This window comes from Coturnix japonica, unplaced genomic scaffold, assembly GCF_054131305.1.
Source record: "Coturnix japonica strain WE unplaced genomic scaffold, WE-NBRP24 Scf102, whole genome shotgun sequence".
Taxonomy (NCBI): domain Eukaryota; kingdom Metazoa; phylum Chordata; class Aves; order Galliformes; family Phasianidae; genus Coturnix; species Coturnix japonica.
The window spans coordinates 248,485-306,305 of NW_028189005.1; the positions used below are offsets into that span (position 1 = coordinate 248,485).

Here is a 57,821-nt window from a genome sequence, read left to right on the forward strand (position 1 = left end):
GGGGATATAAGGGCTTATAGGGGGTTATAGGGGGGACATAAGGGGTTATAGGGGGATATAGGAAGTTATAGGGGGTATATGGGGTTAATGGAGCTGTATAGGGGGATATAGGGGGGGTATATGGGGTTATAGGGGGATATAGGGGGTTATAGGGGATTTGATGATCATTTTTGGACCCAAAACCATCATTTTCGGACCCAAAACCCCTCATTTAACCCCCCCCATTACCAAAAATCCCCATTTCTCCCCCAAATTTGCCCAAAATGGCCCTTTTTCGCCCCAAATTTCAGCCTATCGTTCAGCGCCGACTCGGCCTTCCTGTGTGCAGCCAGCGATAAGGGCACCCTGCACGTCTTCGCATTGAGGGACACCAGGCTCAACCGGAGATCGGCGTCAGTAATTAACGCTAATTAACATGTTAATTAGCTAATGAGGTTCATTAACGTTAATGGAGGGGGTATAGGAGGGGTTAATGGGGGTAATTAGTGGGGGGTGGGGTAATTAGGGGCAATAGGGCTGGGTTGGGGACTTAATTAGTGGGGGAGGGTGTTAATTAGTGGGGGAGGGTGTTAATTAGTGGGGGAGGGTGTTAATTAGGGGTAATTAGTGGGGGGTGGGGAGTTAATTACGGTAAGTGGGGGGTAATTAGTGGGGGGTGGGGTAATTAGGGGGTAATAGGGCTGGGTTGGGGACTTAATTAGTGGGGGAGGGTGTTAATTAGTGGGGGAGGGTGTTAATTAGTGGGGGAGGGTGTTAATTAGTGGGGGAGGGTGTTAATTAGTGGGGGAGAGCCTTAATTAATTAATAGGGGGGGGTTAATAGGGGTAATTAGTGGGGGGTGGGGTAATTAGGGGGTAATAGGGCTGGGTTGGGGACTTAATTAGTGGGGGAGGGTGTTAATTAGTGGGGGAGGGTGTTAATTAGTGGGGGAGAGCCTTAATTAATTAATAGGGGGGGGTTAATAGGGGTAATTAGTGGGGGGTGGGGTAATGAGGGGGTAATAGGGCTGGGTTGGGGACTTAATTAGTGGGGGAGGGTGTTAATTAGTGGGGGAGGGTGTTAATTAGTGGGGGAGAGCCTTAATTAATTAATAGGAGGGGGGGTTAATAGGGGTAATTAGTGGGGGGTGGGGAGTTAATTAGGGTAATTGGGGGGTAATTAGTGGGGGGTGGGGTAATTGGGGGGTAATAGGGCTGGGTTGGGGACTTAATTAGTGGGGGAGGGTGTTAATTAGTGGGGGAGGGTGTTAATTAATTAATAGGGGGGGTTTAATAGGGGTAATTAGTGGGGGGTGGGGTAATTGGGGTGGGTTAATAGGGGGTTAATTGGGGTTAATTAGGGTAATTGGGGGGTAATAAGTGGGGGGTGGGGTAATGAGGGGGTAATAGGGCTGGGTTGGGGACTTAATTAGTGGGGGAGGGTGTTAATTAGTGGGGGAGGGTGTTAATTAATTAATAGGGGGGGGTTTAATAGGGGTAATTAGTGGGGGGTGGGGAGTTAATTAGGGTAATTGGGGGGTAATTAGTGGGGGGTGGGGTAATGAGGGGGTAATAGGGCTGGGTTGGGGACTTAATTAGTGGGGGAGGGTGTTAATTAGTGGGGGAGAGCCTTAATTAATTAATAGGGGGGGGTTTAATAGGGGTAATTAGTGGGGGGTGGGGTAATTGGGGTGGGTTAATAGGGGGTTAATGGGGGTTAATTAGGGTAATTGGGGGTTAATTAGTGGGGGGTGGGGTAATTAGGAGGTAATAGGGCTGGGTTGGGGACTTAATTAGTGGGGGAGGGTGTTAATTAGTGGGGGAGGGTGTTAATTAGTGGGGGAGAGCCTTAATTAATTAATAGGGGGGGGGTTAATAGGGGTAATTAGTGGGGGGTGGGGTAATTGGGTTGGGTTAATAGGGGGTTAATGGGGGTTAATTAGGGTAATTGGGGGTTAATTAGTGGGGTTTGGGGTAATTAGGGGGTAATAGGGCTGGATTGGGGACTTAATTAGTGGGGGAGGGTGTTAATTAGTGGGGGAGGGTGTTAATTAGTGGGGGAGGGTGTTAATTAGTGGGGGAGGGTGTTAATTAGTGGGGGAGGGTGTTAATTAGTGGGGGAGAGCCTTAATTAATTAATGCGGGGGGGGTTAATAGGGGTAATTAGTGGGGGGTGGGGTAATTGGGGTGGGTTAATGGGGGTATGGGGGGGTTAATTAGGGTAATTGGGGGTTAATTAGTGGGGGGTGGGGTAATTAGGGGGCAATAGGGCTGGGTTGGGGACTTAATTAGTGGGGGAGGGTGTTAATTAGTGGGGGAGGGTGTTAATTAGTGGGGGAGAGCCTTAATTAATTAATAGGGGGGGGTTTAATAGGGGTAATTAGTGGGGGGTGGGGAGTTAATTAGGGTAATTGGGGGGTAATTAGTGGGTTTTGGGGTAATTAGGGGGTAATAGGGCTGGGTGGGGGACTTAATTAGTGGGGGAGGGTGTTAATTAGTGGGGGAGAGCCTTAATTAATTAATAGGGGAGGGGTTAATAGGGGTAATTAGTGGGGGGTGGGGAGTTAATTAGGGTAATTGGGGGGTTAATTAGTGGGGGGTGGGGTAATTAGGGGGCAATAGGGCTGGGTTGGGGACTTAATTAGTGGGGGAGGGTGTTAATTAGTGGGGGAGAGCCTTAATTAATTAATAGGGGGGTTTAATAGGGGTAATTAGTGGGGGGTGGGGAGTTAATTAGGGTAATTGGGGGTTAATTAGTGGGGGGTGGGGTAATTAGGGGGTAATAGGGCTGGTTTGGGGACTTAATTAGTAGGGGGAGGGTGTTAATTAGGGGGGGAGAGCCTTAATTAATTAATGGGGGGGGTTAATTAGGGGTAATTAGTGGGGGGTGGGGTAATTGGGGTGGGTTAATAGGGGGTTAATGGGGGTTAATTAGGGTAATTGGGGGTTAATTAGTGGGGGGTGGGGTAATTAGGAGGTAATAGGGCTGGGTTGGGGACTTAATTAGTGGGGGAGGGTGTTAATTAGTGGGGGAGGGTGTTAATTAGTGGGGGAGAGTCTTAATTAATTAATAGGGGGGGGTTAATAGGGGTAATTAGTGGGGGGTGGGGAGTTAATTAGGGTAATTGGGGGTTAATTAGTGGGGGGTGGGGTAATGAGGGGGCAATAGGGCTGGGTTGGGGACTTAATTAGTGGGGGAGGGTGTTAATTAGTGGGGGAGGGTGTTAATTAGTGGGGGAGAGCCTTAATTAATTAATGGGGGGGGGTTAATAGGGGTAATTAGTGGGGGGTGGGCTAATTGGGGTGGGTTAATAGGGGGTTAATGGGGGTTAATTAGGGTAATTGGGGGTTAATTAGTGGGGTTTGGGGTAATTAGGGGGTAATAGGGCTGGGTTGGGGACTTAATTAGTGGGGGGGGTGTTAATTAGTGGGGGAGGGTGTTAATTAGTGGGGGAGGGTGTTAATTAGTGGGGGAGAGCCTTAATTAATTAATAGGGGGGGGTTTAATAGGGGTAATTAGTAGGGGGTGGGGTAATTGGGGTGGGTTAATAGGGGGTTAATGGGGGTTAATTAGGGTAATTGGGGGGTAATTAGTGGGGTTTGGGGTAATTAGGGGGTAATAGGGCTGGGTTGGGGACTTAATTAGTGGGGGAGGGTGTTAATTAGTGGGGGAGAGCCTTAATTAATTAATAGGGGGGGGTTTAATAGGGGTAATTAGTGGGGGGTGGGGAGTTAATTAGGGTAATTGGGGGGTAATTAGTGGGGGGTGCGGTAATGAGGGGTCAATAGGGCTGGGTTGGGGACTTAATTAGTGGGGGAGGGTGTTAATTAGTGGGGGAGGGTGTTAATTAGTGGGGGAGAGCCTTAATTAATTAATAGGGGGGGGGTTAATAGGGGTAATTAGTGGGGGGTGGGGAGTTAATTAGGGTAATTGGGGGTTAATTAGTGGGGGGTGGGGTAATGAGGGGGTAATAGGGCTGGGTTGGGGACTTAATTAGTGGGGGAGGGTGTTAATTAGTGGGGGAGAGCCTTAATTAATTAATAGGGGGGGGTTTAATAGGGGTAATTAGCGGGGGGTGGGGTAATTGGGGTGGGTTAATATGGGGTTAAGGGGTGTTAATTAGGGTAATTGGGGGTTAATTAGTGGGGGGGGTTAATTAGGGGGGTTAATTAGGGTGGGGTGGGGTAATTAAGGGGGGTAATTAGTGGGGGATGGGGTAATTAGGGGGGGTTAAAGGGGGGTAGTAGGACATTAAGGGACACACAGCGCCCCCTAGTGGATGGAGGACTGCATTGCAGCCCATAGGGATCCATTGAGACCCATAGGGACCCATAGGGATCCATAGGGACCCACAGCGCCCCCTAGCGGCTGGGAGGACTGCAGTGCAGCCCATAGGGATCCATTGAGACCCATAGAGATCCATAGGGATCCATAGGGACCCACAGCGCCCCCTAGTGGCTGGGAGGACTCCATTGCAGCCCATAGGGATCCATAAGGATCCATAGGGACCCACAGCGCCCCCTAGCAGCTGGGAGGACTCCATTGCAGCCCATAGGGATCCATTGGGACCCATAGGGATCTATAGGGACCCACAGCGCCCCCTAGTGGATGGAGGACTGCATTGCAGCCCATAGGGATCCATAGGGATCCATAGGGACCCACAGCGCCCCCTAGCGGCTTGGAGGACTCCATTGCAGTCCATAGGGACCCATTAAGACCCATAGGGATTAATGAGGAACTACAGCGCCCCCTAGCGACTGGGAGGACTGCATTGAGACCCATAGAGACCCATAGGGATCCACTGACACCCATAGGGATCCATTGAGACCCATAGGGATCTATAGGGACCCACAGCGCCCCCTAGTGGCTGGGAGGACTCCATTGCAGCCCATAGGGATCCATTGAGACCCATTGAGACCCATAGGGATCCATAGGGATCTATAGGGACCCATAGGGATCCATAGGGCTTAATGGGGAACTACAGCGCCCCCTAGCGGCTGGGAGGACTCCATTGACATTCATAGGGATCCATTGACACCCATAGAGATCCATAGGGATCTATAGGGACCCACAGCGCCCCCTAGCGGCTGGGAGGACTCCATTGTAGCCCATAGGGATCCATTGAGACCCATAGGAACCCATAGAGATCCATAGGGACCCACAGCGCCCCCTAGTGGTTGGGAGGACTCCATTGCAGCCCATAGGGAACCATAGGGACCCACAGCGCCCCCTAGTGGCTGGGAGGACTCCATTGACATCCATAGGGATCCATTGACACCCATAGAGATCTATAGGGACCCACAGCGCCCCCTAGTGGCTGGGAGGACTGCATTGCAGCCCATAGGGACCCATTAAGATCTATAGGGATTCATAGGGACCCACAGCGCCCCCTAGTGGCTGGGAGGACTCCATTGCAGCCCATAGGGATCCATTGAGACCCATAGGGATCCATAGGGACCCACAGCGCCCCCTAGCGGCTGGGAGGACTCCACTGCAGCCCATAGGGATCCATTGAGACCCATAGGGACCCATAGGGATCCATAGGGACCCACAGCGCCCCCTAGTGGCTGGGAGGACTCCATTGCAGTCCATAGGGACCCATTAAGATCTATAGGGATTCATAGGGACCCACAGCGCCCCCTAGTGGCTGGGAGGACTCCATTGCAGCCCATAGGGATCCATTGACATCCATAGGGATCTATAGGAACCCACAGCGCCCCCTAGCGGCTGGGAGGACTCCATTGCAACCCATAGGAATCCATTGACATCCATAGGGAACCGTAGGGACCCACAGCGCCCCCTAGTGGCTGGGAGGACTACATTGCAGCCCATAGGGATCCATTGAGACCCATAGGGACCCATAGGGATCCATAGGGACCCACAGCGCCCCCTAGCAGCTTGGAGGACCGCATTGCAACCCATAGAGCCCCATAGATACCCATATAACCATAGATAAAACAAACAAACAAGGGTCCTAACAGTATGCTAAGCCTAATTATAATGCTAATTAACAACAGGTAATTAACGAGGGCTAATTAACGCCCCGCAGGCTGGCTCGTGTGGGCGGCGTAGGCCCCGTGTTGGGCCCCTATGCTGAGTCTCAATGGTCGCTGTGTAGTTTTGCCCTACCTGAAGGCCCCGTTCAATGCGCCTTCGGAACCGCCCCACACGGACCCACTTCTGTTGTGGGTGAGTATGGCGCCCCCTAGGGGATGGAGGACTGAATTGCAACCCATAGGGATTAATGGGGGTTAATGGGGAACTACAGCGCCCCCTAGGGGCTGGAGGACTGCAGTGCAGCCCATAGGGATCCATTGAGATCCATAGGGATTAATGGGGAACTCCAGCGCCCCCTAGGGGCTGGAGGACTGCATTGATATCCATAGGGATTAATGGGGGTTAATGGGGAACTACAGCGCCCCCTAGGGGCTGGGAGGACTGTATTGATATCCATAGGGATTAATGGGGATTAATGGGGAACTACAGCGCCCCCTAGGGGATGGAGGACTGCATTGATATCCATAGGGATTAATGGGGGTTAATGGGGAACTACAGCGCCCCCTAGGGGATGGAGGACTGCAGTGCAGCCCATAGGGATTAATGGGGAACTACAGCGCCCCCTAGTGGCTGGGAGGACTGAATTGATATCCATAGGAATTAATGGGGGTTAATGGGGAACTACAGCGCCCCCTAGAGGGTGGAGGACTGCATTGAGATCCATAGGGATTAATGGGGGTTAATGGGGAACTACAGCGCCCCCTAGTGGATGGAGGACTGAATTGCAGCCCATAGGGGTCCATTGAGTTCCATAGGGTTTAATGGGGAACTACAGCGCCCCCTAGTGGGTGGAGGACTGCATTGATATCCATAGGGATTAATGGGGGTTAATGGGGAACTACAGCGCCCCCTAGGGGATGGAGGACTGAATTGCAACCTATAGGGATCCATTGAGTTCCATAGGGTTTAATGGGGAACTACAGCGCCCCCTAGGGGCTGGAGGACTGCATTGATATCCATAGGGATTAATGGGGGTTAATGGGGAACTACAGCGCCCCCTAGTGGCTGGAGGACTGAATTGCAGCCCATAGGGATCTATAGGGGTTAATGGGGAACTACAGCGCCCCCTAGGGGCTGGGAGGACCCATAGGGATCTATAGGGGTTAATGGGGAACTACAGAGCCCCCTAGTGGATGGAGGACTGCATTGCAGCCCATAGGGATTAATGGGGAACTACAGCGCCCCCTAGTGGTTGGAGGACTGCATTGATATCCATAGGGATTAATGGGGGTTAATGGGGAACTACAGCGCCCCCTAGGGGCTGGAGGACTGAATTGCAGCCCATAGGGATTAATGGGGGTTAATGGGGAACTACAGCGCCCCCTAGGGGCTGGAGGACTGCATTGATATCCATAGGGATTAATGGGGGTTAATGGGGAACTACAGCGCCCCCTAGGGGCTGGAGGACTGCATTGATATCCATAGGGATTAATGGGGGTTAATGGGGAACCACAGCGCCCCCTAGGGGATGGAGGACTGCAGTGCAGCCCATAGGGATTAATGGGGAACTACAGCGCCCCCTAGTGGCTGGGAGGACTGAATTGATATCCATAGGAATTAATGGGGGTTAATGGGGAACTACAGCGCCCCCTAGAGGGTGGAGGACTGCATTGATATCCATAGGGATTAATGGGGGTTAATGGGGAACTACAGCGCCCCCTAGTGGATGGAGGACTGCATTGCAGCCCATAGGGATCCATTGAGATCCATAGGGATTAATGGGAAACTGCAGCGCCCCCTAGGGGATGGAGGACTGCATTGATATCCATAGGGATTAATGGGGGTTAATGGGGAACTACAGCGCCCCCTAGGGGCTTGGAGGACCCATAGGGATCTATAGAGGTTAATGGGGAACTACAGCGCCCCCTAGTGGATGGAGGACTGCAGTGCAGCCCATAGGGATCCATTGAGATCCATAGGGATTAATGGGGAACTACAGCGCCCCCTAGTGGGTGGAGGACTGCATTGATATCCATAGGGATTAATGGGGGTTAATGGGGAGCTACAGCGCCCCCTAGGGGATGGAGGACTGCAGTGCAATCTATAGGGATCTATTGAAATCCATAGGGATTAATGGGGAACTACAGCGCCCCCTAGGGGATGGAGGACTGCATTGCAACCCATAGGGATTAATGGGGAACTACAGCGCCCCCTAGGGGCTGGGAGGACCCATAGGGATCTATAGGGATTAATGGGGGTTAATGGGGAACTACAGCACCCCCTAGGGGCTGGAGGACTGCATTGCAACCTATAGGGATCTATTGAAATCCATAGGGATTAATGGGGAACTACAGCGCCCCCTAGGGGCTGGAGGACTGCAGTGCAGCCCATTGGGATCCGTTGAGATCCATAGGGATTAATGGGGGTTAATGGGGAACTACAGCGCCCCCTAGTGGATGGAGGACTGCATTGCAGCCCATAGGGATTAATGGGGAACTACAGCGCCCCCTAGTGGGTGGAGGACTGCATTGATATCCATAGGGATGAATGGGGGTTAATGGGGAACTACAGCGCCCCCTAGGGGCTGGAGGACTGCATTGCAGCCCATAGGGATCCATTGAGATCCATTGAGATCCATAGGGATTAATGGGGAACTACAGCGCCCCCTAGTGGATGGAGGACTGCATTGCAGCCCATAGGGATTAATGGGGAACTACAGCGCCCCCTAGTGGCTGGGAGGACTCAATTGCAGCCCATAGGGACCTATAGAAGTTAATGGGGAACTACAGCGCCCCCTAGTGGATGGAGGACTGCATTGCAGCCCATAGGGATTAATGGGGAACTACAGCGCCCCCTATGGGATGGAGGACTGCATTGATATCCATAGGGATTAATGGGGGTTAATGGGGAACTACAGCGCCCCCTAGGGGCTGGGAGGACCCATAGGGATCTATAGGGGTTAATGGGGAACTACAGCGCCCCCTAGAGGGTGGAGGACTGAATTGATATCCATAGGGATTAATGGGGGTTAATGGGGAACTACAGCGCCCCCTAGTGGATGGAGGACTGCATTGATATCCATAGGGATGAATGGGGGTTAATGGGGAACTACAGCGCCCCCTAGTGGATGGAGGACTGCATTGCAGCCCATAGGGATCCATTGAGTTCCATAGGGTTTAATGGGGAACTATAGCGCCACCTAGTGTCTGGGAGGACTGCATTGCTCCATAACTGCCCCCCATTCCCCCTTATAACTACACCCCAGCCCCATAAGCCCCCCATCCCCCCCCATATCTACCCCCCCAGCCCCATAACTCACCCCCCAGCCCCATAACTACCCCCTAATTACCCCCCTCAGCCCCATAACTCCCACCCCAGCCCCATACCAGCCCCATAACTCCCCCCCCAGCCCCATATCAGCCCCATAACTGCCCCCCCAGCCCCATAACTGCCCCCCCAGCCCCATAACTCCCCCCCCCCGCCCCATAGCAGCCCCATAACTCCCCCCCCAGCCCCATAACTACCCCCCCCAGCCCCATATCCGCCCCATAAGTGCCCCTATTCCCCCCAGCCCCATATCAGCCCCATAACTCCCCCCCCAGCCCCATAAGTAACCCCCCTAGGCCCCATATCAGCCCCATAAGTGACCCCCCAGCCCCATAAGTAACCCCCCTAGGCCCCATAAGTGCCCCGCCAGCCCCATAAGTGCCCCCCAGCCCCATACCAGCCCCATAACTCCCCCCCCAGCCCCATATCAGCCCCATAACTGCCCCCCCAGCCCCATAACTACCCCCCCAGCCCCATATCTACCCCCCCCAGCCCCACAACTACCATACCCCCCACCCCAGCCCCATATCAGCCCCATAACTACCCCCCCAGCCCCATAACTCCCCCCCCCAGCCCCATAAGTGACCCCCCACCCCAGCCCCATAAGTGCCCCCCCAGCCCCATATCTACCCCCCCAGCCCCATAAGTGCCCCCCCAGCCCCATAACTCCCCCCCCCAGCCCCATAACTGCCCCCCCAGCCCCATAAGTAACCCCCCTAGGCCCCATAAGTGACCCCCCAGCCCCATATCAGCCCCATAACTCCCCCCCCAGCCCCATACCAGCCCCATAACTACCCCCCCAGCCCCATAACTCCCCCCCCAGCCCCATAACTCCCCCCCCAGCCCCATAAGTAACCCCCCTAGGCCCCATAACTCCCCCCCCAGCCCCATATCAGCCCCATATCTACCCCCCCAGCCCCATAACTGCCCCCCCAGCCCCATAACTCCCCCCCCCCCGCCCCATAGCAGCCCCATAAGTGCCCCCCCAGCCCCATAAGTGCCCCTATTCCCCCCATAGCAGCCCCATAACTCCCCCCCCCAGCCCCATAACTCCCCCCCCAGCCCCATATCAGCCCCATATCCGCCCCATAAGTGCCCCTATTCCCCCCATAGCCCCATAACTCCCCCCCTCCAGCCCCATAAGTGCCACCCCAGCCCCATAACTGCCCCTATTCCCCCCATAAGTGCCCCCCCAGCCTCATAACTCCCCCCTAATTAACCCCCCCAGCCCCATATCCGCCCCATAACTGCCCCTATTCCCCCCAGCCCCATATCCGCCCCATAAGTACCCCCCCCAGCCCCATATCAGCCCCATAACTACCCCCCCAGCCCCATATCAGCCCCATAACTACCCCCCCCAGCCCCATATCAGACCCATAACTCCCCCCCCAGCCCCATAAGTGCCCCATATCCGCCCCATAAGTGCCCCTATTCCCCCCATATCAGCCCCATAACTACCCCCCCCAGCCCCATAAGTGCCCCCCCAGCCCCATAAGTGCCCCATATCCGCCCCATAACTGCCCCTATTCCCCCCATATCAGCCCCATAACTCCCCCCCCCAGCCCCATAACTACCCCCCCCAGCCCCATATCAGCCCCATAAGTGCCCCATATCAGCCCCATAAGTGCCCCCCCAGCCCCATACCAGCCCCATAACTCCCCCCCCAGCCCCATAACTCCCCCCCCAGCCCCATATCAGACCCATAACTCCCCCCCAGCCCCATATCAGCCCCATAAGTGCCCCTATTCCCCCCATATCAGCCCCATAAGTGCCCCATATCCGCCCCATAAGTGCCCCTATTCCCCCCATATCCGCCCCATAAGTGCCCCATATCCGCCCCATAAGTGCCCCTATTCCCCCCATATCCGCCCCATAAGTGCCCCATATCCGCCCCATAAGTGCCCCATATCCGCCCCATAAGTGCCCCTATTCCCCCCATATCCGCCCCATAAGTGCCCCATATCCGCCCCATAAGTGCCCCATATCCGCCCCATAAGTGCCCCTATTCCCCCCATATCCGCCCCATAAGTGCCCCATATCCGCCCCATAAGTGCCCCTATTCCCCCCATATCAGCCCCATAAGTGCCCCATATCCGCCCCATAAGTGCCCCATATCCGCCCCATAAGTGCCCCTATTCCCCCCATATCCGCCCCATAAGTGCCCCATATCCGCCCCATAAGTGCCCCTATTCCCCCCATAGCCCCATAACTCCCCCCCTCCAGCCCCATAAGTGCCCCTATTCCCCCCATATCCGCCCCATAAGTGCCCCATATCCGCCCCATAAGTGCCCCATATCCGCCCCATAAGTGCCCCATATCCGCCCCATAAGTGCCCTATTCCCCCCATAGCCGTGTGTTCCGATGGGACGTTCCAGAAGTTCCTTTTCAGTCCGGGTGGCAGCTGCAATCGAGCCGCGTTCGACGTCTTCCTCGACATCTGCGACGACGACGACTTCTAATTAATTAACCCCCCCTTAATTAAAGACACCCCTAATTAATTAATTATGGGTCTCTATGTGTTTCTATGGGTTTCTATGGGGTCTTTATGGGTCTCTATGAGTCTCTATGGGGTCTTTATGGGTCTCTATGGGGTCTTTATGGGTCCCTATGGGGCTCTATGGGGTGCTATGGGGCACAATGGGGTCTCTATGGGGCTCTATGGGGCAGCTATGGGTCTCAATGGGTCCTTATGGGTCTCTATGGGGTCTTTAAGGGTCTCTATGGGTCTTTATGGGGCTCTATGTGTCTCTATGGGGCTCTATTAGACTCTATAGGGCACAATGGGGCACTATGGGGTCTCTATGGGTTTCTATGGGGTCTTTATGGGTCTCTATGAGTCTCTATGGGGTCTTTATGGGTCCCTATGGGGTCTTTATGGGTCCCTATGGGGCTCTATGGGGTGCTATGGGGCACAATGGGGTCTCTATGGGGTTCTATGGGGCAGCTATGGGTCCTTATGGGTCTCTATGGGGTCTTTAAGGGTCTCTATGGGGTCTTTATGGGTCTCTATGGGGCACTATGGGGTCTCTATAGGGTGTCTATGGGGTCTTTATGGGTCTCTGTGGGGTCTCTATGGGGTTCTATGGGGTCTTTATGGGTCCCTATGGGGCTCTATGGGGTGCTATGGGGCACAATGGGGTCTCTATGGGGCTCTATGGGGCAGCTATGGGTCCTTATGGGTCTCTATGGGGTCTTTAAGGGTCTCTATGGGGTCTTTATGGGTCTCTTTGGGGTCTTTATGGGTCTCTATGGGGTCTCTATGGGTCTCTATGGGGTCTCTATGGGTCTCTATGGGGTCTTTATGGGTCTCTATGGGGTCTCTATGGGGTGCTATGGGGCACAATGGGGTCTCTATGGGGCTCTATGGGGCAGCTATGGGTCTCAATGGGTCCTTATGGGTCTCTATGGGGTCTTTAAGGGTCTCTATGGGGCACTATGGGGTCTTTATGGGTCCCTATGGGGCTCTATGGGGTGCTATGGGGCACAATGGGGTCTTTAAGGGTCTCTATGGGTCCTTATGGGTCTCTATGGGGTCTCTATGGGGTTCTATGGGGCTCTATGGGGCAGCTATGGGTCCTTATGGGTCTCTATGGGGTCTTTATGGGTCTCTATGGGTCTCTATGGGGTCTCTATGGGGTCTTTATGGGTCCCTATGGGGCTCTATGGGGTGCTATGGGGCACAATGGGGCTCTATGGGGCAGCTATGGGTCCTTATGGGTCTCTATGGGGTCTTTAAGGGTCTCTATGGGGTCTTTAAGGGTCTCTATGGGGCACTATGGGGTCTCTATGGGTCTCTATGGGGTCTTTATGGGTCTCTATGGGGCACTATGGGGTCTCTATGGGTCTCTATGGGGCACTATGGGGTCTCTATGGGTCTCTATGGGGTCTTTATGGGTCTCTATGGGGCACTATGGGGTCTCTATGGGGTCTTTATGGGATCTCTATGGGGTCTTTATGGGTCCCTATGGGGTCTTTATGGGTCCCTATGGGGCTCTATGGGGTGCTATGGGGCACAATGGGGTCTCTATGGGGCTCTATGGGGCTCTATGGGGTCTCTATGGGGCACTATGGGGTCTCTATGCAGCTCTATGGGGCACAATGGGGTCTCTATAGAGCACAATGGGATGCTATGGGGCTCTATGGGATCTCTATGGGACTCTATGGGTCTCTATGGGGTCTTTATGGGTCTCTATGGGGCACTATGGGGTCTCTATGGGTCTCTATGGGGTCTTTATGGGTCTCTATGTGTCTCTATGGGGCTCTATTAGACTCTATGGGGCACAATGGGGTTCTATGGGGCTCTATGGGGTCTCTGGGGCAGCTATGGGTCTCTATGGGTCTCTATGGGAAGCTATGGGGCACAATAGGGTCTCTATGGTGCTCCATGGGGTTCTATGGGTCTCTATGGGGCACAATGGTGTCTCTATAGGGCACAATGGGGCGCTATGGGGCTCTATGGGATCTCTATGGGGCTCTGTGGGGTGCTATGTGGCACAATGGGGTCTCTATGGGTCGCTATGGGACTCTATGGGGCACTATGGGGGCTCTATGGGGTGCTATGGAGTCGCTATGGGGCTCTATGGGTCACTATTGGGCACAATGGGGTTCTATGGGGCTCTATGGGCCACAATGGGGCGCTATGGGGAGCCATGGGGCACAAGGGTGTCTCTATAGGGCACAATGGGGCGCTATGGGGTCTCCATGGTGCTCTATGGAGCACAATGGGGCACTGTGGGGTCTCTATGGGACGCTATAGGGTCTCTATGGGGCTCTATGGGGCTCTTTGGGTCGCTATGGGGCACAATGGGATCTCTATGGGTCTCTATGGGGCTCTATGGGTCTCCATGGTGCTCTATGGGGCACTATGGGGTCTCTATGGGGTGCTATGGGTTCTCTATGGGGCTCTATGGGTCGCTATGGGGCTCTATGGGGTGCTATGGAGCCTCTATGGGGTCTCTATGGGGTCTCTGTGGGGCTCTATGGGGAGCTATGGGTCTCTATGGGGTCTCTATGGGACTCTATGAGTCTCTATGAGGTCTCTATGGGGCACAATGGTGTCTCTATAGGGCACAATGGGGCGCTATGGGGCTCTATGGGATCTCTATGGGGCTCTATGGGGCACAATGGGATGCTATGGGGCACAATGGGGTCTCTATGGGTCGCTATGGGACTCTATGGGGCACAATGGGGTCTCTAGGGGTCGCTATGGGACTCTATGGGGCACTATGGGGTCTCTATGGGGTGCTATGGGTTCTCTATGGGGCGCTATGGGTCGCTATGGGGCTCTATGGGTCTCCATGGTGCTCTATGGGGCACTATGGGGTCTCTATGGGGTGCTATGGGTTCTCTATGGGGCTCTATGGGTCGCTATGGGGCTCCATGGGTCGCTATGGGGCTCTATGGGGTGCTATGGAGTCGCTATGGGGCTCTATGGGTCGCTATGGGGCTCTATGGGTCTCCATGGTGCTCTATGGGGCACTATGGGGTCTCTATGGGTTGCTATGGGTTCTCTATGGGTCTCTATGGGTCGCTATGGGGCTCTATGGGGTGCTATGGAGTCGCTATGGGGCTCTATGAGGTGCTATGGAGTCGCTATGGGGCTCTATGGGTCGCTATGGGGCTCTTTGGGTCGCTATGGGGGCTCTATGGGGTGCTATGGAGTCGCTATGGGTCTCTATGGGTCGCTATGGGGCTCTATGGGGCTCTATGGGTCGCTATGGGGCTCTATGGGGTGCTATGGGGTCTCTATGGGGTGCTATGGAGTCTCTATAGGGCTCTATGGGTCGCTATGGGGCACAATGGGATCTCTATGGGTCTCTATGGGGCTCTATGGGTCGCTATGGGGCTCCATGGGTCGCTATGGAGCCTCTATGGGGCTCTATGGGTCGCTATGGGGCTCTATGGGGTGCTATGGAGCCTCTATGGGGCTCTATGGGTCGCTATGGGGCTCTATGGGTCGCTATGGGGCTCTATGGGTCTCTATGGGGCTCTATGGGGTGCTATGGAGCCTCTATGGGGCTCTATGGGTCGCTATGGGGCACAATGGGATCTCTATGGGTCTCTATGGGGCTCTATGGGTCGCTATGGGGCTCTATGGGTCGCTATGGGGCTCTATGGGGCACTATGGGGTCTCTATGGGGTGCTATGGGTTCTCTATGGGGCTCTATGGGTCGCTATGGGGCTCTATGGGGTGCTATGGGTTCTCTATGGGGCTCTATGGGTCGCTATGGGGCTCTATGGGGTGCTATGGAGTCTCTATGGGTCTCTATGGGGCTCTATGGGGTGCTATGGAGTCTCTATGGGTCTCTATGGGGCTCTATGGGGTGCTATGGAGCCTCTATGGGGCTCTATGGGTCGCTATGGGGCTCTATGGGTCTCCATGGTGCTCTATGGGGCACTATGGGGTCTCTATGGGGTGCTATGGGTTCTCTATGGTGCTCTATGGGTCGCTATGGGGCTCTATGGGGTGCTATGGAGTCGCTATGGGGCTCTATGGGTCGCTATGGGGCTCTATGGGGTGCTATGGAGTCTCTATGGGGCTCTATGGGTCGCTATGGGGCTCTATGGGGTGCTATGGAGTCTCTATGGGGCTCTATGGGTCGCTATGGGGCTCTATGGGGTGCTATGGAGTCGCTATGGGGCTCTATGGGTCGCTATGGGGCTCTATGGGGTGCTATGGAGTCTCTATGGGTCTCTATGGGGCTCTATGGGGTGCTATGGAGCCTCTATGGGGCTCTATGGGTCGCTATGGGGCTCTATGGGGTGCTATGGAGCCTCTATGGGGCTCTATGGGTCGCTATGGGGCTCTATGGGTCTCCATGGTGCTCTATGGGGCACTATGGGGTCTCTATGGGGTGCTATGGGTTCTCTATGGGGCTCTATGGGTCGCTATGGGGCTCTATGGGGTGCTATGGAGTCTCTATGGGGCTCTATGGGTCGCTATGGGGCTCTATGGGGTGCTATGGAGTCGCTATGGGGCTCTATGGGTCGCTATGGGGCTCTATGGGTCGCTATGGGACTCTATGGGGCACTATGGGGTCTCTATGGGGTGCTATGGGTTCTCTATGGGGCTCTATGGGTCGCTATGGGGCTCTTTGGGGCGCTGTCGCAATACGGCTCTTTATGAATGACACCCGTGGGAACGCAGGGGCGTGGCTAAGCTCCGAATCGCTTTCCCATTGGCTGCTTCGGAATCGCCCCGCCTTTTCCGGTGTATGGTGAGCCGCCATTGGTTGAAGGCTCTGCGGCAAAATGGCGGCGGTGGTCGGGGGGTTGTTGGTGTTAATGGCGCTGAATGGGGCCGAGGGGGGGGGGGGGGTCCCGCTGGTGGCCTGGTCCAGTGTAAGGTAATGGGATGTATGGGGTATATGGGGTTATATGGGGGGATATGGGGTATATGGGGTTATATGGGGGGATATGGGGTTATATGGGGGGATATGGGGTTATATGGGGGGATATGGGGGGATATGGGGGGATATGGGGTTATATGGGGGGATATGGGGTTATATGGGGGGATATGGGGTTATATGGGGGGATATGGGGTTATATGGGGGGATATGGGGGGATATGGGGGGGTATGAGGGGATATATGGGGTTATATGGGGGGATATGGGGTTATATGGGGTTATATGGGGTTATATGGGATTATATGGGGGGATATGGGGTTATATGGGGTTATATGGGGGTATATGGGGGGATATGGGGTTATATGGGGTTATATGGGGGGATATGGGGTTATATGGGGATATATGGGGTTATATGGGGTTATATGGGGGGATATGGGGTTATATGGGGTTATATGGGATTATATGGGGTTATATGGGGGGATATGGGGGGATATGTTGGGATATGTGGGGTTATATGGGGTATATGGGAGGATATGGGGAGATATGGGATATATGGGGTTATATGGGGTTATATGGGGGGATATGGGGGGATATGGGGTTATATGGGGTCATATGGGGGAGATATGGGGGGATATGAGGGGATATAGGGGGTTATATGGGAGAATATGGGGTTATATGGGGTTATATAGGGGGATATGGTGGGATATGTGGGGTTATATGGGTTATATGGGAGAATATGGGGGGATATGGCGGTGATATGGTGGGATATGGGGGGATATGAGGGGATATAGGGGGTTATATGGGGGGATATGGGGGGATATGGAGGGGTATGGGGGGGATATAGGGGGCTATATGGGGGTTATATATGGGGTTATATGGGGTTATATGGGGTTATATGGGGTTATATGGGGTTATATGGGGGGATATGGGGGGATATGGGGGAGATATGGGGGGATATATGGGGTTATATGAGGGGATATGGGGTTATATGGGGTTATATGGGGATATATGGGGTTATATGGGGATATATGGGGTTATATGGGGTTATATGGGGGGATATGGGGGGATATGGGGTTATATGGGGGGATATGGGGGGATATGGGGGGATATGGGGGTTATATGGGGTTATATGGGGCAGATATGGGGGGATATGGGGTTATATGGGGGGATATGGGGGGTTATATGGGGTCTATGGGGGGGATATGGGGGGGATATGGGGGGTTATATGGGGTCTATGGGGGGCTATGGGGGGTTATATGGGGTCTATGGGGGGATATGGGGGGATATGGGGTCTATGGGGAGATATGGTGAGTTATATGGGGTCTATGGAGGGATATGGGGGGGATATGCGGGGTTATATGGGGTCTATGGGGTCTATGGGGGGATATGGGGTTTATGGGGGGATATGGGGTCTATGGGGGGTTATATGTGGTTATATGGGGGTATATGGGGTTATATGGGGTTATATGGGGTTATATGGGGTTATATGGGGGGATATGGGGGAATATGGGGGGGATATGGGCTTATATGGGGGTATATGGGGTTATAGGGGGGGATATGGGGTTATATGGGGGGATATGGGGTTATATGGGGTTATATGGGGTTATATGGGATATATGGGGGGGATATGGGGTTAAAAATTGGGTTAAAAAAGCAAAATACGATGATTTTGGGTGTTTTTCCCCCATTTTTATACCCCCCCCCCCCATTTATTTAATAGCGGTTTATGGTCCGGCCCTTCCGCCCCCCCACTTCCGGCTGTCGGCCATCTTGTGGAGGACCACCAGCTGGGGGCGCTGTTGGAACCCGCTCTCACCCGCGGGCCCAAAACTCTATTGTTGGTCCTCCATGATGAGGTGAGGCCACGCCCACTTCCGGGTTAGGCCACGCCCTCTCCATTATAACCCCGCCCCCCTTTTCCCTTATATGGGTGTGACACCACTAAGCCACGCCCCCTCCATTATAACCCCGCCCCTTTTACCTTATATGGGTGTGATGTTTCAGGCCACGCCCCCTCTATTATAACCCCGCCCCTTTTACCTTATATGGGCATGATACCTCAGGCCACGCCCCCCTCTATTATAACCCCACCCCCTTTCCCTTATATGGACGTGATATGTCCAACCTCCCATTGGATAACGCAAATCCACACCCCCTGCTTTACATATTCAAATGAGCCCCTGTTTGCCCCGCCCCCCTTTCATCCCATTGGTCCGCCCCTGGCTCTGTGGCTTCTGATTGGTCGACGTGACCAGCTGAGCGTGGAGGACTTCACGGCCTATGGAGGTGGAGCCTTCCCACGGCTACAGGTGGGGGCGGGGCTTAGGGACAAGGGGGCGGGGCTTAGGACAGAAGGGGCGGAGCTTAGGAACAATGGGGTGGGGCTTGGGGTCCAAGGGGCGGAGCTTAGTGGATGCGGGCGGGGCTTAGGAACAAGGGGCGGGGCTTAAAGGATGATGGGGGCGGGGCTTAATGAGAAGGGGAGTGGCTAAGGAAAGTGGGCGGGGCTTAATGAAGAAGGGGGTGGGGCTTAATGGAGAAGGGGGCGGGGCTTATGGCTGAAGGGGGCGGGGCTTAGGGACAAGGGGCGGGGCTTAGGTTTGGGGCAGGGCTTACAGACAAGAGGGCGGGGCTTAATGGAGAATGGGCGGGGCTTATGGGGGTTGGGGGGCGGGGCTTAAAGGAGAAGGGGCGGGGCTTAGTGGGATGGGGCGGGGCTTATGGACGGCTGGTGCTTATGGGCAGGGGGCGGGGCTTAGCGACAAGGGGGCGGAGCTTAGGGCTGAAGGGGCGGGGCTTAGTGGGATGGGGCGGGGCTTAAGGACAGGGGGCGTGGCTTAGGGTCTAAGGGTGGGGCTTATGGAGACGGGCTTAATGGACAAGGGGGCGGGGCTTAAGGCTTAAGGGGGCGGGGCTTAGTAGGATGTGGGTGGGGCTTATGGACAAGGGGGTGGGGCTTAATGAAGGGGCGTGGCTTAATAAGGGGAGGTGCTTATGGGGTATGTGGCTTAGGGCTGAAGGGGCGGGGCTTAAGGACAAGGGGGCGTGGCTTATGGGTCTCTGGCCCTATATATATGGGTCTGCCCCACACTTATGGGTCTCTGGCCCTATATATATGGGTCTGAGCCCCACACTTATGGGTCTGCCCCACACTTATGGGTCTCTTGCCCCACACTTATGGGTCTTTGGCCCTATATATATGGATCTGCCCCACACTTATGGGTCTCTGGTCCTATATATATGGGTCTGCCCCACACTTATGGGTCTCTGGCCCCACACTTATGGGTCTGCCCCACACTTGTGGGTCTCTGGCCCCACACTTATGGGTCTCTGGCCCTATATATGTGGGTCTGCCCCACACTTATGGGTCTCTGGCCCCACACTTATGGGTCTCTGGCCCCACACTTATGGGTCTCTGGCCCTATATATATGGGTCTGCCCCACACTTATGGGTCTCTGGCCCTATATATATGGGTCTGCCTCACACTTATGGGTCTCTTGCCCCACACTTATGTGTCTGCCCCACACTTATGGGTCTCTGGCCCCACACTTATGGGTCTGCCCCACACTTATGGGTCTGCCCCACACTTATGGGTCTGCCCCACACTTATGGGTCTCTGGCCCCACACTTATGGGTCTACCCCACACTTGTGGGTCTCTGGCCCCACACGTATGGGTCTGCCCCACACTTGTGGGTCTCTGGCCCCACACATATGGGTCTGCCCCACACTTATGGGTCTGCCCCACACTTATGGGTCTCTGGCCCCACACTTATGGGTCTGGCCCACACTTATGGGTCTGCCCCACACTTATGGGTCTCTGGCCCTATATATATGGGTCTGCCTCACACTTATGGGTCTCTGGCCCTATATATATGGGTCTGCCCCACACTTATGGGTCTCTGGCCCCACACTTATGGGTCTCTGGCCCCACACTTATGGGTCTGGCCCACACTTATGGGTCTGCCCCACACTTATGGGTCTCTGGCCCCACACTTATGGGTCTGCTCCACACTTATGGGTCCCTGGCCCCACACTTATGGGTCTGCCCCACACTTATGGGTCTCTGGCCCTATATATATGGGTCTGAGCCCCACACTTATGGGTCCCTGGCCCCACACTTATGGGTCTGCCCCACACTTATGGGTCTGCCCCACACTTATGGGTCTCTGGCCCCACACTTATGGGTCTGCCCCACACTTATAGGTCTCTGGCCCTATATATATGGGTCTGAGCCCCACACTTATGGGTCTACCCCACACTTAAAGGTCTCTGGCCCCACACTTATGGGTCTGCCCCACACTTATGGGTCTCTGGCCCCACACTTATGGGTCTGCCCCACACTTATGGGTCTCTGGCCCTACATATATGGGTCTGCCCCACACTTATAGGTCTCTGGCCCTACATATATGGGTCTGAGCCCCACACTTATGGGTCTGCCCCACACTTATGGGTCTCTGGCCCTACATATATGGGTCTGCCCCACACTTATAGGTCTCTGGCCCTACATATATGGGTCTGAGCCCCACACTTATGGGTCTGCCCCACACTTGTGGGTCTTTACAGGCTGCGCTGGCGGCTGCAGGTTCGGTGCTTCAATTGACGGCGGTTCCGGGCGGCGCCGTGGGGCTGTCCCACACTTTGGGGGCAGAATCGTTGTTGGATGACGACGCTGTGGGGCAGCTGAGGGCGGCCAATGGATCCGGGGGGGCTCTGCTGCTGCGGCTGCCACGCATTGACCAAGGGTACGGCCCCATAGCTGCCCCATAGCTGCCCCATAGCTGCCCCATAGAGACCCCATAGATGCCCCATAGCTGCCCCATAGCTGCCCCATAGATACCCCATAGCTGCCCCATAGCTGCCCCATAGATACCCCATAGCTGCCCCATAGCTGCCCCATAGATACCCCATAGCTGCCCCATAGAGACCCCATAGAGACCCCATAGATGCCCCATAGATACCTCATAGCGGCCCCATAGCTGCCCCATAGCTGCCCCATAGAGACCCCATAGAGACCCCATAGATGCCCCATAGATACCCCATAGCGGCCCCATGGCTGCCCCATAGAGACCCCATAGAGACCCCATAGATGCCCCATAGAGACCCCATAGAGACCCCATAGCTGCCCCATAGACACCCCATAGAGACCCCATAGCTGCCCCATAGACACCCCATAGCTGCCCCATAGGGACCCCATAGACACCCCATAGCTGCCCCATAGCTGCCCCATAGCTGCCCCATAGGGACCCCATAGACACCCCATAGATGCCCCATAGAGACCCCATAGAGACCCCATAGCTGCCCCATAGATACCCCATAGCTGCCCCATAGCTGCCCCATAGATACCCCATAGAGACCCCATAGATGCCCCATAGATACCCCATAGCGGCCCCATGGCTGCCCCATAGCTGCCCCATAGATACCCCATAGCTGCCCCATAGCTGCCCCATAGCTGCCCCATAGATACCCCATAGCGGCCCCATGGCTGCCCCATAGCTGCCCCATAGATACCCCATAGCTGCCCCATAGAGACCCCATAGAGACCCCATAGCTGCCCCATAGATACCTCATAGCGGCCCCATAGCTGCCCCATAGCTGCCCCATAGAGACCCCATAGAGACCCCATAGATGCCCCATAGATACCCCATAGCGGCCCCATGGCTGCCCCATAGCTGCCCCATAGATACCCCATGGCTGCCCCATAGCTGCCCCATAGATACCCCATAGATACCCCATAGCTGCCCCATAGCTGCCCCATAGAGACCCCATAGATACCCCATAGCTGCCCCATAGATACCCCATAGATACCCCATGGCTGCCCCATAGCTGCCCTATAGAGAACCCATAGCTGTCCTGTAGTGGCCCCATAGCTGCCCCATAGCTGCCCCATAGTGGCCCTATAGCTGCTCCATACCAGCCCCATAGCTACCCCATAGCTGCCCCATAGATACCCCATAGAGACCCCATAGCTGCCCCATAGCTGCCCCATAGAGACCCCATAGCTGCCCCATAGATACCCCATAGAGACCCCATAGCTGCCCCATAGATACCCCATAGATACCCCATAGCTGCCCCATAGCTGCCCTATAGATACCCCATAGCGGCCCCATGGCTGCCCCATAGCTGCCCCATAGATACCCCATAGCGGCCCCATAGCTGCCCCATAGCTGCCCTGTAGTGGCCCTATAGCGGCCCCATAGCTGCCCTGTAGCTGCCCCATAGATACCCCATAGCTGCCCCATAGCTGCCCTATAGATACCCCATAGATACCCCATAGAGACCCCATAGATGCCCCATAGATACCCCATAGCGGCCCCATGGCTGCCCCATAGCTGCCCCATAGATACCCCATAGCTGCCCCATAGCTGCCCCATAGAGACCCCATAGAGACCCCATAGATGCCCCATAGATACCCCATAGCGGCCCCATGGCTGCCCCATAGCTGCCCCATAGATACCCCATAGCTGCCCCATAGCTGCCCCATAGAGACCCCATAGAGACCCCATAGCTGCCCCATAGATACCCCATAGCGGCCCCATGGCTGCCCCATAGCTGCCCCATAGATACCCCATAGCTGCCCCATAGCTGCCCTATAGATACCCCATAGCGGCCCCATGGCTGCCCCATAGCTGCCCCATAGATACCCCATAGCTGCCCCATAGCTGCCCCATAGAGACCCCATAGAGACCCCATAGATGCCCCATAGAGACCCCATAGAGACCCCATAGCTGCCCCATAGATACCCCATAGATACCCCATAGCTGCCCCATAGAGACCCCATAGAGACCACATAGATGCCCCATAGAGACCCCATAGAGACCCCATAGCTGCCCCATAGATACCCCATAGATACCCCATAGCTGCCCCATAGAGACCCCATAGAGACCACATAGATGCCCCATAGAGACCCCATAGAGACCCCATAGCTGCCCCATAGATACCCCATAGCGGCCCCATGGCTGCCCCATAGCTGCCCTATAGATACCCCATAGATACCCCATAGAGACCCCATAGATGCCCCATAGATACCCCATAGTGGCCCCATGGCTGCCCCATAGCTGCCCCATAGATACCCCATAGCGGTCCCATTGCTGCCCCATAGATACCCCATAGCGGTCCCATAGCTGCCCCATAGCTGCTCCATACCAGCCCCATAGCTGCCCCATAGCTGCCCTATAGATACTCCATAGCGGCCCCATAGCTGCCCCATAGCTGCCCCATAGCTGCCCTGTAGTGGCCCTATAGCGGCCCCATAGTTGCCCCATAGCGGCCCCATAGCGGCCCTATAGCTGCTCCATACCAGCCCTATAGTGCCCCATAGCTGCCCCATAGCTGCCCCATAGAGACCCCATAGAGACCCCATAGATGCCCCATAGATACCCCATAGCGGCCCCATGGCTGCCCCATAGCTGCTCCATAGATACCCCATGGCTGCCCCATAGCTGCCCCATAGATACCCCATAGCTGCCCCATAGAGACCCCATAGCTGCCCCATAGATACCCCATGGCTGCCCCATAGATACCCCATAGCTGCCCCATAGCTGCCCCATAGCTGCCCCATAGATACCCCATAGCTGCCCCATAGCTGCCCTATAGATACCCCATAGATACCCCATAGAGACCCCATAGATGCCCCATAGATACCCCATAGCTGCCCTATAGATACCTCATAGCGGCCCCATGGCTGCCCCATAGCTGCCCCATAGAGACCCCATAGAGACCCCATAGCTGCCCCATAGATACCCCATAGTGGCCCCATAGCTGCCCCATAGCTGCCCTATAGATACCCCATAGATACCCCATAGAGACCCCATAGATGCCCCATAGATACCCCATAGCGGCCCCATAGATACCCCATAGCTGCCCCATAGATAGCCCATAGAGACCCCCTAGAGACCCCATAGAGACCCCATAGAGACCCCATGGCTGCCCCATAGCTGCCCCATAGATACCCCATAGCTGCCCCATAGAGACCCCATAGAGACCCCATAGCTGCCCCATAGAGACCCCATAGAGACCCCATAGATGCCCCATAGAGACCCCATAGCAGCCCCATGGCTGCCCCATAGCTGCCCCATAGATACCCCATAGCGGCCCCATAGCTGCCCCATAGAGACCCCATAGAGACCCCATAGATGCCCCATAGATACCCCATAGCGGCCCCATAGCTGCCCCATAGCTGCCCCATAGATACCCCATAGCTGCCCCATAGCTGCCCCATAGATACCCCATAGATACCCCATAGCTGCCCCATAGCTGCCCCATAGATACCCCATAGAGACCCCATAGCTGCCCCATAGAGACCCCATAGATGCCCCATAGATACCCCATAGCGGCCCCATAGCTGCCCCATAGCTGCCCCATAGATACCCCATGGCTGCCCCATAGCTGCCCTGTAGGGGCCCTATAGCTGCCCCATAGCTGCCCTATAGAGAACCCATAGCTGCCCTGTAGTTGCCCCATAGCTGCCCTGTAGTGGCCCTATAGCGACCCCATAGCTGCCCCATAGCGGCCCCATAGCGGCCCTATAGCTGCTCCATACCAGCCCTATAGTGCCCCATAGCTGCCCCATAGCTGCCCCATAGAGACCCCATAGCTGCCCCATAGCTGCCCCATAGATACCCCATAGCTGCCCCATAGATACCCCATAGATACCCCATAGCAGCCCCATAGCTGCCCCATAGCTGCCCTGTAGTGGCCCTATAGCTGCCCCATAGCTGCCCCATAGTGGCCCTATAGCTGCTCCATACCAGCCCCATAGCTGCCCCGTAGCTGCCCTATAGCACCCCATAGCTGCCCCATAGATGCTCTTATCTCTCCCCCAGGTCCCAGTTCTTGTCCCCCCGGGAGGTGCTGGCCAGCAATGGTGAGTGGGGCACTTGGGGGGCACTTGTGGGGTGATGGGGGGCACTTAGGGGGCACTTAGGGGGCTGTAGGGGGCACTTAGGGGGCAATAAGGGTTACTTGGGGGGCACTGGGGGCACTTAGGGGGTTGTAGGGGGCACTTAGGGGGCAATAAGGGTTACTTGGGGGGCACTGGGGGCACTTGGGGGGTGCTTGGGGCACTTAGGGGGCAATAAGGGTTACTTGGGGGGCACTGGGGGCACTTAGGGGGCTGTAGGGGGCACTTAGGGGGCAATAAGGGTTACTTGGGGGGCACTGGGGGCACTTAGGGGGCAATAAGGGTTACTTGGGGGGCACTGGGGGCACTTAGGGGGCTGTAGGGGGCACTTAGGGGGCAATAAGGGTTACTTGGGGGGCACTGGGGGCACTTAGGGGGCACTTAGGGGGCAATAAGGGTTACTTGGGGGGCACTGGGGGCACTTGGGGGGTGCTTGGGGCACTTAGGGGGCAATAAGGGTTACTTGGGGGGCACTGGGGGCACTTAGGGGGCTGTGGGGGGCACTTAGGGGGCAATAAGGGTTACTTGGGGGGCACTGGGGGCACTTAGGGGGCTGTAGGGGGCACTTAGGGGGCAATAAGGGTTACTTGGGGGGCACTGGGGGCACTTAGGGGGCAATAAGGGTTACTTGGGGGGCACTGGGGGCACTTAGGGGGCTGTAGGGGGCACTTAGGGGGCAATAAGGGTTACTTGGGGGGCACTGGGGGCACTTAGGGGGCTGTAGGGGGCACTTAGGGGGCAATAAAGGTTACTTGGGGGGCACTGGGGGCACTTAGGGGGCACTTAGGGGGCACTTAGGGGGCAATAAAGGTTACTTGGGGGGCACTGGGGGCACTTAGGGGGCACTTAGGGGGCACTTAGGGGGCAATAAGGGTTACTTGGGGGGCACTGGGGGCACTTAGGGGGCTGTAGGGGGCACTTAGGGGGCAATAAGGGTTACTTGGGGGGCACTGGGGGCACTTAGGGGGCTGTAGGGGGCACTTAGGGGGCAATAAGGGTTACTTGGGGGGCACTGGGGGCACTTAGGGGGTTGTAGGGGGCACTTAGGGGGCAATAAGGGTTACTTGGGGGGCACTGGGGGCACTTAGGGGGCGATGGGGGCACTTAGGGGGCAATAAGGGTTACTTGGGGGGCACTGGGGGCACTTAGGGGGCACTTAGGGGGCAATAAGGGTTACTTGGGGGGCACTGGGGGCACTTAGGGGGTTGTAGGGGGCACTTAGGGGGCAATAAGGGTTACTTGGGGGGCACTGGGGGCACTTAGGGGGCGATGGGGGCACTTAGGGGGCAATAAGGGTTACTTGGGGGGCACTGGGGGCACTTAGGGGGCTGTAGGGGGCACTTAGGGGGCAATAAGGGTTACTTGGGGGGCACTGGGGGCACTTAGGGGGTTGTAGGGGGCACTTAGGGGGCAATAAGGGTTACTTGGGGGGCACTGGGGGCACTTGGGGGGTGCTTGGGGCACTTAGGGGGCAATAAGGGTTACTTGGGGGGCACTGGGGGCACTTAGGGGGCTGTAGGGGGCACTTAGGGGGCAATAAGGGTTACTTGGGGGGCACTGGGGGCACTTGGGGGGTGCTTGGGGCACTTAGGGGGCAATAAGGGTTACTTGGGGGGCACTGGGGGCACTTAGGGGGCTGTGGGGGGCACTTAGGGGGCAATAAGGGTTACTTGGGGGGCACTGGGGGCACTTAGGGGGCTGTAGGGGGCACTTAGGGGGCAATAAGGGTTACTTGGGGGGCACTGGGGGCACTTAGGGGGCAATAAGGGTTACTTGGGGGGCACTGGGGGCACTTAGGGGGCTGTAGGGGGCACTTAGGGGGCAATAAGGGTTACTTGGGGGGCACTGGGGGCACTTAGGGGGCTGTAGGGGGCACTTAGGGGGCAATAAAGGTTACTTGGGGGGCACTGGGGGCACTTAGGGGGCACTTAGGGGGCACTTAGGGGGCAATAAAGGTTACTTGGGGGGCACTGGGGGCACTTAGGGGGCACTTAGGGGGCACTTAGGGGGCAATAAGGGTTACTTGGGGGGCACTGGGGGCACTTAGGGGGCTGTAGGGGGCACTTAGGGGGCAATAAGGGTTACTTGGGGGGCACTGGGGGCACTTAGGGGGCACTTAGGGGGCAATAAGGGTTACTTGGGGGGCACTGGGGGCACTTAGGGGGTTGTAGGGGGCACTTAGGGGGCAATAAGGGTTACTTGGGGGGCACTGGGGGCACTTAGGGGGCGATGGGGGCACTTAGGGGGCAATAAGGGTTACTTGGGGGGCACTGGGGGCACTTAGGGGGCACTTAGGGGGCAATAAGGGTTACTTGGGGGGCACTGGGGGCACTTAGGGGGTTGTAGGGGGCACTTAGGGGGCAATAAGGGTTACTTGGGGGGCACTGGGGGCACTTAGGGGGCGATGGGGGCACTTAGGGGGCAATAAGGGTTACTTGGGGGGCACTGGGGGCACTTAGGGGGCACTTAGGGGGCAATAAGGGTTACTTGGGGGGCACTGGGGGCACTTAGGGGGTTGTAGGGGGCACTTAGGGGGCAATAAGGGTTACTTGGGGGGCACTGGGGGCACTTAGGGGGTTGTAGGGGGCACTTAGGGGGCAATAAGGGTTACTTGGGGGGCACTGGGGGCACTTAGGGGGTTGTGGGGGGCACTTAGGGGGCAGTTGTGGGGTGATGGGGGGCACTTATGGGGTGCTGTGGGGCACTTAGGGGGCACTTGGGGTTACTTGTGGGCACTTGTGGGTCACTGAGGCACTTAGGGGGCGATGGGGGTCATTTGTGGGGCACTGGGGGTCACTTGTGGGGCTGCCCCATAGATGAGGCTCTGGGGGAGGTGCTGAGTGCCCTGCAGGCCGAGGGGCTGCCCTACAGCGCTGTGCTGACCGCCCTGCGTCCATCCAGGGTGAGTGCTGCCCCATAGCTGCCCTATAGCTGCCCCATAGATACCCCATAGCTGCCCCATAGATACCCCATAGATACCCCATAGCTGCCCCATAGATACCCCATAGATACCCCATAACTGCCCCATAGATACCCCATAGATACCCCATAACTGCCCCATAGATATCCCATAGATACCCCATAACTGCTCCATAGATACCCCATAGATACCCCATAACTGCTCCATAGATACCCCATAGATACCCCATAGCTGCTCCATAGATACCCCATAGCTGCCCCATAGCTGCCCCATAGATACCCCATAGCTGCCCCATAACGGCCCCATAGCTGCCCCATAGATACCCCATAGCTGCCCCATAACTGCCCCATAGATACCCCATAGCTGCCCCATAGATACCCCATAGCTGCCCAATAGCTGCCCCATAGATACCCCATAGATACCCCATGGATACCCCATAGCTGCCCCATAGATACCCCATAGCTGCCCCATAACGGCCCCATAGCTGCCCCATAGATACCCCATAGATACCCCATAGCTGCCCCATAGATACCCCATAGATACCCCATAACTGCCCCATAGATACCCCATAGATACCCCATAGCTGCCCCATAGATACCCCATAGATACCCCATAACTGCCCCATAGGTACCCCATAGATACCCCATAGCTGCCCCATAGATACCCCATAGATACCCCATAACTGCCCCATAGATACCTCATGGATACCCCATAGCTGCCCCATAGCGGCCCCATAGCTGCCCAATAGCGGCCCCATAGCTGCCCCATAGATACCCCATAGCTGCCCAATAGCGGCCCCATAGCTGCCCCATAGATACCCCATAGATACCCCATAACTGCCCCGTAGATACCCCATAGATACCCCATAACTGCCCCATAGATACCCCATAGATACCCCATAGCTGCCCCATAGATACCCCATAACTGCCCCATAGATACCCCATAGATACCCCATAGCTGCCCCATAACGGCCCCATAGCTGCCCCATAGATACCCCATAGCTGCCCCATAATGGCCCCATAGCTGCCCCATAGATACCCCATAGATACCCCATAGCTGCCCCATAGATACCCCATGGATACCCCATAGCTGCCCTATAGCAGCCCCATAACTGCCCCATAGATACCCCATAGATACCCCTTAACTGCCCCATAGCTGCCCCATAGATACCCCGTAGATACCCCATAGATACCCCATGGATACCCCATAGCTGCCCTATAGCAGCCCCATAACTGCCCCATGGTTGCCCCCCAAATTCCCCCCCCACCCCATAACCCACCCCGTAACCCCCCATTTAACCCCATAAACTGATCCTATATCCCCCCCCCCTTTATGTCCCCATAGAGGTGCCCCCCAAATCCCCCCCCCCACCCCATAACTGACCCTGTAACCCCCCCCCTCACCCCATAACTGGCCCCATAACCCCCCCCACACCCCACAACCCCCCTTATAACCCCATAACCCACCCCATAACCCCCCCCCTCACCCCATAACCCCCCTTATCACCCCATAACCCCCCTTATAACCCCATAACCCACCCCATAACCCCCCCCCTCACCCCATAACCCCCCTTATCACCCCATAACCCCCCATTTAACCCCATAAACTGACCCTATATCCCCCCCCCCTTTATGTCCCCATACAGGTGCCCCCAAAATCCCCCCCCACACCCCATAACTGACCCCATAACCCCCTCCCCACACCCCATAACCCCTCTTATAACCCCATAACCCCCCTTATAACCCCATAACCCACCCCATAACCCCCCTTTTAACCCCATAACCCCCCTTATAACCCCATAACCCACCCCATAAGCCCCCATTTAACCCCATAAACTGACCCCAAATCCCCCTCTGTCACCCCATAACCCCCCTTATCACCCCATAACCCACCCCATAACCCCCCATTTAACCCCATAAACTGACCCTATATCCCCCCCCCCCTTTATGTTCCCATACAGGTGCCCCATAAATCTGGCTCTATGGATACCTGGGGGGGGGACGACGACGACGAGGCCCAATCAATGGGGCTGGGGGGGGGGGGTCGATCCCTCCTTCAAGCCCCCAATAAGGGGAGGGGGGGGGGGGAAGGGGATGAGCCCCCCCCCCCTTTAAGGTGGCCCCCCCACCCGACCCCCCCCCAATTACTTCTATGGGCTGAGAACATCAGTGTGGAATATATGGGGGGGGGGGGAAAGGGGGAGAAGAAATGGGATCTGACCCCAAGGACTTTTGGGGCCGGAGCCGACGTGGATTTGGGGGGGTCGACGTGGGACCCACAAGAGGCTCGGTGAGGATTTGGGGGGGGGATCTATGGGGTTATGGGGGGTTATGTGGGGTTCTATGGGGTTCTATGGGGTTCTGTGGGGCTGGGGGGGGTTTAAAGTGGGGTTGGGGGGGGTCTATGGGGTTATGGGGGGTTATGTGGGGTTCTATGGGGTTCTGTGGGGCTGGGGGGAGTTTAAAGTGGGGTTGGGGGGGTCTCTATGGGGTTATGTGGGGTTCTATGGGGTTCTATGGGGCGGGGGGGGGAATAGAGGGGGGTTCTATGGGGTTATGTGGGGTTCTATGGGGTTATGTGGGGCTGGAGGGGGTTTAAAGTGGGGTTGGGGGGGGTCTATGGGGTTATGTGGGGTTATGTGGGGTTCTATGGGGTTATGTGGGGCTGGGGGGGGTTTAAAGTGGGGTTGGGGGGGTTCTATGGGGTTATGGGGGGTTGTTCTTTGGGGCGGGGGGGGGAATGGGGGGGACTCTATGGGGCTGGGGGTGGAATGGGGGGGTTCTATGGGGTTCTGTGGGGCTGGGAGGGGGGAATGGGGGGGGTTCTATGGGGCTGGGGGTGGAATGGGGGGGTTTTATGGGGTTATGTGGGGCTGGAGGGGGTTTAAAGTGGGGTTGGGGGGGTTTCTATGGGGTTATGGGGGGTTATGTGGGGTTCTATGGGGCTGGGGGGGGGAATAGAGGGGTTCTATGGGGTTCTATGGGGCTGGGAGGGGGAATGGGGGGGGTTCTATGGGGTTATGGGGGGTTATGTGGGGCTGGGGGGGGGTTCTATGGGGTTATGTGGGGTTCTATGGGGCTGGGGGGGGGAATAGAGGGGGGTTCTATGGGGTTATGTGGGGTTCTATGGGGTTCTGTGGGGCTGGGAGGGGGGAATGGGGGGGGGTTCTATGGGGTTATGGGGGGTTCTATGGGGTTCTATGGGGTTATGTTGGGTTATGTGGGGCTGGGTGGGGGTTCTATGGGGTTATGTGGGTTTCTATGGGGCTGGGGGTGGAATGGGGGGGTTCCATGGGGTTCTATGGGGTTCTATGGGGCTGTGGGGAGGAGTGGGGGGGGTTCCATGGGGCTCTATGGGGCTGGGGGGGGGAATAGAGGGGGGTTCTATGGGGTTATGTGGGGTTCTATGGGGTTCTATGGGGCTGGGGGGGGGAATGGGGGAGTTCTATGGGGTTCTGTGGGGTTCTATGGGGTTTTATGGGGTTCTATGGGGCTGGGGGGGGGAATGGGGGAGTTCTATGGGGTTATGTGGGGTTCTATGGGGTTCTATGGGGCTGGGAGGGGGAATGGGGGGGTTCTATGGGGTTATGTGGGGCTGGGGGGGGTTTAAAGTGGGGTTGGGGGGGGTCTATGGGGTTATGTGGGGTTCTATGGGGTTCTATGGGGTTCTATGGGGTTATGGGGGGTTATGTGGGGTTCTATGGGGTTCTATGGGGCTGGGGGGGGGGAATGGGGGGGTTCTATGGGGTTATGTGGGGCTGGGGGGGTTTAAAGTGGGGTTGGGGGGGTCTATGGGGTTATGGGGGGTTATGTGGGGCTGGGAGGGGGGAATGGGGGGGTTCTATGGGGTTCTGTGGGGTTCTATGGGGTTATGTGGGGTTATGTGGGGCTGGGGGGGGGTTCTATGGGGTTATGTGGGGTTCTATGGGGCTGGGGGGGGGAATAGAGGGGGGTTCTATGGGGTTATGTGGGGTTCTATGGGGCTGGGAGGGGGGAATGGGGGAGTTCTATGGGGTTCTGTGGGGTTCTATGGGGTTTTATGGGGTTCTATGGGGCTGGGAGGGGGAATGGGGGGGTTCTCTGGGGTTCTGTGGGGTTCTATGGGGTTTTATGGGGTTCTATGGGGCTGGGAGGGGGAATGGGGGGGTTCTATGGGGCTGGGGGGGAATGGGGGCTTCTATGGGGTTCTGTGGGGTTCTATGGGGCTGGGAGGGGGGAGTGGGGGGGGTTCTATGGGGTTCTATGGGGCTGGGAGGGGAATGGGGGTGTTCTATGGAGTTCTGTGGGGTTCTATGGGGCTGGGGTGGGGGTTAAAGTGGGGTGTGTGGGGGGGTTCTATGGGGTTCTATGGGGCTGGGGGGGAGTGGGGGGGTTCTATGGGGTTCTATGGGGCTGGGGGGGTTTAAAGTGGGGTGGGAGGGGTTCTATGGGGCTGGGAGGAGGAATGAGGGGGGTTCTATGGGGTTCTATGGGGCTGGGAGGGGGAATGGGGGGGGTTCTATGGGGTTCTATGGGGCTGGGGGGGTTTATGTGGGGTTCTATGGGGCTGGGAGGGGGAGTGGAGGGGTTCTATGGTGCTGGGCTGGGGGTTAAAGTGGGGTGTGGGGGGGTTATGTGGGGCTGGGGGGGGGGAAATGGGAATTCTATGGGGTCTCAATGGGATTCAGTGGGTCCCTATGGGTCCCTATTTCTCCCTATGGGTCTCTATGGGTCCCTATGGGTCTCTATGGGTCTCTGTGGGTCCCTATGGGTCTCTACGGGTCCCTATGGGTCTCTATGGGTCTCTATGGGTCCCTATGGGTCCCTATGTGTCCCTATGGGTCCCTATGTGTCCCTATGTGTCCCTATGGGTCCCTATGGGTCCCTATGTGTCTCTATGGGTCCCTATGGGTCTCTATGGGTCTCTATGGGTCTCTATGGGTCGCTATGGGTCCCTATGGGTCACTATGGGTCCCTATGGGTCGCTATGGGTCCCTATGGCTCCCTATGGGTCCCTATGGGTCCCTATGTGTCTCTATGGGTCCCTATGGGTCCCTATGGGTCCCTATGGGTCCCAATGTGTCCCTATGGGTCCCTATGGGTCTCTATGTGTCTCTATGGGTCCCTATGGGTCCCTATGTATCCCTATGGGTCCCTATGGGTCTCTATGGGTCTCTATGTGTCCCTATGGGTCCCTATGGGTCTCTATGGGTCTCTATGGGTCGCTATGTGTTTCTATGGGTCCCTATGGGTCTCTATGGGTCTCTATGGGTCCCTATGGGTCCCTATGTGTCTCTATGGGTCCCTATGGGTCTCTATGTGGCTCTATGGGTCTCTATGGGTCCCTATGGGTCCCTATGGGTCTCTATGGGTCTCTATGGGTCTCTGTGTGTCTCTATGTGTCCCTATGGGTCTCTATGGGTCCCTATGGTTCCCTATGTGTCCCTATGTGTCCCTATGGGTCCCTATGGGTCTCTATGGGTCTCTATGGGTCTCTATGTGTCTCTATGGGTCTCTATTGGTCCCTATGGGTCTCTATGGGTCTCTATGGGTCTCTATGGGTCCCTATGTGTCTCTATGGGTCCCTATGGGTCTCTATGGGTCCCTATGTGTCTCTATGTGTCTCTATGGGTCCCTATGGGTCTCTATGGGTCTCTATGGGTCGCTATGTGTTTCTATGGGTCCCTATGGGTCTCTATGGGTCTCTATGGGTCTCTATGGGTCCCTATGGGTCCCTATGGGTCCCTATGGGTCTCTATGTGTCTCTATGGGTCCCTATGGGTCTCTATGGGTCTCTATGGGTCTCTATGGGTCCCTATGGGTCTCTATGGGTCCCTATGTGTCCCTATGGGTCCCTATGGGTCCCTATGGGTCCCTATGTGTCCCTATGGGTCTCTATGGGTCTCTATGTGCCTCTATGGGGCACTATGGGTCTCTATGGGATCTCTATGTGTCTCTATGGGTCCCTATGGGTCGCTATGGGTCTCTATGGGTCCCTATGGGTCTCTATGGGTCCCTATGGTTCTCTATGGGTCTCTATGGGTCCCTATGGGTCCCTATGTGTCTCTATGGGTCCCTATGGGTCTCTATGTGGCTCTATGGGTCCCTATGGGTCCCTATGGGTCCCTATGGGTCTCTATGGGTCTCTATGGGTCCTTATGGGTCTCTATGGGTCCCTATGTGTCCCTATGGGTCTCTATGGGTCCCTATGGGTCTCTATGGGTCTCTATGTGTCCCTATGGGTCTCTATGGGTCCCTATGTGTCCCTATGGGTCTGTATGGGTCTCTATGGGTCCCTATGAGTCCCTATGGGTCTCTATGAGTCTCTATGGGTCTCTATGGGTCCCTATGGGGTCTCTATGGGGCTCTATGGGGCACTGTAGGGGCTCTATGGGGCACTATGGGGTCTCTATGGGTCTCTATGGGTCCCTATGGGTCCCTATGGGTCTCTATGGGTCCCTATGGGTCTCTATGTGTCTCTATGGGTCTCTATGGGTCTCTATGGGTCCCTATGTGTCCCTATGTGTCTCTATGGGTCCCTATGGGTCTCTATGGGTCTCTATGGGTCTCTATGGGTCCCTATGGGTCTCTATGGGTCCCTATGTGTCCCTATGGGTCCCTATGGGTCCCTATGGGTCCCTATGTGTCCCTATGGGTCCCTATGTGTCTCTATGGGTCTCTATGGGTCTCTATGGGTCCCTATGGGTCTCTATGGGTCCCTATGGGTCTCTATGGGTCCCTATGGGTCTCTATGGGTCCCTATGGGTCTCTATGGGTCCCTATGGGTCTCTATGTGTCTCTATGTGTCTCTATGTGTCCCCAGGTTGGTGCTGCGCTATGGGGACGTTGGTGGGGCTCCCCTCAGCATCACGTGAGTCACAGACCCCCCCCCCCCCCCCATTCATTCCTATGGCCACCCCCCACTTCCTGTCCCCTCCCCATTCACTTCCTGTCCCCCCCACTTCCTGTTTCCCCCACTCACTTCCTGTCCCCCCCACTTCCTGTCCCCCCCAACTTCCTGTTTCCCCCCCATTCACTTCCTGTCCCCCCCACTTCCTGTCCCCCCCAACTTCCTGTTTCCCCCTCACTTCCTGTCCCCCCCACTTCCTGTCCCCCCCACTCACTTCCTGTTTCCCCCCACTTCCTGCCCCCCCCTCACTTCCTGTTTCCCCCTCACTTCCTGTCCCCCTCACTTCCTGTCTCCCTCACTTCCTGTCCCCCCCACTTCCTGTTCCCCCTCACTTCCTGTCCCCCCACTCACTTCCTGTCCCCCTCACTTCCTGTTTCCCCTCACTTCCTGTCCCCCCCTCACTTCCTGTTTCCCCCCCACTCACTTCCTGTTCCCCCCCACTTCCTGTTCCCCCCCACTTCCTGTTTCCCCCCACTTCCTGTTTCCCCCCCCACTTCCTGTCCCTCCACTTCCTGTCCCTCCACTTCCTGTTCCCCCCTCACTTCCTGTCCCCCTCACTTCCTGTCCCCCTCACTTCCTGTCCCCCTCACTTCCTGTCCCCCCCTCACTTCCTGTCCCCTCATATTCACTTCCTGTCCCCCCACTTCCTGTTCCCCCCCACTTCCTGTTTCCCCCCCACTTCCTGTTTCCCCCTCACTTCCTGTCCCCCCACTTCCTGTTTCCCCCCCACTTCCTGTTTCCCCCTCACTTCCTGTCCCCCCCCACTTCCTGTTTCCCCACTTCCTGTTTCCCCCACTCACTTCCTGCCCCCTACTTCCTGTTTCCCCCTCACTTCCTGTCCCCCCCACTTCCTGTCCCCCCACTCACTTCCTGTTCCCCCCCCACTTCCTGTCCCTCCACTTCCTGTCCCCCCCCACTTCCTGTTTGTCCCCCCCCACTCACTTCCTATTCCTCCCCTCTTCCTGTCCCCCCCAACTTCCTGTTTCCCCCACTTCCTGTTTCCCCCCCACTTCCTGTTCCTCCCATTCACTTCCTGTCCCCCCCCACTCACTTCCTGTTTCCCCCCACTTCCTGTTTCCCCACTTCCTGTTTCCCCCCACTTCCTGTTTCCCCCTCACTTCCTGTCCCCCCCTCACTTCCTGTTTCTCCCTCACTTCCTGTCCCCCTCACTTCCTGTCCCCCCCTCACTTCCTGTTTCCCCCCCACTTCCTGTCCCCCCCTCACTTCCTGTTTCCCCCCCTCTCACTTCCTGTTCCCTCCCCACTTCCTGTCTTCCCCCTCCACTTCCTGTTTCTCCACTTCCTGTTTCCCCCCCATTCACTTCCTGTTTCCCCCCCACTTCCTGTCCCCCCCACTTCCTGTCCCCCCCACTCACTTCCTGTCCCCCCCACTTCCTGTCCCCCCCCACTTCCTGTTTGTTCCCCCCCACTCACTTCCTGCCCCCTACTTCCTGTTTCCCCCCCCACTTCCTGTCCCCTTCACTTCCCGTCCCCCTCACTTCCTGTCCCCCTCACTTCCTGTCCCCCTCACTTCCTGTCCCCCCCACTTCCTGTTTCCCCCCCCACTTCCTGTCCCCCCCACTTCCTGTTCCCCCCCCCCCCACTTCCTGTTCCCCCCCACTTCCTGTTTCCCCCTCACTTCCTGTCCTCCCCACTCACTTCCTGTCCCCCCTCACTTCCTGTCCCCCTCACTTCCTGTCCCCCCCCACTTCCTGTTCCCCCCCACTTCCTGTTTCCCCCCCCTCACTTCCTGTCCCCCCCCTCAGGCTCCTCCTCCGTCAGCGCTGGTTTCCTGTTTCCGGTCGCCGTTGGTTCTGGTTGGCTGAGATCGATGTTAAAGGCGGGACTTCCTCTTCCCCGTCGACCAATCGCAGCCGGTTTTTGAGCCCTGGGGGCGGGGCCGGCGCCCCATTGGGCTGGAGCTGGCGCTGCGACCAATTGGAAGCGCCCGGGGATTATCTCGACGCCGTCGACCAATCAGGGCCCTGGAGGATTCGTATCAAAGGGATCCAGGTCGTTGATTGGTCGATTTGTTAATTAGGGGGTTAATTAGTTAATCGGGGGTTTAATTAGTTAATTAGTGGGTTCATTAGTTAATTAGGGGGTTAATTAGGGGGGTAATTAGTTCATTAAGGGGGTAATTAGATTATTAGGGGGTTAATTAGGTCATTAGGGGGGTCATTAGTTAATTAGGGGGGTCATTAGGTGGTTAATTAGTGGGTCCATTAGTTAATTAGGGGGTTAATTAGTTAATTGGGGGGTTTAATTAGTTAATTAAGGGGTTAATTAGTTAATTAGGGGTAATTAGTTCATTAAGGGGGTAATTAGGTCATTAGGGGGGTCATTAGGTGGTTAATTAGGGGGTTAATTAGTTAATTAGGGGGTTAATTAGTTAATTGGGGGGTAAATTAGTTAATTAAGGGGGTAATTAGTTAATTAGGGGGTAATTAGTTCATTAAGGGGGTAATTAGGTCATTAGGGGGGTCATTAGTTAATTAGGGGGGTCATTAGGTGGTTAATTAGGGGGTTAATTAGTTAATTAAGGGGGTAATTAGTTCATTAAGGGGGTAATTAAGTCATTAGGGGGGTCATTAGTTCATTAGGGGGTTAATTAGTTAATTAGGGGGTTCATTAGTTAATTGGGGGGTTCATTAATTAATTAGGGGGTTCATTAGGGGGGTCATTAGTTAATTAAGGGGGTCATTAAGTAATTAGTTACGGGGTTAATTAGTTAATTGGGGGGTAATTAGTTCATTGGGGGGTCATTAATTAATTAGAGGGGTCATTAATTAATTAGGGGGTTCATTAGTTAATTAGGGGGTTAATTAGTTAATTAGGGGGGTAATTAGTTAATTAGGGGGTTCATTAGGGGGGTCATTTGTTAATTAGGGGGGTTAATTAGTTAATTAAGGGGGTAATTAGCTCATTATGAGGGTAATTAGTTCATTAGGGGGGCTATTAATTCGTTTATAAGGGGGTTAATTAGTTAATTGGGGGGTCAATTAGTTAATTAGGGGGGTAATTAGTCAATTGGGGGGTTAATTAGCTCATTGGGGGGGTAATTAGTGCTAATTAACTCATTAATGGGTAATTAACGGGCACTAATTAACCCCCTTGCCTTCCTTTAGGTGCAGCCATTCAATGTGTCCAGGCTCCATTATGGGGGGGCCTCAGACTTCATTCATCTCAATGGGAGGGGGGGGGGGGGTCCATTGATTGCCTAATTAATGGGTCTTAATTAGCGCTAATTAACTAATTACCGGGCACTAATGAATCCTCTCCCCTTCCTTTAGCTGCAGCCATTCAATGTGTCCAGGCTCCATTATGGGGGGGCCTCAGACTTCATTCATCTCAATGGGAGAAGGGGGGGGGGGTCCAATCATTGCCTAATTAATGGGTCTTAATTAGCGCTAATTAACTAATTACTGGGCACTAATGAATCCTCTCCCCTTCCTTTAGGTGCAGCCATTCAATGTATCCAGGCTTCATTGTTGGGGGGGCCTCAGATTGCTCCTCATTCATTTCAATGGGAGAAGGGGGGGGGGGGGGGTCCATTGATTGCCTAATTAATGGGTCTTAATTAGCGCTAATTAACTAATTACCGGGCACTAATGAATCCTCTCCCCTTCCTTTAGGTGCAGCCATTCAATGTGTCCGACCTTTGCTTTGGGGGGGGGCATCAGACTTCATTCATTTCAATGGGGGCGGGGGGGGGGGGGGGGGTCCAATCATTGCCTAATTAATGGGTCTTAATTAGCGCTAATTAACTAATTACCGGGCACTAATGAATCCTCTCCCCTTCCTTTAGGTGCAGCCATTCAATGTGTCCAGGCTTCATTGTTGGGGGGCCTCATCCAGGCTCCATTATGGGGGTCCTCAGACTTCATTCATTTCAATGGGGGAAGGGGAGGGGGGGTCCATTGATTGCCTAATTAATGGGTCTTAATTAGCACTAATTAACTAATTACTGGGTATTAATTAATCCTCTCCCCTTCCTTTAGGTGCAGCCATTCAATGTGTCCAGGCTTCATTGTTGGGGGGGCCTCAGATTGCTCCTCATTCATTTCAATGGGGGAAGGGGGGGGGGGGGTCCATTGATTGCCTAATTAATGGGTCTTAATTAGCGCTAATTAACTAATTAATGGGTATTAATTAATCCTCTCCCCTTCCTTTAGGTGCAGCCATTCAACGTGTCCGGCCTTCGCTTTGGGGGGGGGCATCAGACTTCATTCATTTCAATGGGGGTCCTCAGACTTCATTCATCTCAATGGGAAGAGGGGGGGGGGGGGTCCATTGATTGCCTAATTAATGGGTCTTAATTAGCACTAATTAACTAATTACTGGGTATTAATTAATCCTCTCCCCTTCCTTTAGGTGCAGCCATTCAACGTGTCCGACCTTCGCTTTGGGGGGGGGCATCAGACTTCATTCATTTCAATGGGGTCCTCCATTGTGCTGGGGGGGGGGGGGTCCATTGATCGCCTAATTAACGGGTCTTAATTAGCGCTAATTAACTAATTACCGGGCACTAATGAACCCTCTCCCCTTCCTTTAGGTGCAGCCATTCAATGTATCCAGGCTTCATTGTTGGGGGGCCTCATCCAGGCTCCATTATGGGGGTCCTCAGACTTCATTCATCTCAATGGGAAGAGGGGGGGGGGGGGGTCCATTGATTGCCTAATTAATGGCTCTTAATTAGCGCTAATTAACTAATTACTGGGCACTAATGAATCCTCTCCCCTTCCTTTAGGTGCAGCCATTCAATGTATCCAGGCTTCATTGTTGGGGGGCCTCATCCAGGCTCCATTATGGGGGTCCTCAGATTGCATTCATTTCAATGGGGGAAGGGGGGGGGGGTCCATTGATTGCCTAATTAACGGGTCTTAATTAGCGCTAATTAACTAATTACCGGGCACTAATGAACCCTCTCCCCTTTCTTTAGGTGCAGCCATTCAATGTATCCAGGCTTCATTGTTGGGGGGCCTCATCCAGGCTCCATTATGGGGGTCCTCAGATTGCATTCATCTCAATGGGAGGAGGGGGGGGGGGGTCCATTGATTGCCTAATTAGTGGCTCTTAATTAGCACTAATTAACTAATTACTGGGTATTAATTAATCCTCTCCCCTTCCTTTAGGTGCAGCCATTCAATGTGTCCAGGCTTCATTGTTGGGGGGCCTCATCCAGGCTCCATTATGGGGGTCCTCAGATTGCATTCATTTCAATGGGAGGAGGGGGGGGGGGGTCCAATCATTGCCTAATTAATGGGTCTTAATTAGCGCTAATTAACTAATTACTGGGTATTAATTAATCCTCTCCCCTTCCTTTAGGTGCAGCCATTCAATGTGTCCGACCTTCGCTTTGGGGGGGGACATCAGACTTCATTCATTTCAATGGGGGTCCTCTGACTTCATTCATCTCAATGGGGGAAGGGGGGGGGGGGGGTCCATTGATCGCCTAATTAATGGCTCTTAATTAGCGCTAATTAACTAATTACCGGGCACTAATGAACCCTCTCCCCTTCCTTTAGGTGCAGCCATTCAATGTATCCGGCCTTGGCTTTTTGGGGGCCTCCGATTGCTCTTCCTTTCTATCTGTGGGTTCCTCTATGGGGCTGCTGCTGTCGCTGCTGTTGATGGCTGTGTCTGTCCATGGGGGGGCGCTGCTGCTCCGCCTCCGCCCCATGGATCGATTCGATGACCCACGGGGACCCACATTGCATGTGCCCATAGGGGAGTAATGGGGGGAGATGTGGGGCTGACCCATAGATGGACCCATAGCGGGACCCATAGGGCTGCCCCATAGCCAGACCCATAGCGGGACCTATAGGGCTGCCCCATAGCCAGACCCATAGCAGGACCCATAGGGCTGCCCCATAGATGGACCCATGGGGCTGCCCCATAGCCAGACCCATAGCAGGACCCTTAGGGAGACCCATAGTGGGATCTATAAAGGGGGATCTGTGGGGCTGCCCTATAGCCAGACCCATAGCGGGACCCATAGGGCTGCCCCATAGCGGGATACATGGGGCTGCCCCATAGCCAGACCCATAGTGGGACCTATAGTGGGATACATGGGGCTGCCCCATAGCCAGACCCATAGCAGGACCCATAGGGAGATCCATAGTGGGACCTATAGAGGGGGATCTGTGGGGCTGCCCCATAGCCGGACCCATAACAAGACCCATAGGGAGACCCATAGTGGGACCTATAGTGGGATCTGTGGGGCTGCCCCATAGCCAGACCCATAGCAGGACCCATAGGGCTGCCCCATAGATGGACCCATAGCAGGACCCATAGGGAGACCCATAGTGGGATCTATAAAGGGGGATCTGTGGGGCTGCCCTATAGACTGACTCGTGGGGACCCATGTTGCATGTGCCCATAGGGGAGTAATGGGGGGAGATATGGGGCTGCCCCATAGCCAGACCCATAGGGCTGCCCCATAGCGGGATACATGGGGCTGCCCCATAGCCGGACCCATAGCAGGACCCATAGGGAGATCCATAGTGGGACCTATAGTGGGATCTGTGGGGCTGCCCCATAGCCAGACCTATAGGGCTGCCCCATAGTGGGACCAATAGGGCTGCCCCATAGATGGACCCATAGGGCTGCCCCATAGAGGGACCTATAGTGGGACCTGTAGAGGGGGATTTGTGGGGCTGCCCCATAGCAGGATACATGGGTCTGCCCCATAGCTGCCCCACAGCTGCCCCATAGCTGGGTCTGCCCCATAGCACCCCATATCTGCCCCATAGCGCCCAATATGTGCCCCATATCTGCCCCACAGACAGCTGGGTCTGCTCTATATCTGCCCCATAGACCCCCATATGTGCCCCATAGACCCCATACGTGCCCCATAGATCCCTATGTGTGCCCTATAGCGCCCCATAACCCCCATATCTGCCCCATAGACAGCTGGGTCTGCCCCATATCTTCCCCATAGACCCCTATGTGTGCCCCATAGTGCCCCATAACCCCCATATCTGCCCCATAGACAGCTGGGTCTGCCCCATATCTTCCCCATAGACCCCCATATGTGCCCCATATGTGCCCCATAGACCCCTATGTGTGCCCCATAGACCCCATACGTGCCCCATAGACCCCATATGTGCCCCATAGATCCCTATGTGTGCCCCATAGATCCCTATGTGTGCCCCATAGACCCCATACGTGCCCCATAGACCCCTATGTGTGCCCCATAGATCCCATATGTGCCCCATAGACCCCATATGTGCCCCATAGACCCCATATGTGCCCCATAGACCCCATATGTGCCCCATAGACCCCTATGTGTGCCCCATAGATCCCTATGTGTGCCCCATAGACCCCATATGTGCCCCATAGACCCCATACGTGCCCCATAGACCCCTATGTGTGCCCCATAGACCCCATATGTGCCCCATAGACCCCATACGTGCCCCATAGATCCCTATGTGTGCCCTATAGCGCCCCATAGACCCCCATATCTGCCCCATAGACAGCTGGGTCTGCCCCATATCTTCCCCATAGACCCCCATACGTGCCCCATATGTGCCCCATAGACCCCTATGTGTGCCCCATAGACCCCATATGTGCCCCATAGACCCCATATGTGCCCCATAGATCCCTATGTGTGCCCCATAGATCCCTATGTGTGCCCCATAGACCCCATATGTGCCCCATAGACCCCATACGTGCCCCATAGACCCCATACGTGCCCCATAGACCCCTATGTGTGCCCCATAGACCCCATACGTGCCCCATAGACCCCATACGTGCCCCATAGACCCCATACGTGCCCCATAGACCCCGATGTGTGCCCCATAGACCCCATATGTGCCCCATAGATCCCTATGTGTGCCCCATAGACCCCATATGTGCCCCATAGACCCCATATGTGCCCCATAGACCCCATACGTGCCCCATAGACCCCTATGTGTGCCCCATAGACCCCTATGTGTGCCCCATAGACCCCTATGTGTGCCCCATAGATCCCTATGTGTGCCCCATAGACCCCATACGTGCCCCATAGACCCCTATGTGTGCCCCATAGACCCCTATATGTGCCCCATAGACCCCTATATGTGCCCCATAGACCCCTATGTGTGCCCCATAGACCCCATACGTGCCCCATAGATCCCTATGTGTGCCCCATAGACCCCATATGTGCCCCATAGACCCCATACGTGCCCCATAGACCCCATACGTGCCCCATAGACCCCATACGTGCCCCATAGACCCCGATGTGTGCCCCATAGACCCCATATGTGCCCCATAGATCCCTATGTGTGCCCCATAGACCCCATATGTGCCCCATAGACCCCATATGTGCCCCATAGACCCCATACGTGCCCCATAGACCCCTATGTGTGCCCCATAGACCCCTATGTGTGCCCCATAGACCCCTATGTGTGCCCCATAGATCCCTATGTGTGCCCCATAGACCCCATACGTGCCCCATAGACCCCTATGTGTGCCCCATAGACCCCTATATGTGCCCCATAGACCCCTATATGTGCCCCATAGACCCCTATGTGTGCCCCATAGACCCCATACGTGCCCCATAGATCCCTATGTGTGCCCTATAGACCCCATATGTGCCCCATAGCGCCCCATAGATCCCTATGTGTGCCCTATAGCGCCCCCTATCGCCCCTCCCCCTATTTATTGTGAGCCGTGTCCAATAAAAGCCGCCCCAAGTGGGCGGGGCTAAATGGAAACGATCCAATCAAATAACGTTGACGGACGGGACATCGTCCAATCGGAGAAGGCCATTAAGGGGGAGGAGGCGGGGCTAAAAGTGGGTGGAGCCAAAGGGCGAGTCGTCCAATCAGAGGAGCCCGTTGGGTGAAGGGGCGGGGCTTAAATGGGATGCTGTGATTCGATTGGATGAAGGCAAAAAAAGGGGCGGGGCTAAAAGGCTGCGTTCTGATTGGATAAAGCCACTGGAAAAGGGCGGGACAAAAGGAGCCACTCTGATTGGATAATCAGATCGGAAGAGGGCGGGGCTAAACCAACAGCTCCTCCAATCCGATGTCGTTATAGGGAAAGGGGCGGGGCTTCGCGGCGTCGCACGGCAATGACGCACTTCCGCTTTAAAAACCATCGCACTTCCGCTTCCCGCACCCACAGCGTCGCGCTTTAATGACGCACTTCCGCTTTAAGATCGCCTCACTTCCGCTTCCCCCTTTACAGCGCACAGGGGTTAGGAGGTGTAGGAGCTTAGGCCGCGCTTCCGGTCACGTGGTCGCGCAGAGCGGATGTTAAGTCTATAAGGGGGGGGGTCTTGTTATTTCCGGTTCCGGTTTCCGGTGTCGGTACTGGATCCAAGATGGCGCAGTACAAGGGAGCGGCGAGTGAAGCGGGGCGGGCGCTGCAGCTCATGAAGAAACGGGAGCGGCAACGGGAGCACATGGAGCTGCTACGGCAGCGCATCGCCGAGGTGAGGCCTATAGGGGGGATATGGGGCCTATGGGGGCCTATGGGGTTCTATAGCGGCCTATGGGGTTCTATAGGGGCCTATGGGGGCCTATAGGGTCTCTGTGGGGTTCTATAGGGGGCTATGGGGCTCTATAGGGTCTCTATGGGGCTCTATAGGGGCCTATGGGGCCTATAGGGTCTCTATGGGGTTCTGTAGGGGCCTATGGGGTTCTATAGGGTCTCTATGGGGCTCTATAGGGGCCTATGGGGCGCTATAGCGGCCTATGGGGTTCTGTAGGGTCTCTATGGGGTTCTATAGGGGGCTATGGGGCGCTATAGGGTCTCTATGGGGTTCTATAGGGGCCTATGGGGCGCTATAGGGGCCTATGGGGTTCTATAGGGGCCTATGGGGCCTATTGGGTCTCTATGGGGTTCTATAGGGGCCTATAGGGTCTCTATGGGGTTCTATAGGGGCCTATGGGGCGCTATAGGGTCTCTATGGGGTTCTATAGGGGCCTATGGGGCGCTATAGGGTCTCTATAGGGTTATATGGGGGATATGGGGTTCTGTAGGGGCCTATGGGGTTCTATAGGGTCTCTATGGGGCTCTATAGGGGCCTATGGGGCGCTATAGGGGCCTATGGGGTTCTATAGGGGCCTGTGGGGCTCTATAGGGGCCTATGGGGTTCTATGGGGGCCTATGGGGCTCTATAGGGTCCCTATAGGGTTCTGTGGGGTATATGGGGTCTCTATAGGGGCCTATGGGGCGCTATAGGGTCTCTATGGGGTTCTATAGGGGCCTATGGGGCGCTATAGGGTCTCTATGGGGTTCTATAGGGGCCTATGGGGTTCTATAGGGGCCTATGGGGCTCTATAGGGTCTCTATGGGGTTCTGTAGGGGCCTATGGGGCCTATAGGGTCTCTATAGGGTTATATGGGGGGATATGGGGCCTATGTGGTTCTATAGGGGCCTATGGGGCTCTATAGGGTCTCTATGGGGCTCTATAGGGTCTCTATGGGGTTCTATAGGGGCCTATGGGGCCTATAGGGTCTCTATAGGGTTATATGGGGGGATATGGGGCCTATGTGGTTCTATAGGGGCCTATGGGGCTCTATAGGGTCTCTATGGGGTTCTATAGGGGCCTATGGGGCCTATAGGGTTCTATAGGGGCCTATAGGGTCTCTATGGGGTTCTATAGGGGCCTATAGGGTCTCTATGGGGTTCTATAGGGGCCTATGGGGTCTCAATGGGGTTCTATAGGGGCCTATGGGGCGCTATAGGGTGTCTATGGGGTTCTATAGGGGCCTATGGGGCGCTATAGGGTCTCTATAGGGTTATATGGGGGATATGGGGTTCTGTAGGGGCCTATGGGGTTCTATAGGGTCTCTATGGGGCTCTATAGGGGCCTATGGGGCGCTATAGGGGCCTATGGGGTTCTATAGGGGCCTGTGGGGCTCTATAGGGGCCTATGGGGTTCTATGGGGGCCTATGGGGCTCTATAGGGTCCCTATAGGGTTCTGTGGGGTATATGGGGTCTCTATAGGGGCCTATGGGGCGCTATAGGGTCTCTATGGGGTTCTATAGGGGCCTATGGGGCGCTATAGGGTCTCTATGGGGTTCTATAGGGGCCTATGGGGTTCTATAGGGGCCTATGGGGCTCTATAGGGTCTCTATGGGGTTCTGTAGGGGCCTATGGGGCCTATAGGGTCTCTATAGGGTTATATGGGGGGATATGGGGCCTATGTGGTTCTATAGGGGCCTATGGGGCTCTGTAGGGTCTCTATGGGGCTCTATAGGGTCTCTATGGGGTTCTATAGGGGCCTATGGGGCCTATAGGGTCTCTATAGGGTTATATGGGGGGATATGGGGCCTATGTGGTTCTATAGGGGCCTATGGGGCTCTATAGGGTCTCTATGGGGTTCTATAGGGGCCTATGGGGCCTATAGGGTCTCTATAGGGTTATATGGGGGGATATGGGGCCTCTATAGGGGCCTATGGGGCTCTATAGGGGCCTATGGGGTTCTATAGGGGCCTATGGGGTTCTATAGGGGCCTATGGGGCGCTATAGGGTCTCTATGGGGTTCTATAGGGGCCTATGGGGTTCTATAGGGGCCTATGGGGCGCTATAGGGTATCTATGGGGTTCTATAGGGGCTTATGGGGTTCTATAGGGTCTCTATGGGGTTCTATAGGGGCCTATGGGGTCTCTATGGGGTTCTATAGGGGCCTATAGGGTCTCTATGGGGTTCTATAGGGGCCTATAGGGTCTCTATGGGGTTCTATAGGGGCCTATGGGGCGCTATGGGGGCCTATGGGGTTCTATAGGGGCCTGTGGGGTCTCTATGGGGTTCTATAGGGGCCTATGGGGCCTATAGGGTCTCTATGGGGTTCTGTAGGGGCCTGTGGGGCGCTATAGGGTCTCTATGGGGCTCTATAGGGGCCTATGGGGTTCTATAGGGGCCTATGGGGCATATGGGGTCTCTATGGGGTTCTATAGGGGCCTGTGGGGCTCTGTAGGGGCCTATGGGGTTCTATAGGGGCCTATGGGGCTCTATAGGGTCCCTATAGGGTTCTATGGGGGGATATGGGGTCTCTATAGGGGCCTATGGGGCTCTATAGGGACCGATGGGGTTCTATAGGGGCCTATGGGGTTCTATAGGGGCCTATGGGGCGCTATAGTGTCTCTATGGGGCTCTATAGGGGCCTATGAGGTTCTATAGGGGGCTATGGGGCGCTATAGGGTCTCTATGGGGTTCTATAGGGGCCTATGGGGCCTATTGGGTCTCTATGGGGTTCTATAGGGGCCTATGGGGCGCTATAGGGTATCTATGGGGTTCTATAGGGGCTTATGGGGTTCTATAGGGTCTCTATGAGGTTCTATAGGGGCTTATGGGGCGCTATAGAGTCTCAATGGGGTTCTATAGGGGCCTATGGGGTTCTATAGGGGCCTATGGGGCTCTATAGGGTCCCTATAGGGTTCTATGGGGGGATATGGGGTCCTATAGGGGCCTATGGGGTTCTATAAGGGCCTATGGGGTTCTATAGGGGCCTATGGGGTTCTATAGGGTCTCTATGGGGTTCTATAGGGGCCTATGGGGCGCTATAGGGTCACTATGGGGTTCTATGGTGGCCTATGGGGTTCTATGGGGGGCTATGGGGTGCCATAGGGTCTCTATGGGGTTCTATAGGGGCCTATGGGGCCTATAGGGTCTCAATGGGGTTCTATAGGGGCCTATGGGGCGCTATAGGGTCTCTATGGGGTTCTGTAGGGGCCTGTGGGGTTCTATAGGGGGCTATGGGGCGCTATAGGGTCTCTATGGGGTTCTATAGGGTCTCTATGGGGTTCTATAGGGGCCTATGGGGCCTATAGGGTCTCTATGGGGTTCTATAGGGGGCTATGGGGTTCTATAGGGGCCTATGGGGCCTATAGGGTCTCTATGGGGTTCTATAGGGGGCTATGGGGCTCTATAGGGTCCCTATAGGGTTATATGGGGGGATATGGGGCCTATGGGGTTCTATAGGGGCCTATGGGGTCTTATGGGGGTATATGGGGTCTCTATGGGGTTCTGTGGGGCCTATAGGGTCTCTATGGGGTTCTATAGGGGCCTATGGGGTTCTATAGGGGGCTATGGGGCGCTATAGGGTCTCTATGGGGCTCTATAGGGGCTTATGGGGTTCTATAGGGTCTCTATGGGGTTCTATAGGGGCCTATGGGGCATATGGGGTCTCTATGGGGTTCTATAGGGGCCTATGGGGTTCTGTAGGGGCCTGTGGGGCTCTATAGGGGGCTATGGGGTTCTATAGGGGCCTATGGGGCGCTATAGGGTCTCTATGGGGCGCTATAGCGTCTCTATGGGGTTCTATAGGGGCCTATGGGGCGCTATAGGGTCTCTATGGGGTTCTATAGGGGCCTATGGGGCGCTATAGGGGCCTATGGGGTTCTATAGGGGCCTATGGGGTCTCTATGGGGTTCTATAGGGGCCTGTGGGGCATATGGGGTCTCTATGGGGTTCTATAGGGGCCTATGGGGCCTATAGGGTCTCTATGGGGTTCTATAGGGGCCTATAGGGCCTATAGGGTCTCTATAGGGTTATATGGGGGGATATGGGGCCTATGGGGTTCTATAGGGGGCCTACGGGGTCTTATGGGGGTATATGGGGTCTCTATGGGTCTCTATGGTGTTATATGGGGGGCTATGGGGTTTCTATGGGTCTCTGTGGGGGCATATGGGGTCTTTATGGGGCTCTGTGGGGCCTATAAGGGTTTATGGGGGCCTATAGGGTTCTATGGCGGGATATGGGGGGCTGTGGGGGGATATGGGGTCTCTATGGGGGGATATGGGGGCCTATAGGGTTCTATGGGGGGCTATGGGGTCTTTATGGGGGGATATGGGGGGAATATGGGGTTCCTATAGGGTTCTATGGGGGGGATATGGGGTTCTATGGGGGGATATAGGGTCTCTATGTGGGGATATGGGGTCTCTATGGGGTCCTATGGGGGGATATGGGGTTCTTATGGGGTTCTATAGGGTCTTACGGGGGGGATATGGGGCTTATGGGGTCCCTATAGGGTTCTATGGGGGGCTGTGAGGTTCTATGGGGTTTCTATATGAGGCCTATGGGGCCTATAGGGGCCTATGGGGGATTATAGGGTTCTATGTGGGGCTATGGGGTTCTATGGGTCAATAAGGGGGGATATGGGTTCTTTATGGGGTCTCTATGGGGGGATATGGGGTCCTATGGGGCGCTATAGTGTCTCTATGGGGCTCTTATGGGGTCCTGTGGGTCCTTATAGGGATTTTAGGGGCCTATGGGGCCTATGGAGTCCCAATGGGGGGGTTATGGGGGGCTATGGGGTCTCTATGGGGGGCTGTGGGGTCCCTATTGGATCCTATAGGGTCTCTATGGGGTTCTATAGGGGCCTATGGGGCCTTATAGGGTCTCTATGGGGCCTATAGGGGGCTATAAGGGTTTATAGAGGCCTATGGGGCTCTATAGGGGCCTATGGGGGGATATGGGGCCTATAAGGGTTTATGGGGGGATATGGGGGCCTATAGGGTTCTATAGGGTTCTATGAGGGGCTATGGGGGGCTATGGGGATCTATTGTGGGGCCTATAGGAGCCTATGGGGGGTTATAGGGGGGATATGGGGGGCTATGAGGCCTATAGGGGCCTATGGAGTCTCTATGGGGTCTCTATAGGGTTTTATGGGGTCTCTATGGGGGGATATGGGGTCTTTATGGGGTCCCTACAGGGGGATATGGGGTCCCTATGGGGGTTTATGGGGTTCTATGGGACCTATGGGGTCCTTATAGGGTTCTATGGGGGGATATGGGGTCGTTATGGGGTCTTATGGGGGACTATGTGGGGGTAATAGGGTTGTTATGGGGTCCTATGAAGGGACTATGGGGGGTTATGGGGCCTATGGGGTCTCTATGGGGGGGATATGGGGTCCCTATGGGGGGATATAGGGTTTCTATGGGGGGATATGGGGTTCTTATGGGGTCCTGTAGGGTCCTATTGGGGGCTATGGGTCCCTATAGGGTCCTATGGGGGGATATGGGGGCCTATGAGGTTCTTTTGGGGGGCTATGGGGCCCTATAGGGTTCTATGGGGTGAATATGGGAGGCTATAGGGGGGTTATGGGTTCCTATGTGGAGGTTATGGGGTCCTATGGGGTCCCTATGGGGGGTTATGGGGTTTCTATGGGGGGATATGGGGTTCTTATGGGGTCCTGTAGGGTCCTATTGGGGGCTATGGGTCCCTATAGGGTTTTATGGGGGGATATGGGGGCCTATGAGGTTCTTTTGGGGGGCTATGGGGCCCTATAGGGTTCTATGGGGTGAATATGGGAGGCTATAGGGGGGTTATGGGTTCCTATGTGGGGGTTATGGGGCCTATGGGGTCCCTATGGGGGGACATGGGGTTTCTATGGGGGGATATGGGGTTCTTATGGGGTCCCGTAGGGTCCTATTGGGGGCTATGGGTCCCTATAGAGTCCTATGGGGGGATATGGGGGCCTATGAGGTTCTTTTGGGGGGCTATGGGGCCCTATAGGGTTCTATGGGGTGAATATGGGAGGCTATAGGGGGGTTATGGGTTCCTATGTGGGGGTTATGGGGCCTATGGGGTCCCTATGGGGGGACATGGGGTTTCTATGGGGGGATATGGGGTTCTTATGGGGCCCTGTAGGGTCCTATTGGGGGCTATGGGTCCCTATAGGGTCCTATGGGGGGATATGGGGGCCTATGAGGTTCTTTTGGGGGGCTATGGGGCCCTATAGGGTTTTATGGGGTGATATGGGGGCCTATGAGGTTCTTTTGGGGGGCTATGGGGCCCTATAGGGTTCTATGGGGTGAATATGGGAAGCTATAGGGGGGTTATGGGTTCCTATGTGGGGGTTATGGGGTCCTATGGGGTCATACGAGGGGCTATGGGGGATAATAGGGTTATTATGGGTGCTAATGGGGAGCTTATGGGGTCGTTATGGGGTAGGGTCATTATGGGGTCCTATGGGGGGGCTTATGGGGTCGTTATGGGGTAGGGTCATTATGGGGTCCTATGGGGGGGCTTATGGGGTCGTTATGGGGTAGGGTCATTATGGGGTCCTATGGGGGGGCTTATGGGGTCGTTATGGGGTCCTATGGAAGGCTATGGGTGGGGGGGTTATGGGTGACCCCCTTCCCATTAATTAACCCCCCCTAATTAACTAATTAACCCCTTGTTAATTACCCCCCCCCCCCCATAGGAGAACACCCTGAAGGCCAACATTGATAAGAAGTTTTCGGCTCATTACGATGCTGTGGAGGCCGAGCTCAAATCCAGCACTGTCGGTCGGTACCAAAACTGCCCAAATTCAACCCAAAATGACCCAAAACTGCCCAAATTCAACCCAAAATGACCCAAAACTGCCCAAATTCAACCCAAAATGACCCCAAAACAGCCCAAAATGACCCTAAAATAGCCCAAATTCAACCCAAAATGACCCGAAAACAGCCCAAATAGACCTTAAAACAGCACAAATTCGACCCAAAATGACCAGAAAAGAGCCCAAATTGACCCTAAACAGCCCAAATTCAACCCAAAATGACCCGAAAACAGCCCAAATTCAGCCCAAAATGACCCTAAAATAGCCCAAAATGACCCTAAAATAGCCCAAATTCAACCCAAAATGACCCTAAAACAGCCCAAATTCAGCCCAAAATGACCCCAAAACAGCCCAAAATGACCCTAAAACAGCCCAAATTCAACCCAAAATGACCCCAAAACAGCCCAAATTCAACCCAAAATGCCCCAAAACAGCCCAAAATGACCCAAAACAGCCCAAATTCAACCCAAAATGACCCAAAACAGCCCAAATTCAACCCAAAATGACCCCAAAACAGCCCAAATTCGCCCCAAAATGACCCAAAACAGCCCAAATTCAACCCAAAGTGACCCCAAAACAGCCCAAATTGACCCCAAAACAGCCCAAAATGACCCTAAAATAGCCCAAATTCGCCCCAAAATGACCCTAAAACAGCCCAAATTCAACCCAAAATGACCCTAAAATAGCCCAAATTCACCCCAAAATGACCCAAAACAGCCCAAATTCAACCCAAATTGACCCAAAACAGCCCAAATTCAACCCAAAATAACCAGAAAAGAGCCCAAATTGACCCTAAAACAGCCCAAATTCAACCCAAGATGACCCTAAAACAGCCCAAATTCAACCCAAATTGACCCCAAAACAGCCCAAAATGACCCAAAACAGCCCAAATTCACCCCAAAATGACCCTAAAACTGCCCAAATTGACCCCAAAACAGCCCAAATTCAACCCAAAATGACCCAAAACAGCCCAAATTCACCCCAAAATGACCCAAAACAGCCCAAATTCAACCCAAATTGACCCCAAAACAGCTCAAATTCAACCCCAAATGACCCAAAACAGCCCAAATTCAACCCAAATTGACCCCAAAACAGCCCAAATTCAACCCAAAATGACCCAAAACAGCCCAAAATGACCCAAAATGACCCCAAAACAGCCCAAATTGACCCTAAAACAGCCCAAATTCAACCCAAATTGACCCAAAACAGCCCAAATTCAACCCAAAATGACCCTAAAACAGCCCAAATTCAACCCAAAATGACCCTAAAACAGCCCAAATTGACCCTAAAATAGCCCAAATTCACCCCAAAAATGCCCCAAAACAGCCCAAAATGACCCTAAAATAGCCCAAATTCACCCCAAAATGCCCCAAAACAGCCCAAATTCAACCCAAAATGACCCTAAACAGCCCAAATTCAACCCAAAATGACCCCAAAACAGCCCAAATTCAACCCAAAATGACCCTGAAATAGCCCAAATTCAACCCAAAATGACCCAAAACAGCCCAAAGTGACCCCAAAACAGCCCAAATTCAACCCAAATTGACCCCAAAACAGCCCAAATTCAACCCAAAATGACCCAAAACAGCCCAAAATGACCCTAAAATAGCCCAAATTCAACCCAAAATGACCCCAAAAAAGCCCAAATTCAACCCAAAATGACCCAAAACAGCCCAAATTCAACCCAAAATGACCCAAAACAGCCCAAATTCAACCCAAAATGACCCTAAAACAGCCCAAATTCAACCCAAAATGACCCTAAAACAGCCCAAAATGACCCTAAAATAGCCCAAATTCACCCCAAAATGACCCGAAAACAGCCCAAATTGACCCCAAAACAGCCCAAAATGACCCTAAACAGCCCAAATTCAACCCAAAGTGACCCCAAAACAGCCCAAAATGACCCAAAATGACCCAAATTCAACCCAAAATGACCCCAAAACAGCCCAAATTGAGCCCAAAACAGCCCAAAATGACCCTAAACAGCCCAAATTCAACCCAAAATGACCCAAAACAGCCCAAATTCAACCCAAAACAGCCCCAAAACTGCCCAAATCCACCCCAATATCAACCCCCAAAACAGCCCAAATTCAGCCCAAATTGACCCAAATTCACCCCAAAATGCCCCAAAACAGCCCAAATTCGCCCCAAAATGACCCAAAACAGCCCAAAATGACCCAAAACAGCCCAAATTCACCCCAAAATGACCCTAAAACAGCCCAAATTCAACCCAAATTGACCCTAAAATAGCCCAAATTCAACCCAAATTGACCCCAAAACAGCCCAAATTCAACCCAAAATGACCCAAAACAGCCCAAATTCAACCCAAAATGACCAGAAAACAGCCCAAATTGACCCTAAAACAGCCCAAATTCAACCCAAAATGACCCAAAACAGCCCAAATTCAACCCAAATTGACCCCAAAACAGCCCAAAATGACCCTAAAACAACCCAAATTGGCCCCAAAACAGCCCAAATTCACCCTAAAATGACCCAAAACAGCCCAAATTCAACCCAAATTGACCCTAAACCAGCCCAAATTCAACCCAAAATGACCCAAAACAGCCCAAATTCAACCCAAAATGACCCTAAAACAACCCAAAATGACAAGAATACAGCCCAAAATGACCCGAAAACAGCCCAAATTCAACCCAAAATGACCCCAAAAAAGCCCAAATTCAACACAAAATGACCCCAAAAAAGCCCAAATTCAACACAAAATGACCCCAAAAAAGCCCAAATTCAACCCAAATTGACCCCAAAACAGCCCAAATTCAACCCAAAATGACCCAAAACAGCCCAAAATGACCCTAAAACAGCCCAAATTCAATATAAAGTGACCCCAAAACAGCCCAAATTCAACCCAAAATGACCCCAAAACAGCCCAAATTCAACCCAAAATGACCAGAAAAGAGCCCAAATTGACCCTAAAACAGCCCAATTTCAACCCAAAATGACCCCAAAACAGCCCAAATTCAACCCAAAGTGACCCCAAAACAGCCCAAAATGACCCAAAACAGCCCAAATTCAACCCAAAATGACCCTAAAACAGCCCAAATTCAACCCAAAATGCCCCAAAACAGCCCAAAATGACCCAAAACAGCCCAAATTCAACCCAAAATGACCCAAAACAGCCCAAATTCAACCCAAAATGACCCCAAAACAGCCCAAATTCGCCCCAAAATGACCCAAAACAGCCCAAATTCAACCCAAAGTGACCCCAAAACAGCCCAAATTGACCCCAAAACAGCCCAAAATGACCCTAAAATAGCCCAAATTCGCCCCAAAATGACCCTAAAACAGCCCAAATTCAACCCAAAATGACCCTAAAATAGCCCAAATTCAACCCAAAATGACCCTAAAATAGCCCAAATTCACCCCAAAATGACCCAAAACAGCCCAAATTCAACCCAAATTGACCCAAAACAGCCCAAATTCAACCCAAAATAACCAGAAAAGAGCCCAAATTGACCCTAAAACAGCCCAAATTCAACCCAAGATGACCCTAAAACAGCCCAAATTCACCCCAAAATGACCCTAAAACTGCCCAAATTGACCCCAAAACAGCCCAAATTCAACCCAAAATGACCCAAAACAGCCCAAATTCACCCCAAAATGACCCAAAACAGCCCAAATTCAACCCAAATTGACCCCAAAACAGCTCAAATTCAACCCCAAATGACCCAAAACAGCCCAAATTCAACCCAAATTGACCCCAAAACAGCCCAAATTCAACCCAAAATGACCCAAAACAGCCCAAAATGACCCAAAATGACCCCAAAACAGCCCAAATTGACCCTAAAACAGCCCAAATTCAACCCAAATTGACCCAAAACAGCCCAAATTCAACCCAAATTGACCCCAAAACAGCCCAAATTCAACCCAAAATGACCCTAAAACAGCCCAAATTCAACCCAAAATGACCCTAAAACAGCCCAAATTGACCCTAAAATAGCCCAAATTCACCCCAAAAATGCCCCAAAACAGCCCAAAATGACCCTAAAATAGCCCAAATTCACCCCAAAATGCCCCAAAACAGCCCAAATTCAACCCAAAATGACCCTAAACAGCCCAAATTCAACCCAAAATGACCCCAAAACAGCCCAAATTCAACCCAAAATGACCCTGAAATAGCCCAAATTCAACCCAAAATGACCCAAAACAGCCCAAAGTGACCCCAAAACAGCCCAAATTCAACCCAAATTGACCCCAAAACAGCCCAAATTCAACCCAAAATGACCCAAAACAGCCCAAAATGACCCTAAAATAGCCCAAATTCAACCCAAAATGACCCCAAAAAAGCCCAAATTCAACCCAAAATGACCCAAAACAGCCCAAATTCAACCCAAAATGACCCAAAACAGCCCAAATTCAACCCAAAATGACCCTAAAACAGCCCAAATTCAACCCAAAATGACCCTAAAACAGCCCAAAATGACCCTAAAATAGCCCAAATTCACCCCAAAATGACCCGAAAACAGCCCAAATTGACCCCAAAACAGCCCAAAATGACCCTAAACAGCCCAAATTCAACCCAAAGTGACCCCAAAACAGCCCAAAATGACCCAAAATGACCCAAATTCAACCCAAAATGACCCCAAAACAGCCCAAATTGAGCCCAAAACAGCCCAAAATGACCCTAAACAGCCCAAATTCAACCCAAAATGACCCAAAACAGCCCAAATTCAACCCAAAACAGCCCCAAAACTGCCCAAATCCACCCCAATATCAACCCCCAAAACAGCCCAAATTCAGCCCAAATTGACCCAAATTCACCCCAAAATGCCCCAAAACAGCCCAAATTCGCCCCAAAATGACCCAAAACAGCCCAAATTCAACCCAAAATGACCCTAAAACAGCCCAAATTGACACCAAAATGGCCCCAAATGACCCCAAAATAGCCCAAATTCAACCCAAAATAGCCCAAATTGACCCTAAATTCAACCCAAAAGCAGCCCAAATTGACCCCAAAATCAGCCTCAAGGCACCCTAAAATCACCCCAAAATGCCCCAAAATCACCCTAAAATGCCCCAAAACACCCTAAAATCACCCCAAAACGACCCAAAAAGCCCTAAATTGACACCAAAATGGCCCCAAAATAGCCCAATTTCACCCCAAAATGACCCCAAAACAGCCCAAATTCACCCCAAATTGACCCAAAACAGCCCAAATTCAACCCAAAATTGACCCGAAAACAGCCCAAATTCAACCCAAAATGACCAGAAAAGAGCCCAAATTCACCCCAAAACAGCCCAAAATGACCCTAAAATAGCCCAAATTCGCCCCAAAATGACCCAAAACAGCCCAAATTCAACCCAAAATGACCCCAAAACAGCCCAAATTCAACCCAAAATGACCCTAAAACAGCCCAAATTGAGCCCCAAATGACCCCAAACAGCCCAAAATGACCCTAAAACAGCCCAAATTCAACCCAAATTGACCCAAAACAACCCAAATTCAACCCAAAATGACCCTAAAACAGCCCAAATTCAGCCCAAAATGACCCAAAACAGCCCAAATTTAACCCAAAATGACCCAAAACAGCCCAAATTCAACCCAAAATGACCCAAAATAGTCCAAATTCAGCCCAAAATGACCCAAAACAGCCCAAATTCAACCCAAAGTGACCCCAAAACAGCCCAAATTCAACCCAAAATGACCCCAAAACAGCCCAAAATGACCCTAAAACAGCCTAAATTCAACCCAAAATGACCCCAAAACAGCCCAAATTCAACCCAAAATGACCCTAAAACAGCCCAAATTCAACCCAAAATGACCCGAAAACAGCGCAAATTGACCTTAAAACAGCCGAAATTCAACCCAAAATGACCCTAAAATAGCCCAAATTCAACCCAAATTGACCCAAAACAGCCCAAATTCAACCCAAATTGACCCAAAACAGCCCAAATCCAACCCAAAATAGCCCAAATTGACCCTAAAATCAGCCTCAAGACACCCTAAAATCACCCCAAAATGCCCCTAAATCACCCCAAAATGCCCCAAAATCACCCCAAAATGCCCCAAAATACCCTAAAATCACCCCAAAATGCCCCTAAATGACCCTAAAATGTCCCAAAATCACCCTAAAATCACCCCAAAATGCCCCAAAATCACCCTAAAATGCCCCAAAATCACCCCAAAATGACCCAAAAAGCCCCAAATTGGCCCCCAAATGGCCCCAAAATAGCCCAAATTCAA

At 54.3% G+C, this 57,821-nt stretch overlaps 2 protein-coding genes and 1 long non-coding RNA gene across 10 annotated transcripts; all 3 read left to right on the forward strand.

The window, feature by feature from the left end:
- Positions 1-220: 220 nt before the first annotated feature.
- Positions 221-11,805, forward strand: LOC146751301 (uncharacterized). 2 transcript variants are annotated; one of them, XR_014941694.1, is made up of 3 exons: positions 221-392; positions 5,997-6,168; positions 11,653-11,805. It is a non-coding gene; the product is annotated as an uncharacterized LOC146751301 (long non-coding RNA). The 2 variants fall into 2 exon arrangements; XR_014941693.1 differs by having other exon boundaries at positions 240-392; positions 6,029-6,168.
- A 4,699-nt stretch (positions 11,806-16,504) lies between these two features.
- LOC146751302 (V-type proton ATPase subunit S1-like) lies at positions 16,505-44,056 on the forward strand. Of its 7 annotated transcripts, XR_014941690.1 has the most exons (12): positions 16,505-16,649; positions 18,370-18,505; positions 18,905-18,958; positions 21,215-21,393; positions 25,474-25,514; positions 28,367-28,452; positions 30,431-30,759; positions 35,272-35,319; positions 37,124-37,370; positions 40,886-41,116; positions 41,439-41,487; positions 41,722-44,056. XR_014941690.1 is itself a non-coding variant. In XM_085534852.1 (11 exons), exons 1-10 carry the CDS (start codon positions 16,555-16,557, stop codon positions 41,093-41,095), a joined length of 1,425 nt encoding a protein of 474 aa, XP_085390978.1. In that variant the 5' UTR covers positions 16,505-16,554; the 3' UTR covers positions 41,096-41,116; positions 41,439-44,056. The 7 variants fall into 7 exon arrangements, 5 of the variants coding, with proteins under 5 accessions (XP_085390978.1, XP_085390977.1, XP_085390980.1 ...); XR_014941689.1 differs by having other exon boundaries at positions 40,886-41,178; positions 41,278-44,056; XM_085534852.1 differs by having other exon boundaries at positions 41,439-44,056.
- Positions 44,057-44,458: 402 nt separating this feature from the next.
- Positions 44,459-51,736, forward strand: LOC146751303 (protein FAM50A-like). The gene is made up of 2 exons (XM_085534857.1): positions 44,459-44,778; positions 51,503-51,736. Exons 1-2 carry the CDS (start codon positions 44,668-44,670, stop codon positions 51,653-51,655), a joined length of 264 nt encoding a protein of 87 aa, XP_085390983.1. The 5' UTR covers positions 44,459-44,667; the 3' UTR covers positions 51,656-51,736.
- Positions 51,737-57,821: the final 6,085 nt, after the last annotated feature.

Bases quoted from the DNA above. Each gene is read 5' to 3' on its own strand.
- LOC146751303 (XM_085534857.1), top strand. From the start codon at position 44,668: ATGGCGCAGTACAAGGGAGCGGCGAGTGAAGCGGGGCGGGCGCTGCAG. The intron at 44,779-51,502 runs GTGAGGCCTATA...CCCCCCCCATAG, and splicing joins TACGGCAGCGCATCGCCGAG to GAGAACACCCTGAAGGCCAA.
- LOC146751302 (XM_085534851.1), top strand. From the start codon at position 16,555: ATGGCGGCGGTGGTCGGGGGGTTGTTGGTGTTAATGGCGCTGAATGGG. The intron at 35,320-37,123 runs GTGAGTCACAGA...CCCCCCCCTCAG, and splicing joins GGGGCTCCCCTCAGCATCAC to GCTCCTCCTCCGTCAGCGCT. The intron at 37,371-40,885 runs GTCGTTGATTGG...CCCTTCCTTTAG, and splicing joins TTCGTATCAAAGGGATCCAG to GTGCAGCCATTCAATGTATC.